The sequence below is a fragment of the Bombina bombina genome, chromosome 5 (assembly GCF_027579735.1).
Source record: "Bombina bombina isolate aBomBom1 chromosome 5, aBomBom1.pri, whole genome shotgun sequence".
NCBI classification, from domain to species: Eukaryota; Metazoa; Chordata; class Amphibia; order Anura; family Bombinatoridae; genus Bombina; species Bombina bombina.
Window position 1 is genome coordinate 636,320,682 of NC_069503.1, and position 72,089 is coordinate 636,392,770.

Here is a 72,089-nt window from a genome sequence, read left to right on the forward strand (position 1 = left end):
AATTATATTTAAGTTAGGGGGTGTTAGGGTTAGATTTAGGGGTTAATAAATTTAATATAGCGGCAGCGACGTTGTGGGCGGCAGATTAGGGGTTAATAAATGTAGGTAGGTGTCGGCAATGTTAGGGACGGCAGATTAGGGGTTAATAAAATTAAACTAGTGTTTGCGATGCGGGAGGGCGGCGGTTTAGGGGTTAATAAATATTTTATAGTGGCGGCGATGTCCGGTTCGGCAGATTAGGGGTTACATTTTTTTTTGTGTTTGTGATGTGGGGGGGCCTCCGTTTAGGTGTTAATAGGTAGTTTATGGTGTTAGTGTACTTTTTAGCACTTTAGTTAAGAGTTTTATGATACGGCGTAAGCCCATAAAACTCTTAACTACTGACTTTTAATTGCGGTACCAGTCTTGACAGGAGAGGCTGTACCGCTCACTTTTTTGCAGACTCTTAATACCTGCGTTATGCAAGTCCCATTGAAAATATAGGATATGCAATTTACATAAGTGGATTTGCGGTATTAACGACTCTGGCCAAAAAAGTGAGCGGTGAGCCTGTCATTTCAAGACTCGTAATACCAGCGTTAGGAAAAAAGCAGCGTTAGGACCTCTTAACGCTGCTTTTTAACCCTAACGCAAGACTCGTAATCTAGGTGTTTATTATTCATTTACTCCTTCCCCCTCACCTCCTGTAGTATTCATTGGCCCATCTCTTTTATCCTCAACTCACTACTGCTCTCATGAACTTCACGCATTTCTAAACTCTCGCCCACTCATGAATGCCTTGCCATAGACCTAAAAACCAGAACTCTTGAAACCTTATTAAAATTCCTTTGGTATCTAAAACAAACACCCCCTTCGCTTGTGCACTATGGAAAACTTGCTTTGTTTCCACCTAGCTCACTTCTATATACATCCTCCACATAGAAAAACTTGCATCTAAACTTTATCCAAAAATAGGTGCCCTGTACAGAAACAAATCTTGCCTCAGCCCTACAGTAAAGGAAAAGATTGTACAGCAAATGCTGATGCCTATCATGGATTATGGGGACGTAGTATACACACCTGCACCGCAAACTCACCTTAATAAACTTAATACATTGTGTATAACTCTTTTTGCCGCTTTGTGCTACAATTTAACTATAAGACCCACCATTGTGACATGCTAAAATAACTAAACTGGCTGACGCTGGAATCCAGACGCACCCTCCATCTTTCCTGCCTTGTGTTTAAGAGCCTTTCTGGAAAGCTCCCACCCTACCAGAGCAGAATGCTCTCCCCGGCTATTCGCACCTCCTATAACCTCCGATCCAGTACCAGCACATTATTTAGCGTGCCTCAATACAAAAAGAAAGCAGCTCGATCCTCCTTTTCCTACCGAGCGCCACAGTTATGGAATGACCTCCCGCACACTTTCAAACCTTCCCCAAACCTAATATCCTTTAAGAGATCCCTCTCTACATATCTCAAAACAGAATGCACCTGTCATGGTTGATTATATATTTCTTACCTGTTCTATGTAAAATGTTTGCATCTATTGTGTATTATTATTGTTTTTGAATTTTATTGTACCCTATTGTATCAATGCAATGTTTTGTGGACCCAGGACATACTTGAAAATGAGAGAAATCTCAATTTATCCTTCCTGGTAAAATATTTTATAAATAAATAAATAAATAAATAAATCCTCTTCATCTCCCATTCCCTCAACCTTCTGGCTCTCTCTTTCAGACACAGCTTCCCCTGCGGCACTGTCACATGGGGGTCTCCACTTCAGCCACACCTCGAGGTCTGGAAACAGGCGATGAGGTGGTGTAGGTAATTTACTTTCCTCTTGTTGCACATTTAACAAATACAACTCATCTCCTCACATTTTCTTCCTTTGAAACCCACATGATTAGCTTATCCTCTCTTCTCTCTCTGGCCCTGATGGTTGAAAGTGCTGCGATGTGGTGATATATTCAGAAGGGATCCGATGCAATGTTGATAAAAGCTGGCTTAACTGTTTAAAGGCAGCATCACCATGAGGCATTTTACTTTACATCGCAATGGGTGGTGATGCTAGCAAAATATTCCAAGCAGCATTGACACCTACATTGGTTATGTAAAGTAAAAGATCTTTTAAATACATTGCACAACAAAATAAATGCACTAAAACCCCCCAAACCACAATAACCCCCACACTAATTAACCCCTATACCACCATAACCCCCACTGCAAAAAACCCTACACTACTTAACCCCATACCACCAAAAAAAAAACACCACAATAACCCCTACACTACTTAACCCCTAAACAGACATACCCCAACTGCAAAAAAACATAACTACTTAACCCCTATACAAGCAATACCCCAACTACAAACAACCCCTAACCTATTAACCCCATAAACCACCCACTGCACCCTATTAACGCCATAAACCACCCTGTAACCTATTATCCTCTAAATCACCACAACCTCTAACTGCAAAACCCCCTAACCTATCAGACCTTAAACTGCCAGACCCCCATTGAAAACTACACCTACACTATTTAACGCTCTATCAGCTAATCCCCCACCCCTAACCTAACATCCTCTAAGTTACAGAAAATAAACACTTACATTACAAAATCAAACATAGAAACATAGATATTGATGCAGATAAGAGCCATAGGCCCAGCAAGTCTGCCCGATATAACCTAAAAGTATAAACTTATCTAGTTTGTAGGATAGCCTTATGCTTGTCCCAGGTATTTTTAAAGTCCCCCCACAGTGTTTGTCATTACTACTCTTGAGGAAGTTTATTCCATAAATCAATCACTCTTTCTGTAAAGAAGTGCTTCCTCAAATTACTCCTGAATCTACTACCCTTTAGCTTGAGATCATGACCCCTTGTTCTTCAGTTTTCCATTTTATGTAAAATACCCACAGCCTCAGTTTTACTAAGCCCTTTAACGTACTTGAAAGTTGCTATCATATCACCTCTTTCCCTTCTCTCCTCTAAGCTATACATATTTAGGTTATTGAGCCTATCCTGGTAAGTTTTATTTTTTAGACCATGTACCATTTTGGTAGCCCTCCTTTGCACAGATTCAAGTTTGTTAATATCTTTCTGAAGATATGGCCTCCAGAACTGCACACAATACTCAAGATGAGGCCTAACTAATGATCTATAAAGTGGCATAAGAACCTTACTATTTCTGCTGCAAATACCTCTACCAATACATCCAAGCATTCTGCTGGCCTTACTCGCTGCATTACTACATTGTTTACTAAGTTTTAAATCATCTGAAATAATAATTCCCAAGTCCTGTTCCTTATTTATAACAGTCAGTAAAGTGTCATTGAGTCTGTAATTAACATTTGGATTTTTCTTCCCTAAATGCATTATTTTACACTTTGCTGTGTTAAACTTTAGATCCCAGTCGTTTGTCCAATCCTCCAATTGTTGTATATCACTTCTCATTTTGTCTACCCCCCTGGAACATCCACTCTGTTACAAATTTTTGTATCATCTGCATAATTTCCCCTTTACACATTACCAAAACAAAAACTACCAAAAATAAAAAACCTCAAACAGTTATGCCTATCCTAAAACTAAAAAGCAAAGTGTGGAAAACAGCACCAACAGATATGTGGCTTGTGGGGCACGGAACCCAGGATCTGCCTTATCCTGCAAATACTTCAAGTAGCAAAAAAGATTTGTTCCAGCCACCAATAGTTAAAAAACCTTTATTCCTTCATATAGGGTCTTTTGACAAACATACAACGTTTCAGACCTGCGTTTCTGATTGCATCAGCCAATAGGATTTTTCCTACCTTAATTCTGATTGGCTGATAGAATCCTATCAGCCAATCAGAATTCAAGGGATGCCATCTTGGATGACGTCATTTAAAGGAACCTTCATTCTTCATTAGGACGTCGATGGAAGAGGATGCTCCATGTCGGATGGCTTGAAGATGGACCCGCTCCGCTCCGGATGGATGAAGATAGAAGATGCTGCCTGGATGAGGTCTTCTGCCTGTCTGGAGGTCCTCTTCTGCCCAGATCGGATGAAGACTTCTGCCCCTCTGGAGGTCCACTTGTGCCCGGCTGGGTGAAGACGGATCAAGGTAGGGTGATCTTCAGGGGGTTAGAGTTAGGTTTTTTAAGGGGGGTTTGGGTGGGTTTTAGAGTAGGGTTGGGTGTGTGGGTGGTGGGTTTTAATGTTGGGGGGGGTTGTATTTCATTTTTTACAGGTAAAAGAGCTGATTACTTTAGGGCAATGCCCCGCAAAAGGCCCTTTTAAGGGCTATTTGTAATTTAGTATAGGGTAGGGAATTTTATTATTCTGGGGGGCTTTTTTATTTTATTAGGGGGCTTAGATTAGGTGTAATTAGTTTAAAATTCTTGTATTTTTTATTTTCTGTAATTTAGTGGGGTGTTTTTTTTGTAGCTACAATGTAATTATTAATTATATTGTAGCTAAATATAAAATAGCTACAATGTAATTATTAATTATATTGTAGCTATCTTAGGGTTTATTTTATAGGTAAGTATTTAGTTTTAAATAGGAATAATTTAGTTAATAATAGTAATATTTATTTAGATGTATTTAAATTATATTTAAGTTAGGGGGTGTTAGGGTTAGGGTTAGACTTAGGTTTAGGGGTTAATAAATGTATTATAGTGGCGGCGGTGTGGGGGGGCAGGATAGGGGTTAATATGTATAATGTAGGTGGGGGCGGGCTCCAGGAGCGGCGGTTAATATATTTATTATAGTTGCGGCAGGGTCCAGGAGCGGTGGTTTAGGGGTTACTATATTTATTATAGTTGCGGCGGAGTCCGGGAGCAGCGGTTAGGGGTAAATAAGTTTATTTAGTCGCGGGGGGCTCTGGGAACGGTGGTTTAGGGGGTAAAACTGTATAGTGTGGGTGCTTAGTGACAGTATAGCAAGAAAGCTGTGAATAAGCCGAAGAGCAGCAAGATCGATGACTGTTAGTTAACAACAGTCCGCTGCTCATCGCACCATACTTGGTGCGTGGCTTTTTGACAGCTTTCTTGATAAATTTGGCGAACATATTCAGGTCTGCGGCGGCGATGCTAGGCGAACTTAGGCGAGCGTATTGGGGCCGTCGAATGCAGGTAAGTAGACAGCTTGATAAATAGAGGCCTATGAGTCAATTGGAAAGTTTTTTTTAAATTGCATGTCCTGTCTTAATCATACACATTTAATCTTCACTTTACTGTCCCTTTAAATGATTTATATACTCATACAACATCACATTATAACAATATTTCCAACTGACTTCAGTTATAAAAAAAAGTGTAGAAAATCTGCCAGTAAGATGTAATAGATCTAGTACTTAGCAAGTTTTAATAGCTACTGTAAAGTATTTCAGTAGAGTCCTCTGCAGCCTGCTTATATGGTTGCAGATTACAGTACTTAAGGTGGAAAATGCAATCAGAACTCTGGTAGAAAGCAAAGAATGCTTAATCCCCTACACTTGCTTGCCCTGTCTGATATTTCATCCTCCACCCACATTTTATGTTTGTGGACATACAGTTATTTTATCCTGCAGCTGTGGCTGCTTACCACTCTACAAGATAGGGATTCTGTTTTTCTATATTTTTCCCCCTACAGTTAACACTTATTTTTGACATTTATTCTCATATTATTTATTATCATGTTAGCAGTTTTCTCAAAGCTCCAGGCTTTGCTTAGTTGTTTTTATTACATTATACTGCTGGTTGTAATAGCTTAGCCTAGTGTTTTTCCTAATCTAAGAAAACATGATCAACCTATATAATCTCAAAAAATAGAACTTCTCCAGAATGTATGAAAGAATATGCCACAGGAACTTTTTTGTTGTATGAAATCTCCACATAACACTAGCAGGTAAAAAAGATACCATTTATCCAAGCCAAGTACTCCCCACTGTCCCCCATGTTACAGGATGAGCCTGCCCCACTGTCTTTCCTTCTCCTGAATGTGCCAATTTTGCAAAGTGAAATGGTGAACAACCTAAATCCAGGCCAGAAATGCCCAGCCCTACCCACAGTCAACACAACCATACCCCCGGGGCCCTGGATCACCCAATTGCACCTGGATCTCCTTGCTTCTACCCCTTGATCACTCTGACTCAACTACCCATACTGAACAGGCCTACACCCCAGTCTCCTAGGCCCATTTAAAAAAAAAAAGAAATGTTGAAAGATATTGTCACCACAATAGAAACATGCTGTACATCAGACCTCCCAACCGTCCTGGATCTTGCAGGAGTGTCATTGGTTGAAAGATCTGCCCGCTGTCCCTCACACAACTATGACATCATCACAAATGTCCCAGTTTCTATAGACCCACATGTGGCCCACAAGCACTGAGCAAAGCAATTTTAATCATTCTGAATCATTACTTTTAACTGTTTAATTACATCACAATAAGGCCTAAACTTTACAAGTGCAGGGTGCGCTATCCATATTGCAACACTGAGCTAAGAATAGAATACAATCTGGTATTACAAGTGAAGAGTAAAAAAAAAGTTTCACCAGAAAATATTAGTGCAGACGACAATTTTTTAGAGCTCCCTATACTTTCAATGGATAGTGCAGGTCATCATCGCTTATATTGTGGTGAGACGTATATAAGTGGTGAGTTTTAGCACTATAAAATTTAGTGCGCCTAGAAACCTTGAAATGACAGGTGTACCGCTCACTTTTTTGGCCAGACTCGAAAATACCGCAAATCCACTTATGTCAATTGAGTATCCTATTTTTTCAATGGGATTTGCCTAATGCCGGTATTACGAGTCTTCTAAAAAGTGAGCGGTAGACCCTCTCCAGTCAAGCCTGGTACCGCATTTTAAAGTCAGTAGTTAAGAGTTTTATGGGCTAACGCCGTAGTATAAAACTCTTAACTAAAGTGCTAAAAAGTACACTAACACCCATAAACTACATATTAACCCCTAAACCGAGGCCCCCCCCACATCGCAAACACTAAAATAAAATATTTAACCCCTAATCTGCCGAACCGGACATCGCCACCACTATAAAAATATATTAACCCCTAAACCACCGCACTCCCGCATCGCAAACACTAGTTAAATTTTATTAACCCCTAATCTGCCTACCTACATTTATTACCCCCTAATCTGTCACCCCCAATGTCGCTGCAACTATATTAAATGTTATAACCCCTAAATCTAAGTCTAACCCTAACCCTAACACCCCCCTAACTTGAATATAATTTAAATAAATATAAATAAAATAACTACACTTAACTAAATTATTCATATTTAAAACTAAATACTTACCTGAAAAATAAACCCTAATCTAGCTACAATATAACTAATAGTTTCATTGTATCTATCTTAGGGTTTATTTTTATTTTACAGGCAACTTTGTATTTATTTTAACTAGGTACAATATTTATTAAATAGTTATTAACTATTTAATAGCTACCTAGTTAAAATAAAGACAAATTTACCTGTAAAATAAAACCTAACCTAAATTACAATTACACCTAACACTACACTATAATTAAATTAATTGCCTAAATTAACTACAATTAAATACAATTAAATAAAATTATCTAAAGTACGAAAAAAAACTCACTAAATTACAGAAAATAATAAATTAATTACAAGTTTTTTAAACTAATAACACCTAATCTAATCCCCCTAATAAAATAAAAAGCCGCCCAAAATAATAAAAAGCTCTACCCTATACTAAATTACAAATAGCCCTTAAAAGGGCCTTTTGTGGGGCATTGCCCCAAAGTAATCAGCTCTTTTACCTGTAAAAAAAAGTACAATCCCCCCCAACATTAAAACCCACTACCCACACACACAACCCTACTCTAAAACCCACCCAATCCCCCCTTAATAAAACCTAACACTAACCCCTTGAAGATCACCCTACCTTGAGAAGTCTTCACCCAACCGGGCCGAAGTCCTCCACGAAGCCGGGCGAAGTGGTCCTCCAGACGAGCAGAAGTCTTCATCCAAGCCAGACAGAAGAGGTCCTCCAGATGGGCAGAAGTCTTCATCCAGATGGCATCTTCTATCTTCATCCATCCGGTGCAGAGCGGGTCCATCTTCAAGACATCCGACGCGGAGCATCCTCTTCATCCGGAGTCTTCTTACTAAATGACGGTACCTTTAAGTGACGTCATCCAAGATGGCATCCCTTCAATTCCGATTGGCTGATAGAATTCTATCAGCCAATCGGAATTAAGGTAGAAAAAATCCTATTGGCTGATGCAATCAGCCAATAGGATTGAACTTCAATCCTATTGGCTGATTAGAACAGCCAATAGGATTGAGGATGCATTCTATTAGCTGTTCCAATCAGCCAATAGGATTGAAGTTTTTCTACCTTAATTCCGATTGGCTGATAGAATTCTATCAGCCAATCGAAATTGAAGGGACGCCATCTTGGATGACGTCACTTAAAGGTACCGTCATTTAGTAAGAAGACTCCGGATGTATAGGATGCTCCGCGTCAGATGTCTTGAAGATGGACCCGCTCCGCACCGGATGGATGAAGATAGAAGATGCCGTCTGGATGAAGACTTCTGCCCGTCTGGAGGACCTCTTCTTCCAGCTTGGATGAAGACTTCTGCCCGTCTGGAGGACCAATTCGCCCTGCTTCGTTGAGGACTTCTGCCAGGTTGGGTGAAGACTTCTCAAGGTAGGGTGATCTTCAAGGGGTTAATGTTAGGTTTTATTAAGGGGGGATTGGATTGGGTTTTAGAGTAGGGTTGGGTGTGTGGGTGGTGGGTTTTAATGTTTTGGGGGAGGGTATTGTACTTTTTTTACAGGTAAAAGAGTTGATTACTTTCGGGCAATGCCCCGCAAAAGCCCTTTTAAGGGCTATTTGTAATTTAGTATAGGGTAGGGCTTTTTATTATATTGGGGGGCAATATAATGCCCCGCAAAAGCCCTTTTAAGGGCTATTTGTAATTTAGTATAGGGTAGGGCTTTTTATTTTATTAGGGGGATTAGATTAGGTGTAATTAGTTTAAAAAACTTGTAATTATTTTATTATTTTCTGTAATTTAGTGGAAGGGTTTTTCGTACTTCAGATAATTTTATTTAATTGTATTTAATTGTAGTTAATTTAGGGAATTAATTTAATTATATTGTAGTGTTAGGTGTTAGTGTAACTTAGGTTAGGTTTTATTTTACAGGTAAATTTGTCTTTAGTTTAACTAGGTAGCTATTAAATAGTTAATAACTATTTAATAACTATTCTACCTAGTTAAAATAAATACAAAGTTGCCTGTAAAATAAAAATAAATCCTAAACTAGCTACAATGTAACTATTAGTTATATTGTAGCTAGCTTAGGGTTTATTTTATAGGTAAGTATTTAGTTTTAAATAGGAATAATTTAGTTAATTGTAGTAATTTTATTTAGATTTATTTAAATTATATTTAAGTTAGGAGGGTGTTAGGGTTAGACTTAGATTTAGGGTTTAATAACTTTATTATATTGTCGGCGACATTGGGGCGACAGATTAGGGGTAAATAAGTGTAGGTAGGTGGCGGCGACATAGGGGGTGGCAGAGTAGGGGTTAATAAATATAATGTAGGTGTCAGCGATGTTGGGGGCAGCAGATTAGTGGTTTATAAGTATAATGTAGGTGGCGGCGGTGTCCGGATGCGGCAGATTAGGGGTTAATAATATAATGCAGGTGTCTACGATGTCGGGGGCGGCAGATTAGGGGTTAATAAGTGTAAGATTAGGGGTGTTTAGACTCCGGGTTCATATTAGGGTGTTAGGTGTAGACATAAATTTATTTTCCCCATAGGAATCAATGGGGCTGCGTTAGGAGCTTTACACTGCTTTTTTGCAGGTGTTTTTTTCAGTCAGCTCTGCCCCATTGATTCCTTTGGGGAAATTGTGCACGAGCACGTTTAGCCAGCTCACCGCTAATGTAAGCAGCGCTGGTATTGAGGTGAGATGTGGAGCTAAATTTTGCTATCCGCTCACTTTCCTGTGGCTAACGCCTGGTTTGTAAAAACCCATAATACCAGCGCTGTCTGTAGGTGAGCGGTGAGCATAAACTGCTCATCTGCACCGCACAGCCTTACCGACAAAACTCATAATCTAGCCGTTAATTTCCAATATTTACAACTTTATTTCTGCAAGATATCCATCATAGGATTACATCAGTCAGTCAACGTTTCGGTCCTCGCATGGACCTTTGTCAAGACTGAATCCACAAGTTTCAGTGTCTTTCGTTAATGAACTTCAACTAAAGATGCCAAGAGAACAAAGTCAATTTGATAATGTGAAGTGATTTTAATGGTGTCTTAAAATTCCAGCCTCTATCTGAATCATGAAAGTTTAATTTTGACTTCCACGTCCCTTTAAAAGAAAATTGTATAGTTTGTATTGAATTCTGTATGTGAGGCATTATCAAAGCCTAACAAAGCTGATGAAAAATTAGAAGTTAGATTGACTTGCTAATTTACAGTTTTGTGATATATCATAGGTCAAACATCAGTTTAGAAACTATTGTACATATATATTACATGCAAATTAAACTATATCGCATAATAGTAATAAAACTAAAGTATATGGAAAAAAATCAAAATAAAAGTAAGAAAACTAAAGTATATGGAACAAAAATCTGATTAACCACCACGCAGAAAAGACAGTCCAATAAACATAATTTTAAATACATATAAAAAGCCAGTACAAGCCCAAGTGTTCCTGTAAAATGGTCTGACCATGGGGAGTAATAATTCATAGTAGAATACACATTCTCTGTATGTACAAATAAACACCACAGTTGTCGATGGGTCTGGCAGAATTTGCTCATGTTAATGGTGCATTAAACCACTGTCTCCAGTTCTTAATAGTAAGTATAATTTTACAAGTTGTGGGGGATCTTGTTATGAGAAAAGAAGCTAAGATGTTCATGTCATAAACCATATGTAAATACCCCCTTCCGTTTTACTAGAAGTAATACACAGTCTGCCATTCCAAATTCTGGATGCATAAGGCAGGAGTTCTATGTGCCATTAAAATAATAACATAGTTTATCATGAGACAGAAAATCACAGTTTCCCAATTCTGCGTTCACAAAAAGTAATTTTTATTTTTATTTTACTAAACTAAAATTATTAAAGGGAAATTAATTTTAGAGAGGCGCTGAACTGTTGGGAACAACCTCAATAGCATGATTACTGCTAAGCAATTTATCCTCCTGTTCATGCAACTCTCTTCCAAGCTGTTGGTCAAACTCCACATCTTATAATGGGCATTGCCATCATGGAGCATAGGTATTCTTACACTGTGTAACAGAAGCAGTGCACATTCACAGATCAGTGATGCCACCATCTCTTTGAGTGTTGTATTATGTGCTTCAGGTAAATTAAAACATGGAATCCAGGTACTGATAATGGTGATAGTTGTGTAGTCTAACATCTTTTTAATTTTTTCAGAGACCCAGTCTGTCTCATACCCCCATTATTTAGTATGGATACCCCTGGTAAAGCCCATGGGGTAGATTTACTATATGTATAGTGGGCTATAGCGAATCATGTCCGTTTGATATCGCTAAATGCAGACAGCATTTGCTATCAGCATTTATCATTGCACAAGGATTTCTAGTGAAATGCTTGTTCAATGCAGCCCCCTGCTCACTTGCGGTCAATCGGCCACTAGCAGGGGCTGTCAATTATCCTGATCGTATCGGATTAGGATGATTTCAATCCGCCAACTAAAAGGTGGTTGACATGTTAAGGAGCAGCGGTCTTATGACCACTGCTTTTTAACTTCCGTTTCAGGCGAGTCTGAAGCTTACCGCTCGTATTATGAGTTGAAAGCTTGAGCGCAATCGTGATTTACACTACAATGATTACCACGACTTCAGAGGACTGTTTTGTTAAACTAAAAAGTTGCAAAAAATACATAAAAAAACATATTGCAAAGTATAATTACACTTAAATACAACTATGTAATAAAAAAGATTAAAAACAAATATTGCACACCAAAGTTATATGGGCTCAAAGATAGGATCTCTTAGGTGTTAGAAAAAAAAAGCAGGCAAAGTGCTTTAACATAGACATACATGCATACATATACATAGCTTAAGATGGATATGTATGTATGTATATATGTACAGGTGGCTCTTGGTGTACGACGGTTCAATTTGCGCCGTTTCAGAATAACTCCCTTTTCAGTCATGTGACTTCTATTGAAAAGCATTGAGAAGCAGAGCACTGATTAAAATAAGGGCAGGCCAGAGGTTCACAATGACACACCTTTTTACTTCAAGTCTTCTTTTACGCAGACTCCCTTTACGCCAAAGAATCACTGTTCACACAGCTTATAAGCTTAGCTAGGGTTAGTGCAATTATTCAGAACCATCTTATTCCTCTTGCATCTAGAGCCACCACCCCCTTCACTTGTGCACTATGGAACTCTCGCTCTGTTTGCAACAAACTCATTTCTATCCATGACCTCTTTATCTCCCACTCTCTCAATCTTCTGGCTCTCACAGAAACCTGGCTCTCTCCTTCAGACACTGCTTCCTCTGCTGCACTGTCACATGGGGGTCTCCACTTCAGCCACACTCCTAGGTCTGACAATAGACAAGGAGGTGGTGTTGGTATTTTACTTTCCTCTAGTTCCCCCTTTCAACAAATACAGCCCTTCTCTTCCCTCACATTTTCTTCATTCAAAACACACATGATTCTCTTTTTCTCTCCCCTCTCTATACGCGATGCAGTCATATACCACCCCCTGGCTCTGCAATTCTATTTCTAGATCACTTTGCCGCCTGGCTACCTTACTTCCTTTCTTTGGATACCCCTGCCCTCATTCTCGGTGACTTCAACCTCCCTGTTGATAATCCCACTGCATCCTCTGCAAAACAACTTCTGCAACTCACTTCCTCTTTTGGCCTGTCACAATGGACTGATTTTCCCACTCACAAAGAGGGTCACTCCCTTGATCTGATTTTCAGTTATCGATGCACTATCTCAAACTTCACAAACTCAACTTTTCCTCTTTCTGACCACCACCTCCTCACTTGTACCATCACCTCCCTCCCTACAACTCTCCCTCCTTCTACCCCTCACACTAAACTTCACAGAAGAATTAAGTCATTAGATCACCAACAGCTCGCTAGCTCTCTCGAACCTCTTCTCTCTTCCATCCCCTCCTTTTCCAGTCCTGATGAATCCATCTGCCACTATAACTCCACCCTTACATCGGCCCTCTATAACCTGGCCCCACCTACCATAACTCGGAAAACATACACTCATCCTCAGCCCTGGCATACTCCTCTGTCACGGTATTTATGAAGATGTTCCCGTACTGCTGAGCGACACTGGAGGAAATGTAGGCGTTCTGCTGACTTTCTTCACCATAAGTTGATCTTGAACTCTTACTATTCTGCCCTTAATCTATATAAGCAACATTACTTCTCCACTCTTATCTCTACTCTTTCTTAAAACCCAAAATGTCTGTTCTCCACATTCAATACTCTTCTCCGCCCACCCCTACCTCCCACCTCAACTTTTCTCTCAGCCCAAGATTTTGCCAGCTACTTCAACAACAAAATCGACTCCACCAGAAATAAAATCAGCTCTCAACATACTACCGGTCTCCTTCCCCCTCAAAAGCTCACAATTATCCAAAACCCACATAGCCATAAATTTAGCTCTTTTGCCCCTGTTACAGAGGATTAAGTTTCTGCCCTTATACTATCCTCCAACCTCACTACCTGTCCCCTCGACCCCATTCCCTCACAACTACTCCCCTCCCTCTCTTCTACCCTTACCCCTATACTCACACACATGTTCAACCTCTCCCTCAGCACTGGTTTAGTTCCCATCTCTTAAGCATGCATTAGTCACACCTATCCTCAAAAAACTTTCTCTCGATCCAACCTCCCCATCCAACTACCGCCCTATTTCCCTACTACCTCTTGCCACAAAGCTTCTTGAAAAGCTAGTATATGCACGTCTATCCCATTTTGTTTCACTATACTCCCTCCTTGACCCACTGCAATCTGGATTTCGCCCCTTCACTCAACAGACAGCAATTGTTAAGGTTACCAACCACCTACTTACAGCAAAATCAAAAGGCCACTTCTCTCTACTTATCCTCCTTGATCTGTCTGCAGCCTTTGATACTGTCCACCACCCTCTTTTGCTCCATACCCTCCAATCCTTCGGCATCTGTGACACAGCTCTCTCCTGGTTCTCTTCCTATCTGTCTAACCATACCTTTAGTGTAGCCTTCTCTGGGGCATCCTCTGCCCCTCTACCTCTTTCTGTTGGGGTACCGCAAGGCTCTGTCCTCGGTCCCCTTCTCTTCTCAATCTACACGTCCTCACTAGGTTCCTTAATAAAGTCCCACGGGTTTCATTATCATTTGTATGACGACGATACCCAAATCTACCTCTCTGCACCAGAACTACCTCCTTCCTTGCTAACCCGTGTCACTAACTGTCTCTCTCATATCTCATCTTGGATGTCCTCTCACTACCTCAAGCTAAATCTCTCCAAAACTGAGCTCCTTATTTTCCCCCCTTCTTCCAAAATCCCCCCCCCCATATCTCTATAACTGTTGATAACTCCATCATTACCCCAACCTCACATGCCCGATGTCTTGGGGTCACACTGGACTCAGATCTTTCTTTCACTCCTCACATTCAGTCCTTGGCTGAATGTGAGTCACACTGGACTCAGATCTTTCTTTCACTCCTCACATTCAGTCCTTGGCTAAAGCCTGCCGCTTCCACCTTAAAACATTGCTAAAATTAGACATTTCCTTAAACAAGACACAACAAAGATTTTAGCCCACTGTCTCATCCTTTCTCGCCTTGACTACTGCAACTCTATCCTCTCTGGTCTCCCTAGCTGCCGCCTAGATCCTTTACAATCCATAATGAATGCCTCTGACAGGCTCATCTTCCTTGCACATCGCTCTTCATCTTCCACACCTCTCTGCCAATCCCTTCACTGGCTTCCTCTTGCCTCAAGGATTAAACACAAAATTCTCACTCTGACACACAAAGCCCTCAATTGCACTGCTCCCCCCTACATCTCAGACCTTGTCTCCAGATACTCTCCCTCCCGTCCCCTTCACTCTGATCATCACCTCCTACTCTCCTCCTCTCTTGTTACCTCCTCACATTCCCGTGTTCAAGATTTCTCCAGATTGGCTCCCATCTCAGTGAACTCTCTGCCTTGCTCCACAAGAATCTCCCCTAGTTTTAAAAGCTTCAAGTGCTCCCTGAAGACTCTACTATTCAGGGTCGCTTACAACCTACACTAACCTTCCTATCTCCAGTGCTATCCCCTAAAACCCCATAGCATGTAAGCCTATGAGCCCAGCTGTTTGTAGTTCACCTTCATAAAAGCCGACTACAACAGTGCAACTCTCGGCAGGACCCTCTCTCCCCATTTGATCCCGACAATGTATTCGTTTTTGTATACCACCTATGTTCATAGTGCTGCAAAACCTGTTGGCGCTCTACAAATACCTGATAATAAACAATAAAATCCCAGGACAGCCTGTTTTGTGGTGTTTGCCACTCATCAGCTGGGAGAAGCTTTGAATTACTGCTGGGTGAAGTTGATTTCTGGGCAAAATACAACAACATTTAAAATTAGGGGGAGGCAAAAAGTGAGTTTAAAATCCTCCATTACACACAAAATATAGAGAAAATAACTAATTGTGTAGTTCATTAACAAATCTAGACGGACAGAAGGCTTGTTTTCTGCCACAGAAAAAATATATATATGTGTGTGTGTGTGTATATACATATGTATTTATATGTTTATATGTATTTACAGGCATATATACAAATGTAAACACATAAATACATATGTACATATATATAGAAGTGCATTGGAGCCCTTTGCAGTTAAAGGGCCACTGTAAGTAAATATTTTCTATGCCTGTTACTAACTAATTACCCCAAATACGCTTTTTATCAATAGCATTTCATTAACATATCTCTACCGTATATCAGAAATCTTGTCTGCAAATTTAATTGTTTTCCAAACCCACTCCGTGGGTATCCTTTGCTCTGTACCAATCCGTTTACAATACCTAGGTTTCAAAATGGCGCTTTAAACACAAAGTTATTGGTTTAAGTATTTTGAACACTCAGTGCTGAAAATAGTGGGCAGGATAACGTGACATCATCGGCGAATACAAGATATAACTTTTAGAACGTTATGAAACTTCGATTTGGAGAAAATATAGGTCAGTAGGTTTTAATTAATGTTTATTAACTTTAATATGTTAGTTGTTTAGCTTAAAAATTATAACAGAAAGTAATCCTGTAAATAGATGAAAAATATAAAAACATATTTATGCAATGTTTATATATAATAAAGGTGTTAACACTCGCCTAGATTTAGAGTTCTGCGGCCAAAGGGGTGAGTTAGCTACGCGTGTTTTTTCCCCTGCACCTTTTAAATACCGCTGGTATTTAGAGTTCACAGAAGGGCTGCGTTAGGCTCCAAAAAGGGAGCGTAGACCATAATTTACCGCCACTGCAACTCTAAATACCAACGGTGCTTACGGACGCGGCCAGCTTCAAAAACGTGCTCGTGCACGATTCCCCCATAGGAAACAATGGGGCAGTTTGGGCTGAAAAAAAAACCTAACATCTGCAAAAAGCAGCGTTCAGCTCCTAACGCAGCCCCATTGTTTCCTATGGGGAAACACTGCCTATGTCTGCACCTAACACCCTAACATGTACCCCGAGTCTAAACACCCCTAACCTTACACTTATTAACCCCTAATCTGCCGCCCCCACTATCGCTGACCCCTGCATATTATTTTTAACCCCTAATCTGCCGCTCCGTACACCGTCGCAACCTACGTTATCCCTATGAACCCCTAATCTGCTGCCCCTAACCCCCGCCAACCCCTATATTATATTTATTACCCCCTAATCTGCCCCCCCAATGTCGCCGCTACCTACCTACAATTATTAACCCCTAATCTGCTGACCGGACCTCACTGCTACTATAATAAAGTTATTAACCCCTAATCCGCCTCACTCCCGCCTCAAAAACCCTATAATAAATAGTATTAACCCCTAATCTGCCCTCCCTAACATCGCCGACACCTAACTTCAAGTATTAACCCCTAATCTGCCGACCGGACCTCGCCGCTACTCTAATAAATGTATTAACCCCTAAAGCTAAGTCTAACCCTAACACTAACACCCCCCCTATATAATAATATAATTTTTATCTAACAAAATAAAATAAATCTTATTAAATAAATTAATCCTATTTAAAGCTAAATACTTACCTGTAAAATAAACCCTAATATAGCTACAATATAAATAATAATTATATTGTAGCTATTTTAGGATTAATATTTATTTTACAGGCAAATTTGTATTTATTTTAACCAGGTACAATAGCTATTAAATAGTTAATAACTATTTAATAGCTACCTAGATAAAATAATTACAAAATTACCTGTAAAATAAATCCTAGCCTAAGTTACAATTAAACCTAACACTACACTATCAATAAATAAATTAAATAAACTACCTACAATTACCTACAATTAAATCAACTAAACTAAATTACAAAAAACAAACAAACACTAACTTACAAAAAAAACAAACACTAAAGTACAAAAAATAAAAAAAGATTACAAGAATTTTAAACTAATTACACCTACTCTAAGCCCCCTAAAAAAATAACAAAGCCCCCCAAAATAAAAAAATGCCCTACCCTATTCTAAAATAAAAATTGTAAAGCTCTTCTACCTTACCAGCCCTTAAAAGGGCCTTTTGCAGGGCATGCCCCAAAGAATTCAGCTCTTTTGCCTGTAAAAAAACATACAATACCCCCCCAACATTACAACCCACCACCCACATACCCCTAATCTAACCCAAACCCCCCTTAAATAAACCTAACACTAAGCCCCTGAAGATGTTCCTACCTTGTCTTCACCACGCCGGGTATCACCGATCCGTCCAGAAGAGGGTCCGAAGACATCTTCATCCAAGCAGCATCTTCTATCTTCTTCCATCCGGCATGGAGCGGGACCATCTTCAAGCAGCCAATACGGAGCCATCCTTCTTCACCGACGGACTAACGACGAATGAAGGTTCCTTTAAGGGACGTCATCCAAGATGGCGTCCCTCAATTCCGATTGGCTGGTAGGATTCTATCAGCCAATCGGAATTAAGATAGGAATCAGCCAATAGAATGAGAGCTCAATCTGATTGGCTGATCCAATCAGCCAATCGTATTGAACTTGAATCTGATTGGCTGATTCAATCAGCGAATCAGATTTTTCCTAGCTTAATTCCGATTGGCTGATAGAATCCTATCAGCCAATTGGAATTCGAGGGACGCCATCTTGGATGACGTCCCTTAAAGGAACCTTCATCCGTCGTTAGTCCATCGGTGAAGAAGGATGGCTCCGCGTCGGCTGCTTGAAGATGGTCCCGCTCCGCGCCGGCTGGAAAAAGATAGAAGATGCCGCTTGGATGAAGATGTCTGCCGATCCGGATGTCCTCTTCTGCCCGGATAGGATGAAGACTTTGGACCCTCTGGAGGAGCTCTTCTTGCCGGATAGGAGGAAGACTTCGGACCCTCTTCTGGACGGATCGGTGATACCCAGCGTGGTGAACACAAGGTAGGAAGATCTTCAGGGGCTTAGTGTTAGGTTTATTTAAGGGGGGTTTGGGATAGATTAGGGGTATGTGGGTGGTGGGTTGTAATGTTGGGGGGGTATTGTATGGTTTTTTTTTACAGGCAAAAGAGCAGAATTCTTTGGGGCATGCCCCACAAAAGGCCCTTTTAAGGGCTGGTAAGGTAAAAGAGCTTTACAATTTTTATTTTAGAATAGGGTAGGGCATTTTTTAATTTTGGGGGGCTTTGTTATTTTTTTAGGGGGCTTAGAGTAGGTGTAATTAGTTTAAAATTCTTGTAATCTTTTTTTATTTTTTGTAATTTAGTGTTTGTTTGTTTTTGTAAGTTAGTGTTTTTTTTTTTTTTTTTGTAATTTAGTTTAGTTGATTTAATTGTAGGTAATTGTAGGTAGTTTATTTAATTTATTTATTGATAGTGTAGTGTTAGCTTTAATTGTAACTTAGGTTAGGATTTATTTTACAGGTAATTTTGTAATTATTTTATCTAGGTAGCTATTAAATAGTTATTAACTATTTAATAGCTATTGTACCTGGTTAAAATAAATACAAATTTGCCTGTAAAATAAATATTAATCCTAAAATAGCTACAATATAATTATTATTTATATTGTAGCTATATTAGGCTTTATTTTACAGGTAAGTATTTAGCTTTAAATAGGAATAATTTATTTAATAAGATTTATTTTATTTCGTTAGATTAAAATTATATTTAATTTAGGGGGGTGTTAGTGTTAGGTTAGACTTAGCTTTAGGGGTTAATACATTTATTAGAGTAGTGGCGAGGTCCGGTCGGCAGATTAGGGGTTAATACTTGAGGTTAGGTGTCGGCGATGTTAGGGAGGGCAGATTAGGGGTTAATACTATTTATTATAGGGTTTTTGAGGCGGGAGTGAGGCGGATTAGGGGTTAATAACTTTATTATAGTAGCGGTGAGGTATGGTTGGCAGATTAGGGGTTAATAATTGTAGGTAGGTAGCGGCGACGTTGGGGGGGCAGATTAGGGGTTAATAAATATTATGTAGGGGTCGGCGATGTTAGGGGCAGCAGATTAGGGGTACATAGGGATAATGTAGGTGGCGGCGGTGTGCGGTCGGCAGATTAGGGGTTAAAAATATTTAATAGAGTGGTGGCGATGTGGGGGGGCCTCGGTTTAGGGGTACTTAGGTAGTTTATGGGTGTTAGTGTACTATAGAGCACAGTACTTAAGAGCTTTATGAACCGGCGTTAGCCCAGAAAGCTCTTAACTCCTGGCTTTTCTCTACGGCTGGAGTCTTGTCGTTAGATTTCTAACGCTCACTTCAGCCAAGACTCTAAATACCGGCGTTAGAAAGATCCCATTGAAAAGATAGGATACGCAATTGACGTAAGGGGATCTGCGGTATGGAAAAGTCGCGGCTAGAAAGTGAGCGTTAGACCCTTTCCTGACTGACTCTAAATACCAGCGGACGGTAAAAACCAGCGTTAGGACCCCCTAATGCTGGTTTGGATGGCTAACGCAGAACTCTAAATCTAGGCGTATGTAATTACTGTAAATATTTTATGTTCCAATGTTCTGCACATATGATAATATACTCTAAGTATTTCTAAATAGATATTCCTACAGGTATCTGTATATATCTATACCTATTTAAAATCATCTATATATATATATATAAATAGGTATATATGTACAGTATATATATAGTACCAAAATACCATCAGATATATGTAGAAATATTTATTTAAGAATAAATAGAACATATTCTGCTATGTGCAGAAGACTGGAATGCACTCAAGCTTCTCCATTGACGTCTATGGTGAAATACGTAAACGGCATGCTATATTCTAACCAGCTTTTTGCAAGTGTCGGGTTAGCTCGTGAGCGATAACAGTTTACTTACAACTCATAATACGAGCACAACCAGCGCTACAGAATTTGGCGGCGCTATACAAATAAATGATAATAATAATAATAACAACCCAACGTGTGCAAAAAGCTTACTTCAAGCACAATTAACGATCGAGTGGGAGTGTTAATTAGCGCTCTACTTGTAATCTGGCCCCAAGATTACTATCATCCTATCTTTTTAAATGGTGTGTATGGTAAACCTAGCCTTAGGAACTGGCACCGTTTGACTGGTGGGTCATTGTAGTGAAAGAAAAGAGGGTCAGATCTACATAGAAATAAGTCTCTAGGGTGTTGTATGGACAAATGAGTTAACATAGTAAGGATGCTATGTGGCCCACTTTACCTTTTTTTTTTTTTTTTTTTTTGAGTTTCAAAAGAGCTTTATTTATCTTATCAAATTTACAAATAAGAACATGCACACAATGAGAAAAGGAAACAAAACAGAAACAAGATTAGCAATTCGAGGACTCATAACGTCCTCTAGGAGATCTGTAAACACACATTTTGAAATGTATAGTGAGTAATTCAAAAGGATTCCGCATATACAGAGGTTAATTAAAACAGATAATGGAGTTTTGTAACGCGGATGGGGGAGAACCAGGGAGTTCCCGCCCAGGAGAGAAAGGAGGGGGGGATAGAAGAATGGAAGTAAGAAGGGTAGAGGAGAAAAAGAAGGTTTGAGGAATATATCATTGTTCTAGAGTGGGTACGTCGTCAGGGAGGCAATTAAATCTGGACAGGTCTATCTCTAGCTCAGGCTCCCTGTTCCGTCCGGAAGGGCTAAGAGGGAGAGAGAACATTGGGTCTCCAAGTTGTGTCATAAGTGTCTTTCCAGTCGGCCCATATAAGCTCAAATAGGTCAGAGTTGCCTAGATTATAAAATATGCTTTTTTCCATAGTGTATAGGTAGGCCATATAGGAGCAGACTCTCGACCAGCTGGGAGGGGATTCCGACTTCCAGTCAGAGGCTATCAGGTGTTTGATGGACATAAAGAGGTAAATACTTATGCCAGCGTGATGTTTGGGGATGGAATGAGTACCTATGTGTAGGAGGGCTACTGCGGGAGAGCTACGTAGGGAGATTCCTAATTTGGGAAGGGCTCTGAAACATTTAAGCCATAGGGGGCGTATTTTGGGACATTCCCACCAAATGTGTAGAGAGTCCCCTCTCTGGCCACAACCTCTCCAACAGTACGGGGATGCGCTAGGAAATATTTTAGCTAGCCTGGTGGGCACATAGTACCAGTGAGCCACCAACTTATAATAAGTTTCAAAAAGGGTGATGCAGTGTATAGTTTTTTTGGTTCGTTCAAGCGCTTGTTCCCAGTCAATTGCTGTGAAAGATCTGTCCAACAGAGATCCCCACTTAACAAAGTGGGGAGCCAGGTCTGAGTTTAGCTCAGAGTTCAATAGAGTGTAATGTCTGGAGAGGGGTTTGTAAAGCCTCTCTCCCTGTTTCCAGGTGGTCTCCCACAAGGTTAGAGGCCGATTTGACTGAGGCTTAAAGCCCCAGGAGGTCAAGAAATTTTTAACTCTGAAATATTCAAATTTCAGAATATGGGGCAAGGCTCCGTCTGATCCCAGCTGTGAATCAGGTTTAAAACCACATTCCGATGGAGGGAGCCAGAGATCCGAAACCATCTGTATTCCTATTTGGGACCATTTAGCTGGATGGGCATCCTGTAGTCCTACTAATAGGCCGGGCAAGGAGGCTATGGGAGAGGGGTGGGGAGCGACCTGTCTAGAATGGCGGATTTTATTCCAAAATTGCAGGCATTCCCGAATAATAGGATTTACTAGGGACAAGTCCCTGCGACAATGTGCAGGCGTCCAAATCAGGTCACGTAGAGTTAGGTTGAAGGGCAAGGAAGCCTGCTCAATAGACTTCCATTTAGAGGAAGACTGTGAAACTCCCCATTGAGAGACATGGGTGAGCATGGCTCCCTCATAATATTTTACTATCGAGGGAGAGCCCAACCCTCCTTGTGACCTAGGCAGCTGTAAGACTCTCTGCGCCACCCTAGGGGGTTTACCCTGCCATATGTGTTTAGTAACCTCACTCTGAAACTGTAGTAGAATATGCCTGGGGACTTTGATTGGCAGACAACGGAATAAGTATGTGAGTCGAGGTAGGAAGGACATCTTTAGGGCAGCAATTCGTCCAAGCCAAGAGACTTGGGAGAGGTTCCACTTCTCACTGAGGGAACGAAGGTCTGACAGCAAGGGGAGGTAGTTGTCCCTGATAACCCGGGGGAAGTCGTTGGACAGTCTAACTCCCAGATGGGTCACTGAAGATTCCGACCATTTATACGGATATTTAACCTTTAAGGGGGCTATATACGAGTTCTGGAAGCCTTGGGTGTAAATCTCAGTTTTAGAGATATTTAGTTTATAATGAGAGTGAGCACCGAATTCCCTGACTAACAGTAAAAGTCTAGGAAGGGTGGTCGTAAGGTCTGACGAGAACAAGGTAATGTCAGCAAATAAGGCTATGTTGTGTTTGGTGCCACATAGGGTGATACCACACATATGTGGGTCAAGTCTGATTTTTTCTGCTAACGGCTCGATGGCCATTGCAAAAAGTAGGGGTGATAGGGGGCAACCCTGTCTGGTCCCGTTGGAAATTTGAAAAGGGGGAGTTTGAAACCAAGACCCTTTACCGTAGCGGAGGGAGTAGAATATAAGGCTTTGATTGCGCCCAAAAGGGAACTTGGGAATTTAAGGGTGTCTAGTACTTCCCACAGGAATCGCCATCTCACCCGATCAAAGGCCTTTTCTGCATCTAATGATATAATCGCCATGGGTTTGTTCATACTGGAAGACAGAGTCATAATATTCAAGAGTCGTCTAGTATTATCCGGACCCTCCCTTTTAGGGATAAATCCCACCTGGTCTGGGTTGATTAGACAGGGGAGAAGGTTGGCAATATGATTGGCTAGAATTTTAGAGAAAAATTTAATGTCAGTATTAATTAGTGAGATTGGCCTGTAACTGGCGCAAAGAGAGGGATCTTTGCCAGGCTTTAGTATAGTTACAATAGTGGCTACAAGGAATTCACTCTTGAATTTACCCTCTTCCCTAGCCAAATTAAAAAGTCTAAGGAGTAGGGGGGAGATTTCTTGGTTATAAGTTTTATAGAAGTGTACTGGGAAGCCATCTGGTCCAGGCGATTTGAATGATTTAGAATTTTTAATAACTTGTTGAACTTCTCTAAGAGAGAATGGCAAATTTAGAGTATCACTTTGATCGGATGAGAGGGACGGAAGGTTTAAAGATTTTAGGTACTCACGGATGGAATCTTCCGGGGTTACAGGGGGGTTCTCGGATTTTTCTATATTGTATAGTTTGGAGTAAAACTCAGCAAAAGATTCCCCTATGCGCGAGGGGATTTTAAGGAGAGAGCCTTCCCTAACAATGCCATGTATACGTGAGATACTAGTTCTATTCCTGAGTTTACTGGCTAAAAGGGTGTCCGCCCTGTTACCCTTATAGAAGTATAGTTGTTTGAGTTTGGTTAGGTTTTCCTGTGTTCTACGAAGTTCTAGTTGGGAAATGTGGTTTTTAATATCGGTTATTTGGGTCGTTAGGGGGGTAGTAGACTTTACTCTATTTTGGCCTTCAAGTTCTCTGAGCTTAATGTGAGACTGAGCCAGCGAGAGACCCGCTTGCCTTCTGATTTTAGCTTGTTCAGATATCATGAAGCCTCTAATGGTTGCTTTAGCAGCTCCCCATAGGGTATCGTCAGCTACCTGTGCCCGGTCGTTGGCTTTAAGGAAATGCCCAATTTCCGCGCGTAGTTTCTCTCTAAAAGGAACATCCTGCAGTAAATTGTGGGGCATGTGCCAGGAGGGTCTAGAGCGAGTGGTATTTGAAGAGATGAGGTCGGTGATAACACAGTCGTGGTCTGACCAGTGGCAGATATGGATGGCCGTGTTAGTAACTAGGTCTAGAGAATCTGCTGTGGAGAATATGTAGTCGAGACGCGAATATTGTCGGTGTGAGTGTGAATAGTGCGTGTAGTCTCGGTCTTGAGTGTGAATAGACCTCCAGATATCAAATAACCCTGAACCCGTCATGAGGGTACGGAAGTTCGCTGCAAGACGTTCATTAGGGGAAGGGGCCCCAGCCTTGCCAGAGACTGTTCTGTCCAGTCTGGGCTCCCAGGTCATATTGAAATCGCCCGAGATAATAACCCTACCTTGTTGGTGTTGGGAGATGACATGGAGTATGTGTTTGAGGCACTTAGGTTGATGAGTGTTGGGTAGGTAAACTGATGCAAGTGTGTAGAGCACATGGTTGATGTTACAAATTAGGATGGTATATCTGGCTTGTGGGTCTCTAACGGTCAAGATTGGTTCAATGGCTAGTCTCCTATGAAGGAGAATTGCAGTACCCCTGGCTTTTTTTGTGAAGGGAGCATACTCAATATGTGTATAATCCCTGGAAGAAAGTCTAATCGGTTCGTCCTTGAGCCAATGTGTCTCCTGTAGGAACACCACATCAGGGTTGTGGTGTTTCAGTGAGCGCAATAAAAGACTTCTCTTAAAGGGAGTGTTAAGTCCTCTAACATTTTGGGTAAGAAACCTCAGAGGAGAGCCTGTCATAAGAAGTAATGATTAAGAATTGGAGGAAGGGAGTCAGAGTTTCTGGGTCTGAGGGACAGAAAGGGGGAGAGAGAGAGAGGGAGGGTAAGAAAGTAGAGAAGGAAGGCACTAAGGAGTGCCTCTGGTGTGGTGGAAGTAGTCCACCTCAGGTGAGCCCTAGAGTGGGCTTCAGTTGGGGGGTTGAAAAAACAACTCCGGAGCTAGCACATCAGAGCAGGAACGTCAGCCCCGCTCTAAGAGTAAATTTATCAGAGTATAAAGTGCTTAAACCTAAACAAGTGCAAAACAGCAAGTAACATAATTTATCATAACTTATTATATATAACTTATTCCATAAGTAAACATTTTAACGGATCAATAGGTCTCACTGCGGCCCCACCTTAGCCAAGATGTAGGCCAGGCAGAGAGTGCCATCAGGAGAGACCCTAGGGTCAACTAACTTCTGAACCAGGACACATGATTTCCGCAGAGGCCTACTCAGTGAGCTCAGAGTGTCCCAGAGAAGCCTGTGAGTGTTGTGTCTTAGGCCTTTTTATTCTCTGTTCTTTTGTCGACCATTCAGGGGCTGAGGCTCTCAAGGCAGTTGGAGGTTGAGCCCGGGTATTGAGAGGGTCCACAAGAAGACCCCATGAGGCCAGTAGAGTCGTACCCTGAGAGGGTGTAGTGATGGTTATGGATTGGTTATCCTTGGTGACTATGAGCCTAGTTGGGAACCCCCATCGATATCGGTAATTAGCTTTGCGCAAAGCAGTGGTCACTGACTGGAAGTGTCGACGTTGCTGGAGAGTATGTGCAGAAAGGTCAGGCAAGATTTGTACCCCCTCAAACCTACCACTTAGATTTGGCTTGCGATAAGCAGCTTGAAGGAGGCGATCTTTATATAAGTAGCTATGGAAGCACACCACAATGTCTCTCGGCTTGTCGGAACTCACTGATCTGGGGCGTAGTGCTCTGTGTGCCCTCTCCATTGTGCTAGATAGGCCTTCAGGGGTGCCTATAAGCTCTTTAAAGAGGTCTTGAAGGTAGCCTTGAATATCCGCTGGAGTCACTGTTTCCGGGACCCCTCTGAATCTGATATTACTTCGTCTCGATCTGTCTTCCATGTCAGCTAATTTAGATTCTAACTGCGAGATCTGCTCTGCCAGATTTTCAGCATAAGCCAGAATGTTGGATTGGTCTACAGCCTGATCATCTTGCTTGCGCTCCAGAGCATCAACTCTGTCACCAATTTCCGAAATTTCTTTCTTGAGCTCTGCGGAGCTACGCTGAATTTCTTGGGTGATGGACTTGGTCTGGATGGCTAGTAGTTTTTTAAGCGATGATTCTGTGATATAATGTTGGGAAGAAGATGCTGAATGTTGGCTAGATTGGGACTCTTCATCTTGGGAGTCCTGTTCACTCATCTCACCTACTGGTTGGGATGGGGGTTCCTTAGTTATGTGGGTGAAATGATCGAAAACTGTTTTCCTAGGTTTGGGGTTAGACTTTGAATGTTTCTTTATCATGTGAGGCATCTTATATATAAGTAATCAGATATCCAGCGGATAAAATAGGAAGTCCCTGGGGGCTCAAAGTAGCGTCCTGCTGTTTTGGAAGGAATTCAAAGGTTATACATATTAAAGTGAAGCACTTAATTTACATGACACCTGTCTCGTAGTTAGAGCGGGGCTGAGTCACACTTAGAAAAGAAGAGTTACATTAGCACATGGATTTGTTACAGCTACCCAAGTCGCCCACCTCAGGGAGTAGGGGATACGACCCGAAGGAAGGGAAAAAGGAAGTTGGAGGTGACCCACCCGGACTAGCCGGGCGGGAGCGGAGAGGTGAGGGGTTAGATAGCAGCAGCTAAAAATCAGATGGTATGTCACAAGTAGTTATATCAAATCCGACTGTGTCAGAGCGCCAGCCAAGAGACGGGCCCTCGTATCCAGGTGGACTCGTGGGCCTAGGTTACATGACACACAGTGGCCCCTACTGCTCAGTGCATGGGAGAGAGGCTAAAATTGCTTTCTCATGTAATGGATAGTTCAAGTTAGTGCAATGAGCAGGCAGGAGAGACTGGGGCCTGAGAAATATGGGGACACAAGGCTTGTGGATAAAAATACAGCGGTTAAGCAGGGCTAATGCAAACAAGTAAGACAATAAGCAAGGCCCCGGGGGGGTTGAGGCCAATAACTAATTAGGGTCTTCCGGGAAGCCTGTGGAAGGAAAGAGTTGTTATTGAATGACACTACACCATAGGCATCATGCCTAAGGACAATTGCACTGACGCAGCAGCCTTTCACATTTATTCTTTCGTTAAGAGTCCAGTTTATAGCACCACAGTCTCAAAAAAATGAAATGTACGTGAAGTGACAATGTCAGAGTCCTCCAAGATAGCTGACGGAGTTAGAAATGATGTAAGATATTTATTAGGAATGAAATCAGTTATCTTCCTCCCAAGATACGTAATGTGAGAGGATAGGGGTCTCTGGCGTGGTAAAAGTTAACCCTTCTAAATTGCTCTGTAGTTTGCCAGGTAGGGAGTACGGTTGCTAGGGAAGCAGAGACAAGATGGGGTATGCGGTAGTAAGTGTCTCTGGGGTATATATCCTTAGGTAGGGAGCAGGGTAGCAGGGTATGTGTAGTTATCCCAGCAATATGGGGGTCTACCCCTATATGTCCCAGTTTTGGACAGAAGGCCAGCCGGGGGTTCCTGAATGATGGATCTTATTGTATGTGGCCCCCGGAGGGCCTGGGGCACAGGCTATCTTCAGGAGCAGAGTTCAAAGCACCCTTAACACTTTGGCACAAATAAATGGTAGTAGGCGTTAAGGAGGGACCAGCAAAAGTATTGGGGGAAAACTGGTAGTTGTGCACAGATTATACAGTAGAATCAGGGGTAGATATGAAAAGTGTCAGATAAACTGACAAAGTCTTACCCGGTCTGCGGGGGAAGAAGATGAGGCAAGGAGCCGAGCTGAAGCAAGGTGTGGGACTCCGCTGTAGATGATTATTCCTTGAGCTGTCACTGCTCTCAGGCGCGTGGGGAGATGTAAGGCCCGGAGGCCCAAAATGGCGGGTATTCGCGCCTTTTATCTTCGGTTGCGTAGCGGTGAGGCCTAATCGCCTTTTCCCCCAGGTCTCTGGATGCCAGCCGGTTCGACAGGTTTCCCAGTTCCGGCCACGATGTGATGAGGGGTGAGTGGTCCGCTTCTGACGTTTACCCCGCCGGGGGGAACGGGAGCCCCCGGAAGCACCCGAGCAGGGCGCCCGGGCCTCTCAGGTGGAAGCAGGCGTTGCGCTCCGGAGCGGATCCCCGACCCTCCGGAGCGATGCAGGTCAGAGGCGGTTGAGAGCAGGTGGAGGCAACCAGCTTGGGGTGGCAGGTAGTCCGAAAAGGAACCCCGGCCCTCCGGAGTAGAAGGGCGGCTGCAGCCGCAGGTAGGAGTGAACTTTAAAGACCGCCTGCGGTATCTTATCATCTCTGGGTCGGTGGTATGGTTAGGCAGGTCTTGCTGAGAAGTCTGGGCAGGCGTGGGTGGAAATTAGAAGGCCCGGAGTGGATCCCCAACCCTCCGGGAGAAGCCTGGGAACAGCTTGATCACTCGCCCGCCACAGGCGGCCCTGCTCCCGGGACCGCAAACAGACTTCTCTCCGGCGTCTTTTATTACAGGCAAAAATGGACAGGGCAGGTCGCCTTGCAGAGGTATGATGTTCAGTGTCAAGGACACCAGAAAAGTAAACCTCAAGTTTGGTAAATAACCCCGTTTATAACTGTTATTTGATAGTTTGGTTCAGGAGCTCAGCACTCACGCATCCAGTCAGGTCAGTGGCTAGCTCCGCCCCCTACCTTCACCCTTTTATTTCCCATTCTGAGTAGTAAAATAAAATGGTCACTGGATGTTTTAACACTTTGATAAAGATACCTTGAGGCCTTGTTGCCTCCAGGCTAGTGAATTAGGACACATGTGGGACAGTCAAAAAGTCAACAGAGAATGCCATTTAGAAGCATTTACGTTCAAATGGGATGCTGCAGATCTGCTGTGCTGCACTCAATAGGCGTTGAAGCATTGCCAGAGTGATACTGTAGAGCTGGTCCTGAGGATATTATGCATTCCAGAGGATCATCAAATTCTTTATCATTCAACTTCAAAAGCCAGGCTATGTTCAAGCATCATTTTAATATTTCTTTCTGAGAAGTTTGTATTCCAATTCTACCTTAAGAGTGATGTATCTGCCAAATACATCATCCACTAAATGGAGAAAGAATAAACATTGTTGGCTGCACATGCTTAGAGATAGCTGTCAACAATGCAAGAAATTGTGATCTAATAAAGGCATAATGAAATGATTTGTTTACCTCTGCATTATGTTTGGTCTGGAACCAAAGTTTTTCTTCAAACAAGTACTAGACGGCAGATAAACATGATAACAAGGGGAGAGTTTGACCATAGATTATTAAGTGCATCTATGGCACTCAAAACTAAATCCTTTTGTTGCTGAACTGTGTGGACCCCAACTCTAGAGCAACAAGTATTGGGAGTAGTAAAGTAAAGTTCGGTAAAATGTCAAGCTCAACCACATTGGGTGAACATGGAAAAAAGCCAGAAAATCCATGACTCCACACCCATAAACAGCTGAAGGGTGGGAAGGTAATTTCTCCTCTTTAATTTGCTTGCTAATGTCTTATGCTGAAGTGGTTTAACCACTTTGTTACCATTAACCAAAACAGAAAAGGCATCTAATCTCCATATTGCAAGTACCTTAAGCAGTTCAATGGTTTAACCACCATAATACCAGAAATTATCAGTACCACTGCAAAGCTGCTATTTAACAGTGTCATTCAGGCCTTTAACCCATTGTAGTTTGGGGTACACATTTAACCCTTTGGCAGTCAAGGCATGTTTTCTAGGGAAACCTAGATTTTAATGACAGAAAAACACCAATATGTGTTAATATGTGTATATATACACATATTAACACATAAATGTGTATGTATATAATCATTTACATATATATATTTACAGGGAACACACAGTTCCCAACAACTGCTATGTAAAGGCACTTTTCAATGCTGTTTTTTTCTAACACCCCACACTACCAACTTTAGCCCTCAAAAACTGCTTAGTGCAGTTGCTTTTTATTAAAAACAAAACAAAACATTTTTTTTTTAATAAAAAACTTAAATATACTTTATTTTGGGGGCAATTGGGGCACTTTAAGAAAATTAACCAGAGATCTGATCTATGGTTAATGTTCTGAGTGCAAATTGCTACGGTGAGCTAACAGTGGCAATAAAAACCCAATTTTAATGGCTGGTTATTTATTGTGTGCCTGTAAATGGGTGAATTTGCCCGTTTACTGGTGAGCAAGAAATTAGCACTCCACTTGTAAGCTAAGCAAATGTCTTTCGCAAAGCCGAAATATCCTGTAGTATATCAGTATGATCTTGAAAAAAAAAAAAAAAAAAGAAGAAAGTTCTAAAATACAATGTAATTCGCATCTGAATGAGGAAAAGCAAAAAACCCCAGATGTATGTTTCAGCAACTCTGGGCCTTGTCAGTGAGGTGCAGTTGCGTTCCTCTATGAACGTGAGCAAGGCGTCTGCATTTGGTTTGCCCTTCTTACTCTCAAGATTACCCCAGAATAATTTACATATATAAAAATAAAGAGACACACTTGGATGACACTGAAACATTTGGTGCTTGTTGGACAGGCCAGTCTTGATTTTGATGATTTTAGTGTCTGTTTATTTGGATACTTTGTAGTTTAAGTTAGATAGGATTGGATAATGTGTTTTAAGCATGAGATTAAGGAGGTTTTGAATGATTCTAAGAAGGTTAAGGTGCCTGGTAGTGAGAAGTTGGCAATTCAATTTTATTACAGTTTCTATGATTGGTGTTGATTATTGACGATTGTGTAGGTGGGATATTAGTTTACATAAGTTGCCTGAGTTTATGAGAGAGAGCGAGAGAGAGAGAGAGAGAGAGAGAAAGAGAGAGAAAGAGAGAGAGAGAGAGAGAGATTGTTTTTTTGTATAAGAAAGGTGAGAAGGATGATTTAAATAATTGGTGGCTGATTATTTTAGTGAATATAGAGGTAATAAGATGATCATGAAGATGATTGCTGTTAGGTCGACAAAGCGGACTGGGAGATTTATTAGTGAGGATCAGTTGTGTTTTGTGCCAGAAAGATAGATATGTGAGTTTAGTCTGGGGGAAGATATATATGTTATATTTATATAAGGAAAGGAAGGCACCTGTTGGTACAATTAATTAGACATGTGCGATTCGGTTCAGTTCGATTCGGAAATTCGAAAAATTCGGCAAATTCGGCGATTCGGATCAAACCGAATTTCCAAATTAAAATGTTGCCGAATTTTCCGAATCGATTCGTAAATTCGGATGGCCATTGGGATTACACTAGTATTATACAGTATGTTAGGTTAACACCTAATATACAGTATAATACTAGTCTAATCCCACCTAACACTTACCGAATTTCCGAACCGAATCGAACCGAATCCAGCCGAATTTCTTCGAATCCGAATGAATCCGAAACGAATCGATTGGAAATTTTTCGAATTCGAATCGATCCGAACCGAACTTCGAAAAATTCAGAATCGATCCGAACCGAACCTAACCGAATTTTTTCGCCATGCACATGTCTACAATTAATATGGAGAAATATTTTGATAGGGTGGTGCATTCTTTTACATTCAAAGTATTTGATATAATAGGGGTGCCTAGTAGGATGATCAAATGTATTATGTTAATGTATAGGAAGATTGTGAATAAGTTGCTGGTGAGTGTTTTCTTTTTACAAAGCTGTTTAAGACTACGTCAGGTGTGAACAAGGATTACTCCTATTCTCCTATATTTTTATTTGCATCATTGAGCAATTTTTGCAGCAGTTCTAGAGGGATACAATGTTTAGTTTTTGTGTTTCTAGTGGCCTTGCAGTTAATTGGTCAAAGAGTGCTTGGGTTTTGAGAGTTGTTTGTATTGAAGGTTCAATATATGTATATACATATATCTATCTACATATAAGTAATGCTCTCTCTGACACACTAACAAACACTCTCTCACATACATTCTCTCTCACACACACACTCTCTTGCACACAAAGAAATATACTCACTCTTTCACACACAGACTCACACACGGAAAGGTACTGACAAACACAAAGACACACACACTCTCACACACAAAGAGACACATACAGACTCACTCCCACACACAGACACACTTCCATACAGACACAGACAAACACACGCAAGAGAGAAATAACTGTTGGCATGTGCAGTATGCTGCAAAACCACACTATCACCTTTTTGGCTGTGGTTATTTCCCACCAAACCTGGATATTGGCATGTCCAGGTCTGACTCATCTTCAAATCCCTACACACAAATGGAAATGCGAACTGTCAGTGTCTGGTTTATTCCTGGACAGGTGCCACCCCCTATCATATTCCCCCAGGAAGAAGGAAACCATGGTTATGTAGAGGGCACAAGGACTGTGCTGTGGAATGTTGGAAACCTCATTACTACTTATCCTAGAAATGGGCCCTGTTCGCCTGTAAAAATCTATACTATAATCCCGTTTGTAACGTGTCTGCCGGTGTCACCAGGGATTTAATGGGCTGTAAAAGAGCTTATTGCCCTTTTAAGGGCAGGAAAAGAGCTGAATGCCATTTGAAGGGCAATGCCCATACAAAAGTCCATTTAGGGGCAATGGGTAGTTTAGGTTTTTTTAGTGTTAGGTTTTTTATTTTGGGGGGTTGGTTGGGTGGGGGTTTTACTGTTAGTGGGTAATTGCTATTTTTTTTTAAGTAAAAGAGCTGTTTAACTTAAGGGCAATGCCCTACAAAGGGCCCTTTTAAGGGCTATTGGTAGTTTAGTATTAGATTAGGGGGTGTTTTTATTTTGGGGGTATTTTTTATTTTTATAGAGGTATTAGTTTAGGTTTACATTTTTTTTATTTTGGATAGCTTTTTTAATTTTTTTTCTGTAATTTTACATTTTTTATTTTTAGTAAATGTAGCTTGGGGTTTGTATTTTTTCAACATAGACTGCCCTCCGCCTAGCAGAACATATAGTAGTTTTATTAACAACAATTACTGGGATATGCATAAAGCTATCCTGATAATAATTTAACCTTTTAGGCTCATGAGATTAAAGGAACAGTCTACACCTTGGTCACCTTAACGTCTTACTTTAAGATTATGCTGCAAATGACCTCCTACACCTTGTCTATATCATGCAGCAGGAACAGTAAAAAAGTTATTTTAAAATTAATATTGTTTCTGGCCACTTTGAAATGGCTGCCAAGCTCAGCCCACTGATGACATCATAATCTGGGCTGCATAAGGCATCCAATCACAAAAGGCTCACTAGTTGAATTCAACAGTCTATCAATGATATTCAGCAGAGTGTCTAGATGCAGCCCAAATTGAAGTCTTAAGACTTTAAGATGACTAAGGTGAAGACTGTCATAATTTTAAACATCTTTCAGACATATAAATAGGAATTTAAATGAATTAAATTATATATTTAAATGATTTATATGTTTCTTTAGTTTGTTTTCCATATTAAGAGGAAATGGTGATGATAAACACTTTCTAATTTGTATGTTTCTATATTTAGTTCCTACTTTTCACATAAAAGTGATTAACCTCCTACTATATACTGTGTGTGTGTTTTGTTACTATAGTTTGTGGCTATAAACCATCAAGCAAGAAAAACAATACCCTATATTGAGCTATATTTCAGGATGTTTGAAGTTAACTCCTTGATTGCCAACAAATGTCTGCATAACATAAATATACAATGCTTTGCCTCTCTGTCAGTCAAAGGGTTAAATGTTAATAGTTCTTGCACATGGTTGTAAACACTTCCCACATTCCTGTAAACACTAAAGCTGAAGAGTATACTTGTTTCATTAATACCATAACATGAGCAATTTATTGCCAGACTATTTAATTGAAATCAGCCTTCGCAATATAACTGTTCATTTTAAATAAGAAAAGTGCCAGTAAAAACACAACTCATAACAGATGTAATTTCAAGCTAAAGGTGCTGGGAAGGAATCATTTGTCGAAAAAATGAAATTTAATATATATATATATATATATATATATATATATATATATATATATATATATTACAATGAATGAATATTTGAATACATTTTTATAACAAGCTTGCAAACTATGGCAAGACAGAATGAGATACCTTTTCATTTCAGCACTGTGAGTGCTTATACTTGTTGCTATTATGGAATAATACATTTCAGCACAATATAATGGCCCTACATTGTACTGTATTGTATTTTGATTCAACACTTTACTGCAGCATTGCACCTTCATTGTATTTTGTTACTTTTCTTCTTTGTTGATAACTTCAGTACAGTATAATAAAATTAGTTATTTTATCACAGGGTGCAAAGGATATAGTTATCCATGTTAATATGTTAGACAAGGAAGATAAAAAAAGCTTAAAGTGAAGGTCCATTTTGATGAATTAGTGCCCGTTTTTTTTTCTTTTCTTTTTTTTAAATTGTCTTTATTAAAGGCTTTAGAAATGACAACAAGGGTACACATTACAGGCAGTATTGGGTGATAAACAAAATTTGTACTTGAGCAAAAAATTGTACTTAATGTTACAACAAAGATAGACATTGAGTAAACCCCTATTGTCATCACCACAAACGTAAGAATTGGGGAATCTGTGAAATAAATTCAAAGATTAATACATAGAATGTATGCCCCTAATGGCTAAACATTTTTAAATTTTACAAATATTTATAAATAATAAAAGTGATAAACTTATGCTTAAAACTGAAAGAGGAATAAGAAATCCTCCAAAATTAGAAAGAAGAGAAAGAAGAGGAAGATCAAGGGGGGTAGAGGAGCAGGGGGAAAAAAAGGGGGGGGGGAATTAAAAGGTATCACATCTCGAGTGGACCCATTCAGATTGTGTTAGTCCAGATTGATTTCATCATTTCATATGTCTCTAATTTGTTTGTCTTAAGATAATGGTATCTTTCCAATGACAGGAGTTCCGATACCATTGACCTCCACTTCTCCAGCGAGGGAGTTGTTTTGGTTTTCCAATGCTTAGGTATCAATTTTTTTGCTGCCGTAAGCATTATCAACAACAATGGTTTTTTGCCAAGGCCAACCAGTTTAGGTAAGGAAAGAAATAAAATAGTTTTCAGATCAGGGTTAACCCGAACTGAGATAATCTCTGAGATAGCAGAGAAAACGTCTGTCCAGTATTTGTCCAGCAAAGGACATGTCCACCATATGTGATGTAGAGAGCCCTCTTCCCCACAGCCCCTCCAGCATGAACTATTTAGTAAGGGAAAAATCCTGTGTAACCTTGATGGAGTTAGGTACCACCTACATAAGAGTTTCAGGTGAACTTCCTGTATCATTGCTGAGACAGATGATTGTTTGGCTAGTTTGAAAGCATTCAGCCAGAGCTCCTCATCTAAGTCGCATCCAAGGTCTCTACACTAAGAGTGTGTGTATGAAGGGAGGTTCGATACATTAGGGACATTTACAAGTTTATATAGTTTTGAAATGAGATGGGTTGGGGGTGTCGGCATTAGACATAGTTTTTCAAATGATGTGGTGTTCCTGCCCAGCTCAGCTTTGTGTTTATTATATGAGATAAAATGTATTAGCTGATGATAGTGGAGCCATGAGGAGAAGATCTCCCCATGGGTTTCCATCAGATCAGCTTGAGATTTAAATTTGCCATTCTTGGTTGCATAGTGTATGGAGTCTACTTTTAGGTTGTAAGGTTGTTTTAAAGTAAAGCCTAGCTGATGATAGGGTAAATCTACGTGCTCTATTAGTGAGATAGTGGGGGCGTTTCTGTAAGATATGTGCGTTGTGGAAGCTAAAATCTTATCCCAGTCTGAAAGGATACCCGCCGTGAGATGATAAGAGTTTAATGTTTTGGGCCTTCTTGTAGGTGTGGTCCATGCCAGTGTTGCTACATTGTTTAGTCTGAAAATGTGCCTATCAATTTGTATCCAGGCTTTGTTATCTGAGTTATGGGCCCATTCAACTATATGTTGTAAGGCTACTGCGTATTTGTTGGCTTGCAAATTTGGAACACCCAGTCCCCCATTGTCCCTGGGTAGGAACATTGTTTTTTTTTTAATTCTTGGTTTGGAGCCGATTCATATAAATTGTTGAAAAGCTTTCTGAAGATGTGTTACATAAACCTCAGGGATTATGATAGGGAGAGTCTGAAGTAGATAAAGAAATCTCGGGATGATATTCATCTTTAAGACTCCAATCCTCCCTAGCCATGAGATCTGCTTATTTTTCCATGTGGAAAGGTCCGTTATTATTACATTTTTTAAATTGGCGTAATTAAATTTAAATAGGTCCTGTGTAGAAGGGGTCAAAAAGATTCCTAAATATTTAAGTTTTTTCTGGGCAATAGAGATCTTGAATTTATCTTTTAAACATTGTATGACCCTTGGGTTGGTGTTAATATTCAGTATCTCTGATTTAGAGATATTTAGTTGGAAGCTAGAGATTTTTTCCGTAGCGGTCCAGTTCCGCTAGGAGTTCTGGCACTGACGTCTCAACCTCTGTGAGCGTGAAAAAGGCATCATCTGCATATAGAGCCTGTTTATGTTCAACCTCCCCCACCACCATCCCCCTGATACCTGGGTTATTCCTGATTTTTTGTGCCAATACCTTCATTGCTATAGCAAAGAGCAATGGGGATAGGGGACAGCCTTGTCTGGTGCCGTTATAGATGTTAAAGGGCTCAGACAAAGTGCCATTGACTCTAATTCGGGCATTTGGAAAGGAGTATAGGGCCAGGGACATATTCAGAAAGGGAACCGGAATTCCCATTTCCTCCATCGATCTGCGTAAGAAAGGCCAGCCCACCCTATCAAACGCCTTTTCTGCGTCAGTTGCAAAAAGGGCTAAGGGAGTATTAGTGGTTTTAGCATGGTTTATTAACTGTAGAACTTTGATGGTGTTATCACGGGCTTCTCGCCCAGCAATGAAGCCTACCTGATCTTTAGAAATTAGAGTGGGTAGATATTTATTCAAGCGGTTGGCGAGGATCTTAGCCAATAGTTTCATATCGGTGTTGATAAGTGAGATTGGTCTGAAATTTTCTGGACATGTGGCAGCCTTACCGGGTTTGGGAATTACTGTGATGTGGGCCTCTAGGAGTGATCTGGACAGTTTGGGGTTATCTCTTAGATTATTAAAAAGCTTAAGGAGATGGGGGGACAACACGTTTTTAAATGTTTTATAGTATCTGGAGGAAAAACCGTCTGGCCCAGGACTTTTACCGGAGGAGTGTCCTTAATAGCCTGGTGTAGCTCATCCTTAGAGATAGGGGATTCCAAATATGTCCTTGCATCATCAGATAGAGTAGGAAGGTTTAGGTTTTGGAAATATGTGTCTGTGTTAGTCTTCAAGTCATTTGTATCGGCATGTGGGTGAGGTGATTCGTCCGGACTGTCAATTCCATATAAAGAGCTATAATAGTCTTGAAAAGTAGAAGCTATAGCTTTACTGTCATGGATGGTGCTTCCTTCTTTTGTTTTTAAGGAGTGAGTGTAAGCTGACAGTTGTTTCCTGCGGAGGGTCCTTGCCAAGATTTTCCCTGGTTTGTTACCCCCCTCATAGTAAAATTGCTTTAGATGTAGAGCCTAACGCTGATGTGCCTCTGTTAGAAATTGTTTGAGGTCCTTTCTAGTGTTCATGAGTGCCTGCTTCAGTGTGTCGTCCTTAGGGTTCTGCTTATGTTCTTTTTCGAGGGAGCTAATCTTAGATAAAAGAGTGGAATGTAGTTCTCTAGATTGTTTGGAAATCATGGCTCTGTGTTTGATAAATAGACCCCTAATCACCGATTTGTGGGCTTCCCATTCTAATAGAGCTGAGGAGGTGGTATTTTCATTGACTAAGAAGTATTCTGATAAGTTTTTCCTGACCTCCTCAAGAATTAGTGGGTTTGTCAGCAAAGTGTCGTCTAGCCTCCAAGTCCTAGCTGTGATTGGCAGGTCTGGCCATATAACTGAGCATGTGATTGGGGTGTGATCTGACCATGTTATGTTCTCTATGTTACATTGATTGATAAGGGTAAGGCCGTTAGTGTCTGTAAATATATGATCTATCCGCGTGTAGCAATTATGGGGCTGAGGAGAAAAAGGTGTAATCCTTCAAAGAAGGATGTAATGTTCTCCAAACATCATGGAGTGAGAGATTTTGTAGGGAGCTTTTCACAGATTTGAGAACAGATCTGGGTGTGCTAGAGGAGCCTCTGGAGGCATCAATCGTGGGATCAAAGGAGACGTTAAAGTCTCCAGCTAGGAAGATTACTCCTTTGGCGTAGTCTAGTAGTAAGTTTGATATTTTTTTAAAGAAGCTACTCTAATTTTGGTTGGGGGCGTAGATGTTAAGTAATGTGAGCTGCTGGCCAAAGAGAGAGCCAATCAGAAGGACATAGCGACCCTCCGGGTCTCTTATATTTTGCACTACCTCAAACGGGAGAGATTTGTGAATCAGTATTCCCACTCTCCCTCTTTTGTTAGGCCCTGAAGCAAAGCAAGCTATAGGGTAATGTATAGGGGACCAACAGGGCTCCTTACCTTTTTGGAAATGTGTCTCCTGTAACATCAGGACTTGGCTGTGAAGTTTATTTAGTTCCGTGAGAACTATGGATCTTTTCCCAGGACTGTTTAATCCCTTTACATTTACTGAAGTGAACTGGAAGGAGTGATCTTGAGACCTACTGGGCTTGACAGACTTCCTCTCGGCCACTTGTGTGAAAAAAAAAAAAAAAAAGGGGGAGGAGGAGAAAAGAAGGAGGGGGAAGGATAAGGAAAGAGGAACGAAGGTGTTGAAAGGAAACAGAGAAAGAAAGGAAAAGACTGAGTGAGTAGTTAGAGAGTAAAGTCAGGTATATATTACCTATGAACTATAGGCTTAGGTAGGGCGCTTAGTCATAAGCAACTATTACGAAGTATATACCCAACAAAGTTCAATAATAGGGGGAAGTATCTCTATTACCAGTTTAGTGAAATATTACTGTAGAAAGCTTTAATCGTCAAGGACGTGAATAAGGGAATGATGTGGAGGGGAAACGTGAAGGGAGGGAACAAGGGTTTCTCACTAGTGAAGGGAGACGAGCCTCTTTGAAGAGACTATAAAGGGAAGCATAAAGTATTTTAGTGTGTGGGAAAAAACCCGCACACAGAGTATAGGAATACGACAAAATGGGCAGCTCTCTCGTAAGATCTGTTAGAGTCTATACATATAAAGTATTGAACTAGTGGCATTTGGTTTAAATAAAAAGGGAGACAGTAGCAGGTATCAACAGTATAGGCCCTAGACACTTAGAACTGTCAAATATATTGAGAACCTTAGGAAGGCATCTGAGTCAATATGCAACATCTTAACTTCTGTAAACAACATGAAAAACATCAACAAGAAAACATATAGGCAGAACATTTATTGTATAACAGTCTACTGTGGTCAAAAGGAGTACGTTATTGTAGAGATGGAATGGGCACCTGTTTTCTATTACAAGTGAGAAAGCTCCCGAAGGAAGGCATAGTCATACCATATACCAGTATATGTGGACCTTTGAGGAAGAAACATATAACCTTTAATACTCGTGTATGAAACAAACCAAAAAAATTATACATTGCTGATAAGGTCTGAGTTCACTGGTTACTACAGGGAGGGAGTCCACAGAGAGAGTCTTAACAGGGCTCAGACCCCGGTCTCGTCCCTGCCTAGTATTGTGGTGCAGGTATTGCCAGTAGCCGATTCAGAGTTGACAGCTTTGGCCGTTATCCATGGTAGTTGGATTTGTAATCCGTACAGTCAGAGCAAACAGTCCTACTCCATATTGATAATAAAAGCTCTATTGTGTCCACAAAACTATATAACATAACAGTGAGAGCTTATTATTAAAACAATGAAAGAATTATGTATGCATCTGAAATCTTTACTTAGCTCAGGAAGGGATCCTTATCTCACATCCCCTCCTTGCTACTTGAGGCAATTGTAGGTCCATGATGATGGGTGATGGCAGAGAGAGTTCTTTATAGAAGGCACTGGGATCCGAATCTGGTCTGAAGATTGCCATTTTATTGTGAAAAGTGGCTATTATTGATACCGGAAAGCCCCATCTGTAGTGAATCTTATTGTTTTTAGAGTGGATGTGATGTGGGACAATTCCCTCCTTTTCTGCAAGGTTATAGGAGATAAATCCAAAAATAATTGAATTTCTTCCCCCACGTGCATAATGGGGCTTTTTTCCCTAGCGAAGCGAAGACGTTCCTCTTTATCCTTATATCGGAGGAATTCAACTATTATGTCTCTCGGGGGTGCTTTTGTGGGGGGTCTCGGTCGTATGGCCCTATGAGCCCTCTCTATTTGAAGGTCTTCTGCTTCTGGGCTGTTTTTTACTATTCTGAAAAGGGCTTGTAGATACCCCTCAATTGCTGGGGGCAAGACAGACTCAGAGACACTTCTTATCCTGAGGTTATTCCGCCTGCAGCGGTTCTCCAGGTCCTCCAGTTTTTCAGAGAGGGCCTGGATCTTGCCATCCTGAGTTGCAATGCTTGATGAATTAGCCTGTATCTCAGTCTGTAATGCATTTCGATTTTCCTCTAGGGATACCACCCGTCTGTCAATCGCGCTAAGATCTTTCCTGAGATCTCCAAAAAGGGTTCTCATTTCATGCAATACCACTTTAATATCGTCTTTATATGATAGGTGTGTGAGATCACTTGTAGTAACATATGAGCCAGTCTCAGAGTCATCCAATCGTGCAGGGGAAGACATTATTGGTAGCGCTTCTGGTGTTTTTATTGCACACGTGGGAGAATGCACCCTAGGTTTTAGGTACTAATTTAAGGTCTTAGATGATGAGGCCTTTTCTCCTTTGTGTTGTCTCTTGCAAGGCATTACCTATGAACTGTGTCAGGATATGGCAAGTTGACAAAGCAAAGTTTATATGCCGCTGCTGTAATAAAACTTCACTTATTATTGTTTACTTTTATGTTTGGCTTATTATTGTTTAAGTTTTATCTATGTGATAGATCCACTAGGTGAGTTAGGGAAAATGTCTCTGTCCCACTTGCAGTTGCTAAGTAACCTGTATTGAGGGTCAAGCAGATCTGTAAAAAGTTGTAAGGCTGTTTGTGATAGAAAAAGGCAATGTTCTAATGCCCCAACTCTGTGTGCAGGAGTCAGCCCCTTGCGTGTAGGCAGTGTTTGCAGAAAAGAGGGAATCAAGCGTCTATGGCCTTACCCGATATGCAGCGTGTCTCTGAGTCGGAGCCGTGTGCGGCGGTGAGTGATCCAGTATCTCCCGGTCGTTTGCGCTTATTCCTCTCTCTCGGCCTCGATGGTCACAAATGCTCCTCTTCCTCCTAGATAGCTTGAGACCTACCGCTGGCGTGATCGGAGACAGAGCAGTGTAACTGCGATGGCGATCTTCTTAAGTTCTGCTGTGTAAGGCAGTGAGGCTCAGCTCCCGTTGCCGCACTAGGCTACAGTGGGGATCCCGGTCTTGTTGGGTAAATCATGTGCCTTGCGATTAACCATCTTGACCGGAGGGCTATACACAGTATGTTGGTAGTGAGATGGGATAGGGAAGGGGTTTCAAGTCCCTGAAATAAGTTATAAACTGGTATAGGAGATGGGAGCCCTTCTATCTAGCAGCCATCTTCCAGCGTGGCTAGACTCCGCCCCCCTTTGTGCCCGGTTTTTAATAAACCTATTAAAAACAAGGGCACTTTAATTCATAAAAATTAACATTTCACTGTTTTCTTCAAAAGCTTACCTTTTAATCCTGGCAGCCACTCCAGCACTTCCTCAACCCGTCACAAGCTGTCTTCGCGGGTCCAAAATGACAAATCCGTCTTCCTCCAATCACAGCGTTGCATCAGGCCAAGATTCCCCCGGGGTGGGGGGAAGCTGTGATTGGAGGAAGTCTGATTCGTCATTTCTTATGTCTGCAGTGGCTTCCGACCGCTGGGGAATCGCTGGAGCGGCATTCAGGATTTAGAGGTAAGTTTTTGAAGAAAACAGTGAAATGTCAATTTTGATGAATTAAGGTGCCCTTGTTTTTAATAGCTTTATTAAAAACCGGGCACTAATTCATCACTTTAAAAGATACTAGAAATTTTTACTAGAATTTTTTTAAATGAATATTTTTTGCCCATGCTATTTGGTATTCGTTTAGTTTAGTTTTTAACAAGATGAATATTGAATACGTTTTAAACATTTACATTCATTTACATTAAACAAAAGAAAATGTTCCAAAGCTACAGGCGGAAAAGTTCATCTGTAGCTTTATACTTACCTTTAGAGCGCTGGAGAGCTATGCTAACCTGCTCCTCATTTTTTTACAGAGCCCTAACCGAATTTCGGAAGTTTTTATTCGTTTACTTAAAAATTTTGGGGTGCATTCAATCAGGTATTCAATCAGGTATTCATTTTGTGGAAAACAAATATCTCTGTTTCTTTAACGAATTAGCATTTTATACAAAACAAATGCACATACCTAGTAAATACAGTAGAATTTTCTGACACATTTCAAAGCTACTTTTGTTTCCCCTTACCATGTATCATGTTACATCCATAAGCCAATCACAAACGCATATATGTATATACAGTGAATATGCTCAGTAGGAGTTGGTGCCTCAGAAAGTGTGCATATAAAAAGACTGATAATGTTTTGATAATGGAAGTAAATTGTTAAATTGTTCAACCCCTTAAGGATTAGCGCTGTACCCTGTATTGTACTGTGTCCTGGGCTGTTATAATGCGTCTTTAGTGCTGTCGGCAACCACGCTATTTCTGCATGCCTCTTGAGTGATATAGTGTAATGGAGGATACCCCAGGCTAGCGTCCCTGTGACCCCATGCCTATCATTAGAGGGCCGTCATTCATGAGAAAATGAGATACACTCTGTGATCAGCTTGTACCGTGGTCAATCACTGGAAACGGATGGGCGAATGTTTTGCAACATTGGAAAAATTAAACAAATTTTAACACATTCACTCATTTCAAATTTTGAATGTTTTTACATTAGTTTAATGTAATAGTATTTCTAACGCTATTTTTCAATTCAATATTCAATTCAAATTTTTCTAATTCTATTCGAATTATGCAATATCAAATTTCACAAAATTAGAATTGATATATTTGTAACAGTATTTCTAATGCTCTTTTTAAATGTAATATTCTATTTATGCAATATTTGAAATAGAGACATTCAAATTTATATATTTGTGTCTATTATGTATCAATTTACTAAATTCGCTACCAAATGAACTATTGAACTTCTGAAAAGTAGTTGTTAAATCGAATGTTACCTCCAAAATTTCGAATGTGGATATTCAATCAAATTATGAACATTTTAAAATGAAAAGTAACATTCGAAAACCAGAAATAACATTTGATTATTGAATTTTAATTGATTTTCATTCTAATCAATATTTAGTTGTCCAAAACGAATGCCCATAGGACTAATTGTTCTACCAAATGAATTATACTTTCAACACATTCGTCCATCCCTATTATTGGATGCCTAGTGATGCAGAAAAAAAAAGTGGCACGTGATTATGTGATCACAGACACAGTCACAGTAATCACATGCCAAAAATGACAATCCATGCCATTGTCTTGGCCCCTCCCCTTCTGTCCCAGTGAACACTTGCAGTGAAAAAAAAGTGTAAAATTAATTTGTAAAGTGTTTGTATGTATTTTATAAATACATAATATTACAATATCGTCTGTGCATTCACGTACTCCCCCATAGAAGTCAACGGAAAGAAAAAAAGTCCCACATCCCACTCTTGCGCAAACCCAATGCTAACCAACATGAAAATTTGAATATTTTGCATTCCAGTGTTCTTCACATAGCAGATGTTCTATTTAGTCATAAATACATACATATATATATATATATACATACATGTTTTTTTGCTACAATGTATATATCTATACCTATATATAATATAACATATTCTGCTATGTGCAGAACGTAGGAATGTGACATATTTACAGTCAATTCACAGTATAACACTTTTTTATTATTCAATATTAAATATGAATGTTGCATAAATATGTTTTTACATGTTTTTATCTACTTAACTACAAAGGGCTCCAATGCACTTCTATATATGTGTACATATGTATGTATGTGTTTATATATGTGAATATGTCTGTACATACACATATAAATACATAAATACATATGTACACATATACACATATATATTTATATATACATACATATACATCATTAGAGATGTATATGTAATATCTCTATATTACAGCCCTTGGTGGTCCCTAACTTTCTAACACCTGAGATCTCATATCTTTAGGCGTTACAACTTTTTTGTTCTACATTGTATTTGAATGATTTTTATTAGATGGTGTTATTATGAGTGTAACTGTACTTTGCAATGTATTTTTCATGTGTTTTGTGATGTGGTAATCGTTCTAGCGTAAATAGCGATTACACTTAAGCGAACACGTTTACTTTAAACTTGTAATATCATCAGTAAACCTGACAAACGCAAACATCATTGATAGTGTATCACTAGAAAGGCCTGCTTGTCTATTAAAACACAGTGTATAATATGTATGGGTGCACTCAACAAGAAAGCGGACAATTAAGGTGAAACCAATAGTAAGCAAAAAGACTAAAAGTTTTGTGTCTTTTAAGCATGAAAACTGGGAAAAACCTTAGTCCTTAAGGCAGTGCTTTCCAAACTGTGTGTCGTGACACATTAGTGTGTCGGCAGCAGTGTGTAGGTGTGTCCCTGCTTAAGCACAACTTTTTTTTTTTTATTTAAACTTTTTTTTTATTGTTTTTTTTTAGTTTCCGACTTTCCGTCTGCATGCTACGCATATATCACATGGTTGACTCGTGATTGATACCTAGTGGGTCACAGATCATCTTAACCTATTGGAGCAGCTCAGTGGGAACTGAAACTATTCCCATTGCCTGCTTTGGCGGCACATTGGCTCCTGACTGCACGTGTAGTCTCCTCAATTGGCTCATGACTGCATGTGTAGTCAGTGAGTGGGATAGCAGTGTGTTTGCAGCATGGGCAGTAGTCAGTGCAACTTGCAGAGCTCTGAGGACGGCAGCTTAAACGCTGATCTAAAGTCAGAAGTCAAAGTGTTTTTTTTTGCAGCTAGCTCCCAGTAATGCATTGCTACTCCTGCTCTTGATATATGGATAGGAATTGGAATTTTAAAAATGCTTGATGATTAAATGCGAGTGTCTTTATCTAATATTCCTCAAATTATTCAGAAACTGTTCATCCCATCAACCTCATACATCCCATTAAATAGTAAGTAGCTATTGGTGTTATTAAACTTTTTTTTTAATTCTTGCACATACTTACAAACTGTTACTTGTAAATACATTTCGTTATTATATAATCTATGTATGTGTCCGTATCTCTTAAGTTAGGTTAACCTCCTGTTTGCTAGGACAACTGAATTACTCTGTCGCGAAATGATGTGGGTCTAAAAAGTGTGTCACCAACATGAACAGTTTGGAAAGCTCTGCCTTAAGGGGTTACAATTGCATGCTGTTTCTGAAACATGAACGTTTCACTTTGACTTTAGTATTCCTTTCAAATAGAAAACTGTGAGGTCTCCCAAAACTGACAAATACAATAGCTCATGTACAGAGCTTTGTTCACTCAGCAAAGAAAAACTAATTTACATGTGTGACATTTACCTATTCTCATCACAGTACATTGTCAACACTCAGGGGTATATTTATCAAGCTCCGTATGGAGCATGAAGCCCCACGTTTCTGGCGAGCATTCAGGGTCGCCAGAAAAACAAGTTATGAAGCAGCGGTCTAAAGACCGCTGCTCCATAACCTTTCTGCCTGCTCTGATGTGGCGGTTAGACATCGCCGGAAATCAACCCGATCCAATACGATCTGGTTGATTGACACCCCCTGCTAGAAGCCGATTCATGCAATGATAAATTAAATGATAAATGCCGAGAGCGTATGCTGTACGCATTTATCGATGTGCAGCGGACATGATCCGCAATATCGGATCATGTTTGCTCGCACGTTCTTAAATAGGCCCCTCAGTATCCATATGAATGCCAAATGTATCTTGGCAGGATGGACATACTTCTATTGTCACTTCAAGACAACATCTACAAATGGCATCATTTTATATTTAATTTTTTTATATTTGTATTTCTCCTTGTCGTGATTGTCACTAACAGTGCTGACATTGTGAAAATTGTGTTTTTAAGTTAGTTGCAGCCTTTAGATTTAACTATTGCAATCCGTTTCCATCCACACAACTGCTAAACAATCTAAATGCATCTTAAAGGTTACCTGGATGACCAGACAGTGCACAGTTTTTCTATTGCTATATAGGCGTTTGACAACTTTCACAAGGATTCTTTTACACTATATAAATTTCTCTTGTTTATTAAAGTACAATTTCCATTTTGGCATAAACTGTAAACAAGATGGTGGATATGCTTTTCTTTGCAAAGGAATAATTAATTTTTTACAGGATTTTAACTTCTCTTAAACTGTAATTTGTGACTCCATTGCTTTGTTGCTTAGTTTATTTTTATTTTTATTATTTAACTGTAATCTGGAACAAGCATTCATGTCTGTTATAAATATTGTTCACTCATTATAAGATAATAAGATTATAAGATAATAGAGAAGTGACCAAACTTGTGCCAGAGTACCCTTGGTGCCTATATATGTTGGCCTGGCACATTTATCCTGTGGTATCTCTGAATGCCACTGTTGCACTTTCAATTGTGCGCAGCATTATGTAGTTTTAGTACATTTAAGGTATTTTGTGGGGGGGGGGGGTTTGTGGGAGTCCCTTTAGGTGGGGGAAACATTTGGGTAGGGGGTTACTTGCAGTATAGGGGTCGCTTGAGGTGGGGGGGTCTTAGTAGTTAGGGATCAAGTAGTTAGGGTCTTTATTGACGTTTGGGGTCTGGCAGATAGTGGGTTAACAGGGGGGTTCTGGCCACTTATTGAAGTGGGAAGGTCTGTAAGTTTAGGGGTTTATTCTGGTTTGCTATTTTGTTAGTGCTTGTACAATCTGCACAAAATTAATATATCCAATGATATACAACCACAAAAGTATTAATATTTATTAATTGCACTTGTTAATTACACATCATACCGCTTCCCCTTTTGTGCTTTATATGTAATCTAGCCCATAAATTATGAGCTGGAAAAATGTTGGCCTTGATTACAAGTGGAGTGCTATTGATAGTGCAGGGTGCACTATCCGTATTGTGAGCAATAGCAGACAATCTGATATGAACCAGAGAACGTTAGCATTTTTTTAATGTGCCCTTTACTTTCAATGGATAGTGAGGACATGTTATATATCACTCATATTACAAGTTGTGAGTTCTGTGTAGAAAGTGAGTGCAACACATAATAGCGCTGAAAAATTAAGTGTGCCTGGTGACCTAATGTAAAGTGTTAGGGCTTGGATAAAAGTAAAACAAAACACATATAAAATATAATAAAGGAATAGAAAGGTCAAAACCAAAATGTGCATAGATGCATTTCAATTTCAAATAGAATAATGTTTGCGATATACTTCCATTAGCAAAAATACTTCTAGTCCAGCACCCTTGTATTGTTCTTAAAGTATGAGCGTCACAATGGAGTACCGGGTAATTCTAAAAATTATAACTGTCCACAAAACATGTGTGACAGCACCAACACTGTATTAAAGGTGAAAAACTTTATTGGAGGACCTGAGATCTCAAACTTAGTGACGTTTTGGACCTACATGGTCATTCAGTGGCATACACACATATGCTGTAAAGGCGTGTGCACTAGTATTCAAGCTCAGAGAACTGGCGGTGGTGTTTATTGTGTCTGTGAAGACTTAATTTATGTCTTACAAGCCACTGCTAACTCTCTGAGAAGGTGTAGCGTTTGAATACTGGTGCATAGGCCCTCACAGCATATGTGCGTATACTCCTGAAAAAAAGGAATAACTTTGACTAGAAGCATTTTTGCTTATGGAAGTATCTTACAAAAATGATTATAATTTAAACTGAAATGCACCTGTTTCAATTTTGACCTTTATATCCCTTTATGTATTTCATATACTGTACATATATAGACATATTAAATGTAACCAATCTAAAGGTTTATTATTAATACAGGTGCTTTAACAGTGATTTAAAAAGATATGGTATATGACAAGGTGTTGGCCTGGAAAAGGCTAATATATATATATATATATATATATATATATATATATATATATATATTTGTGTGTGTGTGTTTGTGTATGTATATATTTGATGTGCACACATACATATGTACACAAACATACATACAAATAAATACACATATATTTATTTATTTAGAAAATATTTTACCAGGAAGGATGCATTGAGATTTCTCTTGTTTTCAAGTATGTCCTGAGTCCACAAAACATTGCATTGATACAATAGGGTACAATAAAATTCAAAACAATAATAATACACAATAGATGCAAACATTTTACATAGAACAGGTAGGAATATATAATCAACCATGACAGGTGCATTCTGTTTTGAGATATGCAGAGAGGGATCTCTTAAAGGATATTAGGCTTGGGGAAGGTTTGAAAGTGCGCGGGAGGTTGCTCCATAATTGTGGTGCTCTGTAGGAAAAGGAGGATTGAGCTGCTTTCTTTTTGTATTGAGGCAAGCGAAATAATGTGCTGGTACTGGATCGGAGGTTATAGGAGGTGGGAGTAGCCGGGGAGAGCATTCTGCTCAGGTAGGGTGGGAGCTTCCCAGAAAGGCACTTAAACACAAGGCAGGAAAGATGGAGGGTGCGTTTGGATTCCAGCGTCAGCCAGTTTAGTTCTTTTAGCATGTTACAATGGTGGGTCTTGTAGTTACATTGTAGCACAAAGCAGCAGAACGAGTTATACAATGTATTAAGTTTATTAAGGTGAGTTTGCGGTGCAGGTGCATATACTACGTCCCCATAATCCATGATAGGTATCAGCATTTGCTGTACAATCTTTTCCTTTACTGTAGGGCTGAGGCAAGATTTGTTTCTGTACAGGGCACCTAATTTTGGATAAAGTTTAGATGCAAGTTTTTGTATGTGGAGGCCAAAAGATAGATTAGGGTCTAAGAACATACCCAAATATTTGAAAGAGTGGACTGCGGTAAGCGTGTAATTGGATTTTGTTTTGATGTGCAGATGGGAATTTTGTAATTTTTGTAATTTAGGCCCAGTTCCAAAGATCATTGTGAAAGTGTTGTCAGTGTTTAGGAAGAGTTTGTTTTTTGAGATCCACTTTTCTACCTCTGTGAACTGGTCTTGGAGCACTGCTTCAAGCTGCGGCAGATCAGATTTGTTTGCATAGATTACCGTGTCGTCTGCGTACATGTGTACAGTTGAGGATTTGCAGACATTAGGCAAATTATTTATAAATAATGTGAATAGTAGGGGGCCGAGAATGGAACCTTGGGGAACACCACACGTGACTGGCAGAGGGAGGGAGTCACTGTTAGAAACAGAGACATATTGTGATCAATCCGATACATATGATCTAAACCAGGTTAACGGACGATCAGCAATACCAGAGTTTTTTAGTTTCAGCAGTAGTATGTCATGGTCCACTGTGTCAAAAGCCTTAGCAAAATCAAGGAAAATAGCTCCAGTTAGGTCTCCTTGTTCCATGCCAGTTTGGATGTCGTTGCAAACTTTTAGGAGGGCAGTTGTAGTGGAGTGATTTGGTCGAAAACCTGATTGATCAAGGGTCAGATAGTTAGAAAGTTGGTAATGCTCGCATAATTGCATATGGACACATTTTTCTAAGATTTTTGACAATACTGGGAGCAATGATATAGGGTGATAGTTAGAAACCAAGGTTAACTCCCCACTTTTAGGAATAGGAACTACTCTTGCAGTTTTCCAGAGTTTGGGTATGTATCCAGACACCAAGGATTCGTTAATTAGGGTTGTGACAGACTTAGCAATTGCCGGCGCACTGAGCTTCAACAGCATTGCTGGGATTTGATCAGGTCCAGACTGGTTTTTCATTTTTAGATTATTAAGGTGTTTCTTAATGACATTGATGGGTACAGGTCTAAAATTGAACTTCTCTATATTGGGTGTTTGCTGTTTTAGTGGGGCCTGATCCACATTTGTAGCTTCAGGATGCGTGCCATTTATTAGTTTGTCAATCAGGATGGTGGAGCATCTGACAAAATAATTGTTAAAGGCATTTGCGGCTTCTAAGGGGAGTTGCAGGTTTTGGTTATCCACATTGACAGTGGAGGGTTGGGAGTGGATTGGTGGATTTTGTAAGTTATTTATGAGTTTCCAAAATACACACATATTAATTCACACACACATATATATACATATTTGTGCCCTTCCCAGCGCACCTAGAAGTAAAAATGGTAGCGTTATGCATTACGCTCTAGCGATGCATCATAGTGATAAAATATTTGCTCTCTAATTGTAATCTAGGTCTTCATCTTTTAAAGCATGTAATGGTAAATTTTACACTCATCATTTTGTGTTAATATTATATTGGTAATCAAATAGTTAGAGAAAGTATAACTTGTTAATATATATGTAAAATGACATCAAATACAGCTAATAAAATGCATTAAACACACTGATTTGGTGATTTAAAAAAACAGCACCCAGGTTTCATTTGAAAATGTCAGTCTACACTCAGGACATTAACTCCAAATTCATATACAGTAAAATGATAAAAATCTGAATTGTGCAGAAGGAAAAATATCATGACTTACACTGAATGGGATAAACCTGGTCCAACCAGGGAAGCCACTCTGAAATTTAAATGAGACGAAATGAGTAAATCTGAACACAAGTTTAGAGGAAAGGGCATTTTATGGTCATGTTAAATTGACCATAGAAATGGGATAATTGGCACCGGTAGCTGCAGTCTGTGACTAACACATTCAGTAGTTCTAAAATTGTTAGTGAACAAGTTATTTTTTTCTTAAGCACAAGTCCATGTTTTATTTATTTCTAAAAATCTTTCAACAATTAAATCTCTCAATTTATGATTTTTTTTTTGTAACCTTTAGTTATTGAAGTCAAACCATTTAGGATGTTTTTTAATAAATATACCTACAAAACAAGTTTCAATTGCAAGAAGATAACGCTTTTTTTTTTTTTTTTCTTTTGACAAATTAAATAAAAAAGCACTGTCTTTTAAATCTTTAAAAAAGCTCAAATTCAACCTTAACCTATTCCCTAACCAAATCACAAATATACAAGATATATGAGAACCCTGCTACAATAAAACAATATCATTTTTTTTACTTCAATTACTTTTTCAGAATTGTTATGTATTTGTTTATATGTTTGTTTATTTTTTTATTTACCCCAAAAATATACCCAAAGGATTAAAACAGTCAACCATAATTATTTAAAGGGACAGACATAGCTTGTAGTTATATTTCTGTTTTGTTTCTATAGAATAACATGTCTAAATGTTTTTAAAAACAAATTTAGATCTTGTTTGCTCCAATTGTTTCTAAATAGCCGAACTCCACCATTTGCCTTATTTGGAGGTGCCAATCCAGGTTTGAGTTTGCAGACAACAAAGCTAGCCGCGGTCATAATTTAAGTATAAAGCAATTTTTTTTAACGCTGTCAGCAGTGAAAGCTAATTAGGTAAAGATATGTAGCAAGGCTCACCTTGAGGAGTCAGTAGGGTGATGCATTTCAAGTTCTGAGAATAAGAACATCCACAACTTTCAGAGGTAAATTGCATGAAAAGGGGGCACAATAATAAATACATTTTATTGCAAAGTTGTTTGAATATGCATAATTAAATATGGTCTATAAAAGTGTCATGTACTTTCTGTCCCTTTAATATTACTCAAAATTGTGTTTAGAATAATTTATAAAACACTCTAGGGCTAGATTACGAGAAGTGCCCTAACAGGTTTTCATGTCAGTTTGCGCGCAGGTTAAATTCCGCTTATATTAGAAGGTGAAAGTAAAGGCAAACGTGTGAGCGCAATTGCGATTTACGCTAGAATGAATACCAGAGCTCTAGTTAACTGATAAGAGAGACAAAAAAGGGTCAAAAACATAAAAAATACATTAAAAAGTACAGTTACAATCATAATAACATCATCTGATAAAAATTATTTTTGAAAAAAAGGCATGAAAAGTTATCAGTGCTCAAAGATATGAGGTCTCAGGTGTTAGAAGAAAAAGAACTGTAAAGGGCTTTCACATAGAGATACATACATATACTGTACATGTCTAAATATGTAAATGTGTGTGTGTGTGTGTATATATATATATATATATATATATATATATATATATATATACAGGTGGCCCTCGTTTTACAATGGTTCAATTTACACCGTTTCAGAATAACAACCTTTTTTTCCAGTCATGTGACTGCTATTGAAAAGCATTGAAAAGCAGTGCATTTATTAAAATAGCCAGTAGGTGGATCTGTCTGCTTGTGTTGCAGCAAAGCCAAGCAAGCTGAAATTAATCAGTTTAACCAGACCTGAGCTATCAAGCAGATTCCAAAGGAACAAGATCTTCCTGTCTATAACTCAGTCCAGATTGGAATGCATAGAAAGAACTGTTTGCAGAAAAATGCAGGTAAAGTCTGTGTTTTGTGATTATTTTATTAGGTTTGTAATGCTGTTTAGCAAATGTTTTTGTTCATTTAACTTAGTTTAATTATATATTCTGTGTTGTGTGATTATTTTATTAGGTTTATAATGCTGTCTTCATTCCAAAGCTTTTAAAATAATGTATTAGGTGCCAGGCCCCTCTCAAAATTGTCATAAGTAACACCTATCTCCCTCACTTCCCATTGACTTACATTATAAACTGGGTTTCAATTTACAACGGTTTCGATTTACAACCATTCCTTCTGGAACCTAACCCCGGCGTAAACTGAGGGCTACCTGTATATATATTTAAAAAAAAACAAAAAAACGTAACAGATAGAAAAGTTTCGGGACATATATTAGTGTCCTAAAATAGCAAGGGATTAAACAACAGGCACATGAAGAGTACTTAGAAAAGAATCAATCTTTTATTATTCCAAACCACATTTAAGTGAATCACATGTCAGTGTTTTACTGCACCACCGAAAAGTGAAAACTTAAAACCTTAAAACAGATGGTATAGGAGAACATTGGGACCTATCCCTATCCCTAAGCATATGTATGCAAAACTAGGATATACCTTATATACAAATCTTTATCAAGCAAGAAAATAATACATATGCAAAGTTGTACACAGGCAGGACAATATGAATTATAGTGGATATAGTCCTCACATACAGGTACAAATCTAGTTCCAGACACCCCAGTGTCAGTGAGCAAACAAATGATAGTTCTCTGCTGCATATTGGAATATTCAGTTCATAGCCACTGAACAATTCACCGGTAAGTGATGGATTCGACCACAGCAATTCCTGCTGCACACTAGGTCATTCAGATATATTAGATATATCTGAATGACCTAGTGTGCAGCAGGAATTGCTGCAGTCGAATCCATCACTTACACTTAAGGTGTACCTAATAGTGGCCAGATAGTGTATCTGTTTAGGTTTCTTTTTAACTTTTTCAGCTCCATTAAAGTATAGTCATTTTTTACTTTCAACTCGCAATATGAGTGCAAAAAAAACACTTCTAGTGGTTTTAATCCGCGAACGCAAGCTACCCTCGTAATCTAGCCCTCTAGTGAGCTCTTATCTGTGTTCATATACTTAATGGGACATAATACTCATATGCTAAATCACTTGAAACTGATGCAGTATAACTGTAAAAAGCTGACAGGAAAATATCACCTGAGCATCTCTATGTAAAAAAGGGAGATATTTTACCTCACAATTTCCTCAGCTCAGCAGAGTCAGTTCTGTGTAAAAAGTTATACTCAGCTGCTCCCAGCTGTAGGTAAAAAAAATAAAAAAAATGAAGAAATGAACAGCAGCCAATCAGCATCAGCAGTGCTGAGGTCATGAACTCTTACTGTGATCTCATGAGATTTGACTTAACTCTCATGAGATTTCATAGTAAGCTTCCTTTACCTGATTGGTGAAATAATATGAGAGTGCACGATGCTAGTCCCTTCAGATGTCCCAGGACAAACACACTAAAATGCTGCTTAGAAATCCTTTACAATGGGAGGTGGCTACTGAGGAACTTTTGAGGTAAAATATCTTTCTTTTTTATATAGAGATGTTAAGGAGATATTTTCTAATCAGCTTTTTACAGCTATGCTGCATCACTTTCAAGTGTTTAAACATTTGGGTATTATGGCCCTTTAATACCTCTTTTTAAGCTAGCATGGGAATTTAAATAAATAAAAAAAAGGTGTTCTGCATTATAGTTTTGTTTTTCCATTTTATTTACAGTAAGGAAAGTGCAATGAGTAACAGAATATTGATAATATTGTTAATATAATAAAATAATAAAATTTTCCACATCTATGAACAATATTATTTGCCAGTCAATGCCACAAGTAAAGATCCAGACCTAATAAATTCCAGTCCAGCGTGGAAAACACTTTTTTGATCATTCCTATTAAGGTACAGTATTTTCTGAGTGACATTTATAATTCCTATGAGAACACCAAAGAATTTGTGCCAGGAAAAACATATGGCTTTCCTAGATGAAAACAATGTGACATTATAGATTCCACCAATAAATTAAAAAGAGAACTGCTTCAATGTATTAGACCCCTGTGTTTTTTTCTGGGTAGTTTGGCTTCATGAGTTTTTTTACGACTAACAGAGGTAGGTAAAAATGCAGACTTAAAAATCCTGTTGAGTGAGGCAGTTTAACACTATGCTCCTATACTGGGTGATTTTGACATAATATTTGGTTAACACTACTTCTGTTACATACTTATATCGAAAGTGGCCAAGGCTGGAGTGTCCAATATGAGGCAATGCAACTGTTGTTATTATAATGGGTAAGTACCGAGCCATGGAAAATCCATCATTGGCAGGCTGAATATGTCAGTGCGCTATTGTCAAAAGCAATAGACGCAATTCATTGAACTACTTCTTAATTACCATTAGATGTTGGCTGCAATTGTATTTCTACTAAAATGTGCTGCATGATTTATCTATGTAGTAAAATCTGCTACTATATTTCTTCCTTATAAGATCATAAGGCTGTAACAATTCCAGAATGCTTTATGTTTTGAAATATGGATCAATATGACTTTGGCACAACTACAATAAATATAATAAATAGTGCCTGGTAGCCTCAGTTTATATAGCTATAACAATCATACCTTCTGCTTATAAGAGCTAAGAAATATAATTGTGAGTGCTTTTTGTTTATTTAGGTATTTGTTTTATGTACAGGGACATTATAACACTTATATAATCAGTTAGAGCATGTAGTTTGCATTACTTTCCTTAGCTTACTATAGATTACAAGTGGAACACAAAAAGGCAAGTAGTATGGTGCTTTAACATTGTTAAAGTTTAGGTTTCAACTAAGAATATCAAGAGAACAAAGCAAAATTGGTGATAAAAGTAAATTAGAAAGTTTTTTAAAATGACATGCCCTATCTGAATCATGAAAGTTTATTTTGGACTAGACTGTCCCTTTACTGAAGGTTGTTAAGGAGTTAGTGTAAATTGCGATAATATATTACATGTATAGACATATACACACATACACAAATACACCTTTGACCCCTTCCCAGTCCCGCCCAAATTCCTTATCCATTTAAATCTTCCGCAAAACCTTTTTTTTTGCATTACTAACCCTTTTGTTTCCTATGTATTCATTTATTTTTTATGCACAATAGAAAGTGATAATACTTAACACCAGATTTTTAAAAGTGCTAAATCTGAAAGTTGTATTTGGATTCAGCTTGAACACAAAACAACAATTTGTAAAAGAAGCTCAATACGCTTGCTACTACCATCTGCTGCTATCCATTAAATGTATAGGGCACACAAAATAACGGGCAAGATAAATGCATTGGTTAAGATTTTAAACCAAGTTGTTACAAAATCAGAGTGCAATGTCACACACGATTGCACTACACTTGTATATTTGCCTATATGTTTAACTCCCACATAATAGTTAATATATATCTAAAGATGTTGGCTGCAACATGCAACTGATTCATGGGTCTCTTTTTGCTCAAGGGCTGAAATGCCTCAGAAGGTACAGTTCATGATAAAATGAGTATACCTAGAAGTTTAGAGTAACCCCTAGGTTGTAAGAGGTAAACACATACCAATCCTTTACAATGTGCAGCAGAACAGTCTGGCAGTCAATGGGTGTTAGAAGAGATTCTAATGTTAAGTATCTCTCTATTTAATATGGGTCAATGTCAATTGATAAGAGCACTTTGTTTAGCTCAAAAGTTTGTTGGCATAGAATACCACTGCCAGATATTTATTCCCTTTCACATTACTAATGATTCCCAATATTATGCTTGGTGTGTGCCTGTATAAGATAAGGGCATAGTCACATAATAGCCAAGAATTAGGAGGTTCTGATTTAGGGACATTAGGACCTTGATTTATATGGCACAGGGCCTAAGGTCACATGGCTTTTAATAAGTCAAATCTAGAGCTATTGTTCCTTATCTGGCATGATTGTAGATTCCTGATTATATTTTTATCGTGCAATATTAACTATCACATACATTTTAAGTTGATATAAGCTATGTTTTTAGTTCGTTAATCTTTGTATATTAAGAATTGTTAATAAACAGCCTTACAGGAATACACATTGAGCAAGATTAAAAGTGGCGTGTTACATCGCTTATGAGCAAACACTGCTGGAAGTACATTTAGTACGTGGGCTATAATGCATATTACAAATTGAAAGTAAAATGTTTGCACACAAGCATAACGCAATGTGCATTAACTTCAGGACTTCGGAGTATATGTATATACCCAGTTTCCTTTCAGTATCCGTTATTAAACTTTGGAGGGAAATAATTATTTTTTGATCTTGCTAAAAAATATATATCTATACTATGTAATTTGTCAGAAACCCATGTAAAATTATCTTTTTATTCTGTCTACTAAATGCTATGTCTGGGATAGTATGTCAGACATTCAATAACCTTTTAGCATTTATTGTCTCTATTCTGACCCCAAGGTTGTCAACTGTATAGAAAATTGGTCTTAAGGGATAGAGGTTATCTAACAAAATAACAGCATGTTAGATGGAAGATGGGAGAGATTGACTTACCATCCATAAAACTGACCTTCTGAGGTTTAGAGAACTATTTCATTACACACATTCCTAAGTATTTTATTGTCTCTTGAATGGATATATAAATCTGTCAGAGATATGAACTTGGCATGACTGGATGGACACGTGAGATACTGGGATCCTATTCTGTATTCAGAAACAAAACCAGACTGGTGGTCTGAGCCAAAGGTCTTAGTGTATTCAGATCAATAAAATTACTGAAAGCTGTGCCACACTCTTTGCATAAGAAAAATATTCAAGAACATATTCTATATATATTTGAAAGACAAACTAGCACACAATTTTCTAAAGAAGACTGTGTACTCCAACTACTGAAGCTACAGGAAAAGGTGTTATATTGCTTTACAAACATATAGGCCTACATTACAAGCGGAGCACTATTGATAGAACAGGGTGTGCTATCAATATAGCGGGTCTGTGCTCGAAATAGTGCACAATCTGGTAGTACAAGCCCATGGTAAAAACAATTATTAAACAATTTTAATTCCATTTGCTAAGGGCGTGATGGGTATACTGAGTATACTAGACATGTTTGCTAAATTATTTTTTTTATATTATTTTTTTACTTTTTCAATCATTTTCCAATATTTTTTTTTTATTAGTTTCATCTGTAATTAAGAAGAACCATGCAACAGTTTAACTGTAAATCATTAAAATACTAAGTTACATAGTTTACTCCATATTATGTAGCCACTAAAATATCACTAAAAGTTGAAAATGTTATTGTACACTAGAAAGTTTGGCTTTGCAAGCATTAAAAATATGTTTTTTACATTTTAAAAAAATGATATATATTTTTATAAATCTACTGTGACAGGCTTAATATATTTTAACAGGCTCATAATATTTCTATTACCGTAAGATTTCTACTTCTATACAATATTATAGAGATGAAAAATCTCTTTTATTCAAACTTAATTTTTAAATCTTCTGATTTAAAAATAATGTGCAAAACATCTCATTAACAAAGAGGAAACACCAGACAGTTAAAGGGACACGAAACCCCAAAAATGTATTTCATAATTCAGATAGGGAATACAATTTTAAAAGTTTCCAATTTACTTTTATTATCAAATTTTCTTAGTTCCCTTATTATTCTTTGTTGAATAGATCTCTAGATAGGTAGCGAGCACTATATGACAGGAAATAGTGCTTCTATTTAGTGCTCTTGCTAACGTATAATATTGTTGCAAAACTGCTGTCATATAGTGCTGCAGACACGTGCGCACTCCTGACCTCATATCCCTGCTTTTCAACAAAGGATAACAAGAAAACGAAGACAATTTGATAATAGAAGAACATTTAGAAAAATGAGGGGTTTTATGCCCCTTTAATCCTGATCATGACAACACAATTGCAGATCGAAAATATGTGAATAAAATATTGCAAATTACAATCTTGAAAATGCGAGTATTAAATAATTTTTTTTAAAGAAGAACAAGATTGCAAAACAACATTTCTGGATTTTACAGCTGTGATTTACATTATTTCTTGTTTCCTAAAGATCTCACTTGTACGAGACATCACGTATATGGTTATTAAATACATATAGATGTGTACATTACTGAATCACCCACTAATGACAGACAATACAACATCTAAGAAGATAGGTTTATTTAATCTAGACCATGAGGCCCATTTATCGAGTATGATCGGGTTGATTAACACCCCCCTGCCGGCGGCCAATTGGTCGCGAGTCTGTAGGGGGTGGCGTTGCACCAGCAGCTCTTGTGAGCTGCTTGTGCAATGTGAATACGGAGAGCGTATTGCTCTCTGCATTCAGCGAGGTCTTGCGGACCTGATCCACACTGTCAGATCAGGTCTGCAAAACCTTTGATACATAGGCCTCCATATATTCATGTCTGCATCTAAAATGGTGTTGTTGGCTATTTCAGTATGTATTGCACATGCACAAAATAATTGATTAATTCCTAATAGTCATGGAATACAGGCAAATATGTTAAAAAGGCCACTTCTGCACTGCAGCAAAATACCTTTAGGTGTTGAACTCGATAAGTGTGCGTAGGAAATCTGTTAAAAATATCAAGAAAATGGATTGCGATAGTCAAGAAAATGACTGCCTCATATTTTAGCCAGCCAATAATGCATTTTCGCTTTTGAAAAAACTCAAAATCTGTGATTGCAACAGGTTTGATGATGATCTCATACCAGTGGCCGAAAACCAACCAATGAAGATTGTCTGATAGATTGTGATTGACCCTGTAATGTCAAATATACAGTGTTGAAAAGTTATTCCGAAGGCATCATTAAAGAGACATAAATTAAACTTTCATGGTTCAGACAGAGCATGCAATTTTATTAGACTTATTTGGATCATCAAAATTGACTTTATTCTCTTGGTATTCTTTGTTTAAAAAAACATACATAGGTAGCTCAAGAGCAGCAATACACTACTTGGAACTAGCTGACAATTGATGGCTACATTCCTATGCCTCTTGTCATTGGCTCACCAAATGTGTTCAGTTAGTTCCCAGTGGTGCATTGCTGCTCTGAAGCTGACATTAAGGGCTAGATTACAAGTGGAGCTCTAATTTATTGTTCACCCATAAACAGGCAAATTCGCCCATTTACGGGCACGCAATATAGAACTAGCAATTACAAGTGACTGATTATTGCTACGTGCTACTCGCAGTATCAATAAGCACTTAAAAATTAACCAGAGATCAGATCTCTAGTTAATTTTCAAAAAGTGACGGCATGAGTATGAGGCTCCCATTGCAGCCTATGTAAGCGCCCTCTCGTCAGTGCTAAGCTTGTGTACAATGCGAAAGCAAGGTCGCGTTCGCATTGTACCTAACCTGTAATACCAGTGCACATTTGCATGTGCTGGTAATACAAAATGGAGCACAAAATCGATATTTTGCACTCCACTTTGTAATCTGGCCCTAAGTATTAATTAACCCATTTGCAGGGGTTAGAAACACATAATTATATACAAGAAGAAGTGCAATTATAAAATGCTCTTGCATATTTTCTATTTTTCATTTTTATGTCCCTTTATTGACTTCCCATAAGACATCAGTAGCATGATTATTTTTTAGTTTGTTTTCAAACCATTCTCATTACATAAGAAGAGCTGTCTTTGAATTAGAAAACAGTTTGAATTCGTAAACAATTAAAGAGAAAAATCTTCCTAAACATTTGAAAACATACATCAAAAAAAACTAAGAAACATGATTTTTGCTGGATTTCCCAAGGATTTTTACAGACTTTTATAAAAGCAAAAGATAAGATGCCAAAGCAAAAGCAAAACATAACAGCTAATTAATTCAGTATTGCCTTAAACGTCTGAAAGCAGATTTTTTTTTCTCACTTAAACACTTTAGTTCATGACGTTTATGCAACATGTTATTGCAATAATAATTTAAAATTAGATGATGAAGTGTAATGCGTATAGCTCCTATATGTTGATTTGAAATATATTTTTAGCTTTAAAACCCTAAAACAATAAAACAAAAGTATTTATTCACATGGTAATTTAGTACTTAAAGGCACATGAAACTCAAAATCTTTCTTTAGTGATTAAGATAGAACAAACAATTTTAAACAGCTTTCCAATATACTTCTATATTATTCAAATTATATACTTCAAATTGGAGATTTGTTTAAAATGACATGCCATGTCTGAATTATGAAAAATTTTATTTTTACTTTACTGTCCCTTTAAGAAACAATCCTTGCAAATAGCTAAAACAAAAAAAAACAAAAACAACAACAAAAAAAACAGCTCTAAGGTGTGGAATTGGAAAACAAATCTCCAAATCCTACAAGAAAATGCTGGAAAAGTGTGTTATACACCAAAAAAAAAACAGTTATGTGTCCCCATGCAAGATATAGGATGTACAAGCATAATGTATATGAAAACCTTATGATTAATAATGTCATGTGACAAACCCACAAAAAGCTATGCTATGCATGGGAATTCTGAGAAACTGGCATGTTGGCTGTTGTGAATGGACATTTTAAATGTTTCCAAGTGGTGCCCTCTACAGGTCAGGTGCCTCCTTAGAATCTGCCTATGTAATCTTACTTCAAAATTGCAATCACCCTGTAAAACACAAAGACCTACATGTAAAATAGTTGAGCTTTAATTAATATAAAACCTGCATTCAGTTAAATATTTCTCCTTATGCTAGAAAATAACAAAAATAAATCTTAATATTGCTTAAAGGGATTTGGTATCCAAAACTGAAATGCACAGATTACCTAAATTATTACTTGGCTTTAGATTGTTCAAACTCCAGACTATAGCAGTGGGCAGTATAGACATCTTTATGACTAAGCCATCCCAGTCAAAGCCAGCATGCCAAGCAGTGTCTCTCTTTTAACAATTGATATACAGCTCAAACAACTGCAAAAAATGGCTTACTCAGTTTCAATATTGAGATATGCAATTTTTTCCCATCAACCCCTCTTTCAGGCAGCCATCCATTCCATGCTCTTGTCGGGGCATACAGCTTCCACGTGGCTCCTATGTCCCGTAACTCCTTTGGCAAATCACTTCAACACCGGTAACTGGGGAGCCACACTTGGGGCATATACATCCACTCTGGATAATGGTGCAATGTTAAAACAATCCTTTATTCAATGATACATAAAAAACAAGACAGAACGCGTGTTATTGGTGATTGTCAGAGAGACCATCTGACGTTTTCTAGCATGTTGCTGTAGTCTTAGCTGGGTGTCTTGTTTAACAGTCCCTCACAATTACCAACACCAAGTAGATACAACTAGGCAAAAACCAGCTCTTCCTATTAGTGTGCTTAGCAGAGAAAAATAAGATAGAATCTAATAAAATCAAATGAAGATGATATGTATATCTTAATACAGACTATCTCAATAAAAAATATAAAACGTCTATAGATAGATAAAAGACCAAAGTTGAATCAAGCAGTTTGTTGGCTCCAATAACCATGTAAATACCTCCTATACATGATAAGTATAGATATGGATACAAATGATATCTTGCCGGTATGGTTACAGAGTCGGTGTCCAGGAAGCCCAAATTCTGTCTGTCAGAAGAACTTCTTACTTAGAGGAAGCTTTGTGTTTGACCAAACTATGGGTGCCGCTCCATCTAACAAAGGGCGTGTCTGTGTTTTGCCCTTAGGAAGCCAACCGCATAAAAAGAGAACATGAGCGCAACCCACTCCAAGAGTAAAACATTTAATATACACATATAAAGCGCAAACTTACAAAAAGTAAGTGAAGGAAAAATAATGTCACTGTGTGATTCGATTTTCTGTAATATTTCCCTACCTTGTTACGTTGTCCTACCTACATCTAGATAGAGAACTTTCATATCCGCCATATTTGTTTCAAAAGGAGGCTGATGTCGGATTTTGGATAATTTTACAACCACGTTATATTTGGCTGTTTTCATTGCAGATCTCACTGAAACATAAATAATTAAAACATAAACACAAAATATTATGTATGGTATTTGAACAGCCAATAGGATTTCAGTAGCTCTCATCGTATTGGCTGATTTGAATTTGAAGAATCAAATCAGCCAATAGGAATGCAAGGTACGCAATTTTGACACGGCTACCTTGCATTGAAACTTCAGTGTACGGCGGGGACTCTCTGTGCTGGATGTCTTTGTTGCTCTGCTCCGCGCTGCCTGGATGAAGATAGAAGACACCCCCGCGATGAATGAAGATGTCGCCTCCTGGATGGAGATGGATGTACGGACTTCAGGAACCATGAGTAGATATTCTGGGGTTAGTGTTAGGTATTTTTTTTATTTTTTGAGGTGGGTTTTTTTCAGATTAGGGTTTGGGCAATTTGAAAAAAGAGCTAAATGCCCTTTTAAGGACAATGAAAAAGAGCTGAATGCCCTTTTAAGGGCAATGCCCATACAAATACCCCTTTAGGGGCAATGGGTAGCTTAGGTTTTTTTAGAGTTAGGTTTTTTATTTTGGGTGGTTGGTTGGGCGGTGGGTTTTACTGTTGGGGGGACTTTGTATTTTTTACAGGTGAAAGAGCTGTTTAATTTAGGACTATTAGATTAAGTGTTATTGTTTTTATTTTTGATAATTTCGTTTATTATTTTTGTAAGCTTAGTGTTTTTTATTTTTCAGTGTTTTTAGTTTTTATTATAGTGGCGGCGATGTCGGGGAACGGCAGATTAGGGGTTAATAGCTTTTATTAGTGTCAGTGATGTTGGGAGCGGCAAATTAGGGGTTAATAACTTTATTTAGGTGTTGGCGATGTCGAGTATGGTGAATTAGAGGTGTTTTAGACTTGGGGTTTATGTTAGGGTGATAAATTTAAAAGTAACTTTTTTTTCCTCATAGACATCAATGGGGCTGCGTTACAGAGTTTTTTTATTCCGCACTTTCAGGTTTTTCAAACACTCTCTCCCCATTGATGTCTATGGGGGAGAGCGTGCAAGAGCACGTCAAAGCAGCCCTTGGATTTTGTGCGGTATGGAGCTTAACACCACAATATCGCATGCACAAGGAGAGAGAAATAACGCAACTTTTTTGGCGTTAGTTTCGCACCCTGTTTAGCCCAAAACTCGTAATCTAGGGGATTGTCATTTCTATGGCTAAACACACAGTGATAATAATTTGCCTTCACTTTGTGTAAGTTTGTTCTGTCTTGCTTTTAAGAATCATTGAATAAAGGATTGTTTTAACTTTGAACTATTATCTATAGTGCACATTGTTTATGTTTCATTTCACATTTCAGACTAGGCTTATTTTTATATAGCTTTTATTTAGGAACATTTTTTGTTAAAATTACATTTAACTCAAAATGTAGCGGCCGATTTATCAAGCTCCATATGGAGCTTGATGCCCCTTCTTTTCGTCGAGCAGGAAACAGAAGTTATGCTCCATAACTTGCTCTGAGGCCGTGGACAGAAATCAACCCGATCGAATACGATCAAGTTGATTGACACCCAATTGGCAGCGAATCTGCAGGGGGCAGCATTGCACCAGCAGTTCACAAGAACTGCTGGTGCAATGATAAATGACGATATGCTGTCGGCATTTATCGATGTGCGGCGGACATGATACGCTACATCGTTTTATGTCCGCTCACACATTAATAAATAAACCCCTTAATCTCCCTGTAAAGTGCTTTGTTACAGAAAATTAAACAACATTACCATATATTCATCATATATTTTGCCTGCTTTTGCTATAAAATAAATCTGAATGTGTGCTTGTTCCACTTTCTCATATATAGGCCTAGCTTGCAAGTGCGGTGTAAAAATGTAAGTGCTACTGTGCTATGGTACGTAGTAGTACGTTATGGTACGTTAACCCTTTGAGAGCTAACGGTGGTTCTGAGCCATCGCAAATTGTCCCAGTCAGGTGCTGACAATGGCTCAGAGCTGTCGCTAGCACTCACCCAACTTGAAGGAAATATGGGGGTTCCCACTGACTCCCACCCGGCGATCTGGCCTGTATAGTAACAGGCATCGCCGGGGCTTCACGTTTGGCGCGGTAAAGTCACGCACAATAACGTGATGACGTCACTGAGCAGCTTTATTAAAAATTGACAATGGATTAGTATAGGGAGATGGGGGCATGCTGCTTAGAAGCCTGTATCTCAGAATCTGGATCTGGAAAAATAAGTTAAAAATAAATATATATATATATATATATATATATATATATAATTTTTTTTTTTTTTTTTTTTTTTAAAAAAAGCTCAAAACCAGCTTAGCAGCTCCCAGTTGGGAAATGGCTTAGCAGCCAAAGAGTTAAAAGAGCAAACCATAGCACTTACATTTTTACCCTCATATTACAAAATCCCTTTAATACATGTGTATTGGAAAAAATCCTATTGAAAACTGAAATAAATTAACATGTATTTAAATTGTTATTACCATGTCCCTTTAATGTTGAGCCACATGCAATGACTGTATACAATTAAAGGATCATTATATACAGGAGAATTGCATGATCAACAAATGCATTATAAAAAGACAATTTAAAAACACCTAGGGGTAGATTTAACAAGCAGCTAATGCTGCTTTTTATGCCCATCTTTTCCAGCAGCGGTCATAAGACCGTTTAGGTGGCAGACTGCAATCTTCCCGATCCGATCAGTATAATTGATACTCCCGTCGGTGAGTAGGGGGCAGCATTGCACAAGCATTTCACTAGAAATGCTTGTGCAATGATAAATGCCCACACCGTATGCTGTCGGCATTAAGCGATGTCGGGCGGACATGATTCTCTACAGCGAATTATATCTGCCCGGCACTTGGTAAATCTACCCCTAGTCTGAAATTTAAATGAGTAGTCGATTTTCCTTTCTGACAAATTTCAAAGCTAGTTAAATTTCCTTTCCCCCTGCATCATGTGACAGCTATCAGCCAATCAAAAAAATGCATTTACGTATATTCTGTGAATTCTTGATTGTGCAAATGCAGATAATGGAAGTGAATTGGTAGGCTGTTTAAAATTGTGTGCTCTATCTGAAACATGAAAGTTTAATTTTGAGTTTAGTGTTCATTTAACCCTTAAAAGAAAGCCTTGTTATTTATTTATTTATTTATTTAACTAATGAAGCAAACTATTGTTACTTATTACTGTTGCAACTATTTTTCATTCAACAGGTTCTGTGGAATGAATGTTGTGGTTAATGTTCTAGAGTTGGAAGGCAATAGTGCTTATAGTAGAAAAGGAGGAGAATAAATGGGAAGGGAGCCATTGTATGTAGAACTTTATATTGGTAGCTCATATTTCATCCAATTTTTCCTGGTTAGTAATCTCTTATTTTAGACTGAACTGTGATTTCCTGACAGTTCTGGAAAATTTTCTTTGGTAGAAATTTTGCAGAAGCTTAAAAATAATGGTTGAATGTTTTGGCATTTGTCCATTCAAAATGAAGCTCATATGTTTGTTAAACATTCAGAATTCATTCTGGAAAACAAAGTGTTAATGTTCCCTTTATTGAAAGTACCATTTGACCATAGAATCTATTATTAAAAATTCAGATCACATTAGATTATTTCAATAGTAATATTCAAATTTTGATTGATTTTTTAAAGGATCCTCCTTTACCAATTTTGGAGAAGGGGTATTCTCTTTTTTTTGGTGCTGGGGTGTACTATCACTCGTGTAAGTTGTTTGTTCTCAGTAAAGTTACTTTTTTGCAACAATATTCTGTAATGATTTCTGGTTTGTAATTTGAATTTTATCAAAGCATTTTAGAAAGGCAAATTTTAGCTTGAGAGCTGCTTTTCTCTAGATTCTGTTTATGATGGAGACACTTAAATTACAATTTAATGCTAAAAATACTTACGGCTAGATTAAGAGTCTTGCGTTAGGCTTAAAAAGCAGCGTTGGCCAGTCCCAACGCTGCTTTTTAACGCCCGCTGGTATTACGAGTCTTTTCTTTCATGTAATTGGCAAGAGTCCATGAGCTAGTGACATATGGGATATACATTCCTACCAGGAGGGGCAAAGTTTCCCAAACCTCAAAATGCCTATAAATACACCCCCCACCACACCCACAATTCAGTTTTACAAACTTTGCCTCCTATGGAGGTGGTGAAGTAAGTTTGTTGTAGATTTCTATGTTGATATGCGCTTCGCAGCATGCTGAAGCCCGGTTTTGCTCTCAGAGTGCAGTGAATGTCAGAGGGATGTGAAGGGAGTATTGCCTATTGAATGCTATGGTCATCCTATCGGGGATCTATTTAATAGGTTCTCTGTTATCGGTCGTAGAGATTCTTCTCCTACCTCCCTTTTCAGATCGACGATATACTCTTATATACCATTACCTCTGCTGATTCTCGTTTCAGTACTGGTTTGGCTATCTACTATATGTAGATGAGTGTCTTTTGGTAAGTATGTCTTATTTTATTTATGACACTCTCAGCTATGGTTTGGCACTTTATATGTAAAGTTCTAAATATATGTTTTATACTTATATTTGCCATGATTCAGGTTAATCAGTATATTTCCTTCTTACAGACTGTCAGTTTCATTTTTGGGAAATGCATATGAATAAATATTTTCCTTACCTGAAAATTTTTCAAATTGACTTTTCTTTCTAAGAAAAAAATGGTGTAAAAAATGCTAGAATTTATTGCGTCTTTTTTGGCGTGAAAATTACGTTTGTTGATGTTAATGACATAATTTCCGGTGTCGTAGTTGACGCCGAGAGTTTTAGCGTAGTTGCGTCATTTATGACGCTCGTGTTTGTTGCAGACGTTTTTGGCGCCAAAAAAATTGTCAATTGTGGGCGTCATACTTGGCGCCAGTTTTTTTGGCATTATTTAAGTCTGTTTCTTTTTGCTTCTGGTTTCCAGAGGCCTATTCTGTTTGCATTTTTTCCCATTCCTGAAACTGTCATTTAAGGAATTTGATAAATTTGCTTTATATGTTGTTTTTTCTATTACATATTGCAAGATGTCGCAATCTGACCCTGTATCAGAATCTACTTCTGGAAAGCTTCTGCCTTATGTTGGTTCTACCAAAGCTAAGTGCATTTGTTGTAAACTTGTGGTAACTGTTCCTCCGGCTGTAGTTTGTGTTAGTTATGATAAACTTTCAAAAGCAGACAATATTTCCAGTAGTAGTAGTCCATTACCTGTTGTTGTTCCTTCAACATCTAATGTTCAGGATATTCCTGTTAATGTAAGAGAATTTGTTTCTAATTCTATTCAGAAGGCCCTGTCTGTTATACCACCTTCTAATAAACGTAAAAGGTCTTTTATTTACCTTTTTTTTTTTATTTTTTTTTTTTTATTTAAATTTTTTATTGAGGTTGTGGAAAAAATCAATACAACTTATGCTTGGTAATAAGCCAGAAATAATACAGATATAGTACATCACAATAAAACAGTTTCCATGTAGACGAGCAAGATTCACATTGGAAAAAATAGTGAACTGAAAATTGGAACCTCATTTTCATAATTACATATACAGTGAATACTTTAAGGTCATGGAAAAAACAATACAACTAATACAAGGTATTAAGCCAAGGATAGCACAGATATAATACTTCACAATAAAATGGTTGACATGTAGAAAAACAAGATTCATACTGGGGGAGGTACTGGGTCAAGGTCTGGAACCTCATTTACTCTATTACTCATACGCTATATACTTTAGATGGTCCCATTGATATATTAAATTATCTAGCTATATTTCAAAACATGTCATTTCCAACTATATAATGCGATATGAAATGTAAGATTGGTAAAATCTCTAAGGTGCGGTATGTACAAGATAAACCGCGTGGTGAAATCTCCCATGCAGGGAGGTATATATCAGGAGAATAATAGTGAAGGGGGTGAGGGGGGGGAGGTGGGAAATTAAATACAGTAAATGGACTTATGTTAAATAAGATATACACATTAATGGCCATACCTGCAATAATTGTGACAAAGAGACTGAGTAAACATGCCTCAGGATGACTCAATATCCAAGCTATATGAAAAGAAGCATATATGGGTTAACAATAAATGCTTAACAAAGAACCAGTGTATAGTGGGACAATGTCATATCCAAAATATCAAGGGAAAAAGGTCTAACTGTATGGGCTTGACACATCTTATAAAGCTTAGCTCTGGGATTATGATGAGGGAATGTAGGGAGGTTTATTCTAAGGGGGTAATAGTGGGGGGGGGAGGTGGGAATTTAAATGCAGTAAATGGACTTATATCAAATGAGATAGACACAATAAAAGCCATACCTATAGTAAATATGAAGGGGACACGAAAATAAGAGAGGTAATGTAATAAGGCATTGCATCTCAATAAGGAGTATATTATTTGCGAGAAAACAAGACTTTATGTCCGTGGGAAGAGCTAGATGGGCGTAAATGAAAGCTATATTCTACATACTAAAGCCTAGTAATTCAATTTGAAACCATTTGGGAGAGCCATAAAGTACTCATAATAATTATAGAATTAAGACATAGTGCTACTAAATGTAAATGCAGGGCCAGCCTGCGCTAGTAGGTGTGACAACCTAAGGTGATTGGGATCAAAGCGTAGAGAAGGCTATAAATACCAGTATGATTAAAGCACTCCTAGATAAATACTCTGGCATAAATATAATATTAGGAACAAAACTACAGTCTTAATACACAATGAAGAGCTGGAACTTTGCTTGTGTGCTGCAGGCGGTACTATGTTGCAAGACTATCTCTAAAGCTGGTTTGTGAGGCTGTTTGATAAATAGAACGTCCCGCCGCCTCGGCCGCTGGCGGCAAGAAGTCACACACACAAATTGCACCTAGGCACAATGAGCATACACATAACATGAGAGCCTGCAAATATGGAAAGACTATGTAGAGAAACATTGAAATTTTGTTAACCTAACGGTGAGTGCATACAATAAGGAGGCTATATAGAATATAACAATATATAAACACCACCATTATCCCATAAACAAAAGAGTCAGCCAACATGCAACCATATGTAAAACCATAATATAGTGGAGAGTCCAACAAACAGTGTAAGCTATTAAACCATTGTACTGTGTAAACTATTAAACAAGCTTGTCTCTGCAAAACCGTAAAAGGCAATGTCTGAGCAGTAGGGTCCAACCCTGAAGGGTAACGTCGCACTGAGTCAGCCGATCGCTCAACCGACACCAGTTCTTGTAGTAAGGCTGGCTGCACAATGAACCGAAGGGTCTCCGCGGCACACAGAAAGATAAGTGCCATTGTAAAGCTGAGGACTTACACGCTGAAATCGGGCACTAGCATAGAGAGATTCCACACCAGGGGATGGGTTAAATGTAGCTGGACTTCGTGTGGCAGCCAACACTAGGGGACAATTTCCAAGCATCGGTGTGACAGCTTGGAGTAGGGCCAGAGGAGTTTTGTGAGTCGGTAAGGCCGGAGATGGTGTCTCAGCATGTGGGCTCATAGTAACCGAGCACTGTGTCTCCCCGGGTTCCAGTTTCACCGGCATAGATGGTAGGAGGGGAAGGTCTGATAGGCGATCCACCCCGCAAAGTTCAGCACACTCCATGTCAGCAAGCGCCTCGCAGCTGCCGATATATTGTACAGTGTCAGCGCTCTCAGCTGCATGGTTCATCCGTGAAGTGAGGGTATATAGTAGCGATGTTAAATCATCCTTCAAAGTCTTAAAGTGCCATTCCAATAGCTGCTGGGTACGTTGCTCCCACAGTTCTAGGGCTTCCATATCAGCAGTGCCGCTGGAGTATAAGTGCGGGCTGGAAACTCCACGTGGCGTGGCTTGAAATTAAAGAGTAGCGTTGTGCTCATTAAGCAGGGTATCTTCAGCTTCAGGAAGTGTATGATGAATAAAGTTAGTTTTCTAAAATAATATAAGCAAAGTTTGGGCTCTTTATATATTGATTAAATCCAATTCTTATATCTAAGAGCCCGGAGCTGCACAGGAACACGTCTAGCTGCCTCGGTAGTTGGCTCCGCCCCCCCGTAAAAGGTCTTTTAAAACTTCTCATAAATTAGATGAATTTTTAAATGACTGCCAACATTCTGATTTATCTATCTCTGATGAGGATCTATCTGGTTCAGAAGATTCTGCCTCAGATATTGACACTGACAAATCTTCATATTTATTTAAGATGGAGTTTATTCGTTCCGTACTTAAAGAGGTGTTGATTGTATTAGACATGGAGGAGTCTAGTCCTCTTGATATTAAAACCAGTAAACGTTTAAATTCGGTTTTTAAACCTCATGTAGTTATTCCAGAGGTTTTTCCAGTTCCTGATGCTATTTCAGATGTAATTTCTAGAGAATGGAATAGTTTGGGTACTTCATTTACTCCTTCTTTAAGGTTTAAGAGACTGTACCCTTTGCCGGCTGATAGATTAGAGTTTTGGGAAAAAATCCCCAAAGTTAATGGGGCTATCTCTACTCTTGCTAAACGTTCTACTATTCCTACGGCAGATAGTACTTCTTTTAAAGATCCTTTAGATACGAAACTTGAATCTTTTTTTAAGGAAGGCTTATTTATGTTCAGGTAATCTGCTATTTCTTTGGCTGATGTTGCTGCAGCTTCAACTTTTTGGTTGGAGACTTTAGCGCAACAAGTACCAGATCATAATGTGTATAGCATTGTTAAGCTTCTTTAACATGCTAATAATTTCATTTGTAATGCCATTTTTTATATGATTAGAATTGATGTCAGGTATATGTCTTTAGCTATTTTAGCTAGAAGAGCTTTGTTGCTTAAATCTTGGAATGCAGATATGACTTCTAAGTCAACGTTGCTATCTCTTTCTTTCCAGGGTAATACATTATTTGGTTCTCAGTTGGATTCTATAATTTCAACTGTCACTGGGGGGAAGGGAGCTTTTTTGCCTCAGGATAAAAAATCTAAGGGTAAATTTAGGGCTGCTAACCATTTTCGTTCGTTTCGTCAGAATAAGGAACACAAGCCTGACCCTTCCCCTAAAGGAACGGCTTCCAATTGGAAGCCTTCTCCAATCTGGAATAAATCCAAGCCTTTTAGAAATTCAAAACCAGCCCCCAAGTCCGCATGAAGGTGCGGCCCTCAGTCCAGCACAGCTGGTAGGGGGCAGGCTACGATTTTCAAAGATGTTTGGATCAATTCAGTCCAAAATCATTGGATTCAGAACATTGTTTCTCAAGGGTACAGAATAGGTTTCAAGGTAAGACCGCCTGTAAGAAGGTTTTTTTCTCTCACGCATTCCAGTGAACCCAGTAAAGGCTCAGGCTTTCCTGAAGTGTGTTTCAGACCTGGAGTCTTCTGGGGT